Here is a 60,948-nt window from a genome sequence, read left to right as displayed (position 1 = left end):
TTTAGCTCTGATCATGGGGTTTTAGGCTTCTTTATGCCCTGATCTCTAGACTTCCCCGGCTGTGTGACCTCTCCAGCTCCCAGCAAGGTCATTTCTTCCGAGTCCGGCTCAGCCGCTTGGCACCTGCAGGCCCCACAAGGGCCGCCCTGTGCATTTGGGTGGCTGTTTAACTTTCCCCCAGTTCCTGAGTGAGTACAGGGTGAGCTGTGCCTGTGACCAAAGCGATAAGACCCTTGGCTCCCGGCCTGCCCTACCCTTCCTAATCGGGGTAGAGGGAGGGACCGAAGGAATCATTGCCTTCTGTGAAACCAAAGCATTGCAGGGAGGGTGTTGCCCCAGAAAGGCATATTGTACTTGGAGGGGACGCAGGCCCTGGTCTGGGTGTCTCCCTCCAGACGACATCCTTCTACCCATCAAAGGCAGAGGACGGTGCTGAGGAAGCTGCTGGCCCCACCAGGGAACCTTTTTTGGCAAGTAATTCTCTCTCTGGAGGGGAGGGGGGAATTGTCCCACTCAGCTGCTTTCCCCAGGATTGCCTGCCCCCCAATAGGTGCTCAAAGCCACCTTGGGGGGGGGGAAGTTCCACCACAGGAAGATGCCTTGGAGCAAAACAGACCATTGGTCTGTCTACCTCAATATTGTCTACACTGACTGGCAGCAGCTCTGCAAGATTTCAGGCAGGGTTTTCTCCCAGCCCTTTCCGAAGATGCCGGGGATTGAACCTGGGGCTTCCTGCGTGCAAAGCAGATGCTCTGCCACTAAGCCACAGCCCTTGCCCCAAAATAACCTTGCTTCAGCCTTTTGTCCAGTGAGCAGGAGGCTCTCACTGATGCTGTGCCCAAACGCCTTGCAAGTGAAATGAGTTGCAGTCCAAGCGGTAAAGTTGGAGACCACTCCAGTGAGTGAGGTTAGGAGAGAGCCAATCCCTTGTCGGGTGAAACCCAAAGAGACGGATGCTTATGATTGCACAGGACAAAACAGACCTCTGTGCACAATGCGGCCAGCTAGTTGCTTTAAATGAGACGTGTTGGTCTCATGCCAGGAATTGATCCCTGGCATCCAGGGCAGGTTCTGGGGTGAGGTTCAAGACCTGCAGAAGGGTGAGTGGCTGAGAGCGAGCCAACCAAATAGGCACATGGGGCAGCATTCTGCCATCCTCTCCAATGTCTGTTTGGAGGCATGCTGGTTCCAGCTGTGCCCAGTCACTCCAACCAGAGGCCATCATCCAGGTGCTCTGGGTGAGCGCATTGGGGGGCGTCCTAGCACACAGCTGCTGCTTTCTCTGCCTTCCGTGGGTCTTGTGACCCTTGGGTTGTTTCAACAGCTGTTTGTTGTCATTCTCTTCCGATGGGACCTTGGAATGGGGCGTCTTGGTACATGAGTTAATATTTACAGACAAAGTTGTGTTTTGCAAGAGTCTGAAAGGTTTCTGTGTTTCATATGTAGATTTCGCAGTCCATTGTAAACTGCTTCTGGGGCATATGGGCACAAGGAAACCTCCGGAGGAGTCAGTCTTCCTGTTTTGGAGTGGGCACTGCTAGCTCAGAGTGGTGTGGGGGGCACGTGGTAGCGTGTTGGCATCTTCTGGGTCCTGCTTGAAGAAAGGGAGCATCTGGCCCATCAGCCTTGCTGAGTCTGGCAGAGTTGTGTGGGGAGCATGGCACACGCCGCTCACTTAGAGCCAGGCAGCAACCAGAGGGGTGGAGTCTGCTGCTAGGAATCTCTGGGCTGCTCTGGCAGTGCCCAGCACACGTCCTCTTGTTGCTACCTATGCCTTTTGTGCTTTATACGGGCAGGAGGCTGCAGGGAAGAGCCCAAACCAGGGTGGGCAAAGGAGTCTCTCCTCCCTCCTTTGCCTTTCCCTAGATGAAAAGAGGGAGGAAAGTGGGAGGGGCCCATCCCAAGGTATAAACAGCCCAGCTGGGCTGGCTGAAGCTTTTTGGAGAAAGGTTATGCTGGTGGCTGATTGGCTGGCTATCCTCTGCTTTGGCTACAGGTGAGTGTGTGTGTGTGTGTAGAGGCTGGCAGGGATCCAGTGGGGCTTGGCTAATGCTCAGGTTTGTTGTCAAGATGTGTGTGTGTGTAGGTCCTAAGAATTTGTGCTTGCAGACTTCAAAATCTAGGATCAAAACCTCATGATAAAGTCCCCAACTTGCTAATCAAAACCAGGAGATTTGCAGCCCAATCTCTCTCACTGTCTCTGCGCACACACCCCATTTTAGTTATTTTTCTACCACTTTTTTAAAAGTCCATGCCATTTTGTATCTGAAATTTTCAATTCTGAATAGAACTCACATTTAAGGTTAGTGCCAGAAATTAAGCAATGGAGCTGTTGGATAAGAAGAAAATTCTGTCCTGTCCTAGCAGAATGCTGCTTTTGCACCAATGCAGAAATTAGTATTGGATGCAACCTTTATAGGAAGCTGAGAAACTTTCATTTAGTTTTGTTTTTGAACGAGAATGCAGGTTTCTAGCCCTTATGAGGGCTTGCACACCTTGAAGGCAGAGTTGTCTCAGAAACTAGGCTGTGGAAGTTGAGTAGGACTTTGAGTAGGAAGGGCCTCAGTTCTTTGCATAGCTCCTGACCTCTCCCCATAGTGAGTAGGGGGGGAGGAGACAAGAAATGTAAATATGCGCAAATACATTTGAGTTTCAAGATTCTGCTTTCCTATCCTTAAAAAAAAAAAAAACTTTGCACAGAACCTCAATTCATGGGTGCATGAACTGCATGCATGAACTTGGAAATCTGCCCATTCTCCCCTCATAAATGCATTTAAGACCCTAGGGCTAAGCACAGCTCCGGAGAAGAGGTCCTGAGGCTGAAAATGGAAATGGACCGCCTTCAAGTCAATCCCGACTTATGGCGACCCTATGAATAGGGTTTTCATGGTAAGCGGTATTCAGAGGGGTTTTACCATTGCCTTCCTCTGAGGCTGGGAGGCAGTGGCTGGCCCAAGGTCACCCCGTGAGCTTCATGGCTGTGTGGGGATTCAAACCCTGGTCTCCCAGGTCGTAGTCCAACACCTTAACCACTACACCACTCTGGCTCTCTCCAGAGGCTGAAGTTCAGATTAAACTTTGCCGTGGTTTCAGCTGCCCACGGCGACCCCTGGGGCTGCTTCTAGAGTGTGTGAATGCTTACCTACACCTCTGTTCCTCAGCCTCTCTAGCAGCTGTGACAAAGTAGGTGCCTCCCATTAGCTCCACTGGCCATCCTGCTATCCTAAGGCTGCTGTAAGTTGGAGCCAGATGTGCTATTTCCTATCCTGCGACCGCTGGGGTAACGCTGGGTAGACCCAGAGAGACCCATCAGCACACTTCCTTGGGCTGCAGACCGACTGCTGGATTTGGGCTCCCTTCCCTCTTGCAGAGCCCTGGTCCATCCCTGCTGGCGTTGCCCCTCTTCTGCCACCTTTGCCAATTCCCGCCCACAAGGCTCTGCCAAACCTCATTGCCATTAATGTTCACCTGCAGAGTCAAGTGCAGAGCTGCCCCCAGCCCACCCCGATCCTCTCCCACAAGGTAAACTGTGCCAAGAGGCCAGCTATTGTTCTGGCTCACAAGCGATGCAGGCTAGTTGCTATCTTGGCTTGTGCGCTGCACCCACACGCACCCTGTGCCGGCTTTGACACCACCTCTTTGTGGGGCTAGCCATTCACGCCCCTCTCCAGAGGAGGCTCTGCGTTCCTTGTCCTGCCGCTATCGCAGGTGTGGCTGTTCGGAAGATAGGAAGCTGCCTTATGCTGAGTCAGAGCATCGGTCAGTGTTGCCTACACTGACTGGCAGCAGCTGTCCAGGGTTTCAGGCAGGAGTCTCTCCCCAGCTCTACCTGAGGATGCTGGGAATTGAACCTGGGACCTTCTGCACGCAAAGCAGATGCTCTGCCACTGAGCTACAGCCCTTCCCTTTATTTTTAAGTCCTCATGGTTCTGAATAACGGGCTGATTTAAATAAGAACATGCCTTCTACTGAGTGAGGCCATTGGTCCATTTACCTCAGTGTTGTCTGCACTGACTGGCAGCAGCTCTCTAAGAATTCAGTCGGGACATTCCCAGTCCTACCTGGAGATGCCGGGGGTTGAATGTGGGACTTTGTGCATGCAAAACAGATGCTTTTGCCACGGAGGCACATTCCTTCCCATGCAGGACACGGCCTTCTTGGTTACAGCACCCAAACTCTGGCTCTCTCACTCAGGAGACTTGCCTGGCCCCTTCCTTATTAAATATTTCACCGGCTGCTGAAGGCTCTCCTTTATCTGGGGATGGGGAATCTGCGGCCCTCCACATATTGCCGGGACTCCCAACTCCAACCCGCGTGGTCAGGGATGATGAGAGTTGTGGTCCAATAGCACCTGGAGGGCTGCAGGTTCCCTATCCGTGCTTCCTTGTCAGAACGGCTTTGGTGTAAGTTCATTCTCCTTTCTTCCTCCGCCAGCTGGTACTTCAGGATGGTGCACCTGTTTGATCATTTTGCTGATTCTGTTTTATGTGCTGCTCAACTGTTTTTATTGTCTAATTGCACTGGGCGGTATCAAAGGCACTCGCTCGATAAGTGCAGGGATTTATGCACGGTCAGAGGAACTTTCTCCCTACTCCTCCCCCACCCCCCGCACACCTTGCGCCCTCCCAGAACTGCTCCAGAGGGATGGGGGAGAAAGCCCAGAACAACTGTAGGGAGTGTGCAGGGGGAGGAAGGGGGGGAAGCTCAGGTGCAACAAGTTCCTTGTGCTACCCTGGGTACAAGCCATAGCTTTATTTGGCTGTTACCTTTTTTAAAATAAAAGTGTACTTTTTTAATCTGTTCCACTCTGCTCTGAGGAGGCCCCAATTCTTGGTGGAAAAGCTTATAAATTTTAATATGAACGAAATAAAAAAGTAAATGTGCACTCCCAGCACCAAACGTGGTGCTCCTTTGGTTCTCAAGCGAGCGCTGCTCCCTCTGCAGGGCTACCTGCGGCGAGGGGCCCTAGGCAGGGACCTTTGCTCCCTCGAGACCCATGGCCCCTGTCCAGGCTATGTTTGAACTAGTTTAATAGTTACCTTCTTGCTGCCCAGAAAAGTCACAATGTTCTCGCTTGGTTGTGCGCACAGACCCCTTTCCTGCAAGTGGTGGATTGGGATCTGGGAGCACTCACGTTGAGCAAAGTTCCAGTCAGGGCACTGCGGAGTCATCCAGGCCCTGTCTAGCAATCTGGTGGCTTTGTGAGCAGGCCTCAGCCATCCTCCTCCCCCCCCCCCGGGTCTGCATTCGAAAGGTCTTAGCCCGCAAGTATTCCCGACTCAAAATCCATTTGACTCTCTTGAGATGCTTAAGATTCATCCCCCTCCCCCTAGCAGCTGCCAGTGGTTGCCCCAGTTTCCTGTCTCTGTGGGGTTTTGCATGCTGTGTATGCAGTGGGGCTCTCTCTCCAAATGAGTCTATATTTTGCCAGTTTATTCCAAAGCCAAGCACCTCTGCCTTGTGTTCTCTGACCTCCTGTGCTCCAGGCAGGCGGCTCTGTTTGTGAGCTCCTACCCGCATGAAGGAAGTGTGTGTGGGGGTAGGTGGGGAAGGATGCACTGGAACAAGGTCCGGCTTCCGAACTCAAAGGACTGAAGGCCTCTTTGTGCTTGGCCAGGTTTGGCACCAGATCCCGGCACTGACTTGTTCGCACCCCGGAAGGAGATGCAAATTGCCATCCTTTTTCGCGGTACGTGGCACAACTGACGCCAAAGGCCGTCACAGCCGAGGCAGCTGGCGTGCGCTGAAGTCCTCTCCTCTGACCGCAGGGGCAGCAAGTAGTAGCCTTCACTCTTCCTTCTCCCACCCCCAGGGCCACTGCACATGCCTCCAAGGCACAGCTGGGGGCTTTGGCTCAAGAGCTGCCCTGCTGCCCCCAGCCAAGCTCCTTCTTACACCTCCACCTTTCGGGGTCCAAAGGGGAGAGGGGGCAACAGCAACATGTGGGGGTCTTCGCCCCTGGCAGAGCCTGGGACCAGGCACTGGTGCAGGGCTAGAACAGCCTGGAATGCTGTACACAGACACTTTGTTTGGCAAGGGTGGGCGGAAATCCGGGTGGTTGGTCTGAATTCTAAAGTGTGTTGTTTGGGGGCCAATAAAAGGCCTCATTGTATGCAAAGTAGTTTATAAGGCAGCATATGACTTCCCCGAGCTGAGCACAGTCTGCTGGGAGGCCTGACCCTGAAGAGGGAGCCTGCGGCTGCCTTGGGAAGGACCTGCTTCCTGCGGCAAGGTAAAGTCCCGGGTGAGAGACCTTCCCTAACCCAGGGGCAGGGATGACTTGGTGGGTAGCAGCCTAGACCGGGGTGGTGGAACTTCCCATTTTTGGGTGGGTGGGAAGAACCTCCTTGTTTCTCCAGAAGGATGCAAAGGGCATGGATTCGGTCTAGAAAGCTGCTCTCCCTCTCCTCTTGTTTAGCTGTCCATCACTCCTTTTGCAGAGCCAGGGTCTGTAACAGCAGAAGAGAGGAGTAATGCCAGCTGCCCCTAGGTGAGACTTAAACCTACAAGGGAGCACCCAGACTCCCAGAGGCTGAGAAAGCGGTTTCCCAGGACTTTTTTAAAAATAAAAACCTTAGAATATGGATATATTATTCCTGTAATCCTTAAAAATCCTTATTCTTGTAAGGTAGGTCACAAGAATGATCTCTGGATTGCAGATGAGGCCCTGAGGTTGGGAGAGCCTGGCTTTTCACAAAGTATGTTTGGGACTAAGGTGACATCTGAAGCAGGGTCTTGCTGGTCCACAGCTCCGTCTTAAGCCCTTGCAGCCCTCCTTGATCTTTGTGTTTATGGAGCTTGCTTCTGGGCAGGCTGGGTGATGACGACACCCCTTTTCTCCTACAGCTCATCTTGTCTCAGACAAAAAGCGAACCCTCTTTGCAGGAAATGTATCTAGGCATCTAGTGCGCTGCCCCTTTCTGGCTGTAGGCTTGTTCACACGTTACACTGAAGACAGGTGCAAGTTGCCTCTGCACATGTACAAGAGTCAGTGTGAAAGAGTGTGCACTTGTAGGTTTGTACAGAATCAGGAATATTGCATGTAAGTGGACTGTACGAGCGTATAGAATAATAGAACAGTAGAGTTGGAAGGGGCCTATAAGGCCATCAAGTCCAACCCCCTGCTCAATGCAGGAATACAAATCAAAGCATTCCCGACAGATGGCTGTCCAGCTGCCACTTGAATGCCTCCAGGGTCGGAGAGCCTACTACCTCTCTAGGTAATTGGTTCCATTGTCATATGGCTCCAACAGTTAGGAAGTACTGTTCAACTGTTTGTCCACAGAGGTACACAGGAACATAACATGGGCTCCTGCTGGGAGGAAGAGCGGGATATAAATCAAATAATAAATAAATAGTTAAATAAATAAACAAAACAAAACATAGGAAACTGCCTTATGCTGACTTAGACCATTGGTCCATCTAGCTCTGCATTGTCAACACTGGCTGGTAGCTGCTGCCCAGAGTTTCAGACAGGGGACTCTTTCCAAGCATGTCTGAAGATGCCAAGGATTGAAACAGGGTCCTTCTGCATGCAAATCAGGTGGCCTTCCACTAAACAGCCCTTCCCTAGAAGTAGGGCTGCCTCTCAGAAAAAGAACACCTCTTTTGTGTGCAGAAGGTCCCAGGTTAATCCCCAGCATCACCAAGAGTTGCTGGGAGAGGCCCCTGTCTGAAATCCTGGAGAGCTGCTGTCAGTCGGTGCAGACAAGTCTGAGCTAGATGGACCAGTGCTCTGACTCGGTAGAAGGCAGCTTCCTGCGTTCCCAAGTAAACAGACTGTACACTCGTTGAAGGTAATGTGTGAACACCCCTTGGGTCACTCCCCAAAGGATTGCACGGAAAGGCCCACTTTTGGTTGACTTGTGCTGTGAGAGCGGAGCTGTGAACTCTTGATTTCGGAACAAGAGGTTCCCACACTGCCTGGAAAACCCTTACGGTCAGCTTTGTGCCTTGGTCCTGCGAGTGAACAGGCAAGCAAGCTGGCCCACAACGGAATTCAGGGCCTTCCCATCAAGCACTCTGCTCTGCTGCCCATCACATGCCCCTCATAGCAACAGTGGGAGGGAGGGAGGGAGGAGGCCCCACAGAGCTGTGTTGCTCCTGAAAGGAAAGCAGGAGACTGTGAAGACCTACCTGTAAGTTGCAGCGCAAGCATTTCCAGTTACTGCCTAAAGCAGAGGCAGCCCTCAGCCTCATTCTCTTGGCGAAGCACCACAGCTCAGTAGCAGAGCAACAGCTTTGTATGCAGAAGGTCCCAGGTTCAACTCCCCCCTCCCCCCAGCATCTCCAAGTAGGGCTGGGAGAGACCCCTATCTGAAACTCTGGAGAACTGCTGCCGGTCAGTGCAGACAGTATTGAGCTAGATGGACCAATGGTGTGACTCAGTATACCACAGCGTCCTAGTTTCATGCCAGTGGCAAGGGGTGGCAGAAATCAAAAGGCAGGTGCTCCACCCCCTTTTGGTTTATGCCCCACCCACTGTGAACATGCAGCCCCTGACAGATATCCCCCCCCCAAATGCAGCCTTCAACAGGGAAGGGGGAAATATAGATCCTCCACACCTTGTCGCTAGTGGTCATGTGGCGAGCAATCGCTAGATCACACCAATGCCTTAGAGCAGCCTTTCCCAACCTTTGGGTCTCCAGATGTTGTTGGACTACAACTCCCATCAGTCCCAGACAGCATGGCCTATGGTCAGGAATGATGGGAACTGTAGTCCAGCAACATCTGGGGACCCAAAGGTTAGGAAAGGCTGCCTTAGAGCACCCTTTGCCAAGTTGGTGATCTCCAGCTGTTTTGGACCACTACTTCCATCAGTCCCAGCCAGCACGGCTGAAAACATTGGGAGAGGCCCAGGTTGGCAAAGGCTGCCTTGCAGCAAAAAGGGAGCAACTGAAAGTGGTCTTCTCCATGACTGCTAGTCCCTTTGCATGATGACCTAATGAGCCACTCCGCTGTTCTGATTGAAGACTGGTTCACAGAGCCGCTGGGCGTCTATGCAAGACGTCTCAACTGGAGTTGGTGCAGCCCCTGGTCCCTTCGGCTCCAACGGAACTGGACACGTCTCAACTCGACATTTCCTTGTGCAGATTTTTCCAAGACATGGTCTGGACAGGTCAGAGTAATCCCAAGATGGATTCAGCAGACTAAAGTCCAGAGGCGAAACTCAATGTGTGTTTCTTTTGAAAATGTGGATTGTGCAAACTAAGTGTCAGGCCACACAGCTCTGCTCATGGCTACGATGTGGCAATTCTAGGCTTAGGGGTTGCACGTTTAGACTGAACTAAAAGCAGGACCTAAAGAAGGAACAGCCCAGACACAGAATCCTCTCTGTCCGAAATGTTGCCTCTCAAAGTCCAACAACAGCTTGGTTTTGAAGATGTAAGAAGCTGGTCCTCTTTCATAGTAGGGAAATCAGCATTTCTGGAAAATGTTCTTTTGGTGAACCAGCTTTGTTAGGGTGGGGAACCTCTGGCCCACGGACTAATCTCGGCTCTCCAGGGGATGCAAGTAGACCTGCAAGGCCATTCCCCCAACCTGCGCCTACCTGTCCATCAGCAGACATCACTGGGTTATTTATTTTTATGTAACATACTTATTTAACAAAATTTATATACTGCTTGAATGTAAAGACCTCTAAGCGGTTTACAAAAAGCATTATCGGTAAAACAAAAACATGTCATTTAAAACATATTTAGGTCAACTGATGGGCAGAGTTCATTCAGAGTCCCATCCAGGATCAGCTTTGACAGATGGGCAGGATTGCCCACCTATCAATCACCTGATGTCATTGTGATATCAGATGACTGACAGGTGGGAGTGGAGAGATCCCTGCAATATGGCCCCCATCCCTGCAATATGCTCATCCTCTCCATCCCACTAGCAGCATGTGAAACGCCCCCTGACACCCTGCTCTGATCAGGCATTACTATTTCCTTACAGGAGTGAGGAAGAATGAAGTGGGAAGGCTTCTACGCCCTTGTTATTGGCGTGAACCGTCACTCCACTGCCATTGGCCGCATCTGGCTCTCCGTGGTGTTCATCTTCCGCATCATGGTGCTGGTAGTGGCTGCCGAGAGCGTCTGGGGAGACGAGCAGTCATCCTTCACCTGCAACACACAACAGCCCGGCTGCAAGAATGTCTGCTACGACTACTACTTCCCCATCTCCCACATCCGCCTGTGGGCCCTCCAGCTCATCCTGGTGACGACGCCAGCCTTGCTCGTGGCCATGCACGTGGCTTACCAGCAGCACCAGGAGAAAAAGCTCTTGGTGATGACAGGCCACGGGGACACCAAGCACTTGGAGGAGGTCAAAAAGCACAAGATGCGCATCTCGGGGTCGCTGTGGTGGACATATGTCTGCAGCGTGATCTTCCGCATCATCTTTGAGGCCACCTTCATGTACATCTTCTACATGATCTACCCCGGCTACCAGATGATCCGCCTGGTCAAGTGCGACGTTTACCCCTGCCCCAACACGGTCGACTGCTTCATCTCGCGGCCCACCGAGAAGACCATTTTCACTGTCTTCATGCTGGCCACCTCAGGCATCTGCATCATTCTGAACATGGCAGAAGTGGTCTTCCTGCTGGTGAGGGCCTGCGCCCGCCGTGTTAACGAAAGCCACAACCCCTCTTCGGGAAAGAGTTCCTTCCTGAGCCACAAGCTCTCCGAGTACAAACAGAATGAAATCAACCAGCTGCTGACGGAGCAGGACAGCTCCCTCAAAGACATTCTCCGGCGGAACTCAGGGGTACAAGAGAAGAGCGACCGCTGCTCAGCATGCTAAGGATCTCAGAGCCGGAATGGGGTGGGTGGGTGTTACTTGGTTATAGCACGCCAGGCCTGATAGCAGAGCACAGGGAGGGAACTCTTCTATGGGCTTGAGCCTGCGGGGCCTGCCCTGCTGAGTGAGCTCCCCAACACTGCCTCAAGCCCTTCTGCTGGGCTTCTCTCAAGATTCCCCTTCAGCCACACGCCCCCTTCGCCCTGCCTTTTTCTGTCGTCTCCCTACTGCTAGCCCACAACGCACAGGCTCTGTGATCATTGGTACAAATGCACAGAATTTGCCCACTGCAGGATTTCTGTTGAATATGCCTCTGGTGGTGATTAACTAAGCCCCAGCAGCCAGTGCTGTTAGGGGAGACGTGGCAGGCACTAGGACTCCCCTTGTGGTCACCACCCTGGCAGTCCCTTTGGGTCAAAGAAACCTGGACTGCAGAATTTGGGGGCCTTTATCTGCCTGGCTGGGGCCCTCTTCCCTATGCCCTCCAAGGTCATTATCTCCCTTACTTTCTCCAAGGAAAGCAAGACAGGCAGGCAGGGAGGAAAACCCAAAATGTTAAGCCCAAAGATTTTATTCTTAGTGTGCTTTCTACATCCTGGATGCAAACATGAATCCATACGGCGTAGTTCAGGGGCATTTGTGGTGCAGAATTCGTCTTCAGGCACTGCAAGAACTCATACTCTGTCTCATCAAGGGTTTTTAATTTCCCCAGCTGTTCCTTAGCCTACCATATTATTCTTGTTTCTTCCTAGTCCTCATATCCCCCCCCCCCGGGTCTGCCTCATGCTTTGGAGGGAAAGGTTTGTATCACCATGGTGGTGCTGCTGCTCATGGTGGGGAAATGGTGCCTTTAAGAAGCACAATGTTGAAAAGGTCAACTGATGCAGCTTTCACTGTTACTGCCAGATCTTGCTCGCTAGGCAGAGGTCAAAGGATGGACAGCCTTCCCAAGGAACAACTTTGCAATCCCTCCCACATCTCTACAAAATTGCTGCTCCTTTTAGCCAGGGGACAAAGAGGGTTTTTTGGGAGTGGGTGGGGAGCTGTTCCTAGGCTGCTAGTATCGCCCCCAGCTACATCTCACTGTACCAAAGCAGTCACAGTATTAAAGCTGGTTTCACAGTTCTTGACGCGAGTTGTTTTCCTTCTTTGTATTTTTTTCACACACAATCAACCCACTCCTGGCCAGTGGGTGCAAATCCTTCACCTGGTGCGTAGTTACACTATGGAATTACTCCCACAGGAGGTAGTGATGGCCACCAACTTGGATGGCTTTAAAAGAGGATTAGACAAATTCCTGGAGGACAAGGCTTTTATCAATGGCTCCTAGCTATGATGGCTGTGCACTATGGGAAGCAGTATGCTTCCAAATACCAGTCACTGGAAACTGCAGGAGGGGAGAGTGTTTTTGCACTCATGTCCTGCTTCCACACTTCTCATAGGCATCTGGCTGTGAGAAACGGATGCTGGACTAGATGGGCCATTGGCCTGATCCAGCAGGCTCTCCTCATAGAATCATAGAGTTGGAAGGGGCCTTGTAGGCCATCGAGTCCAACCCCCTGCTCACAGAAGGAAATCCACAGCTAGAGCATCTCCCACAGATAGCTGTCCAGCCTCTGCTTGAAGACATCCAGCGAAGGGGATCCCACCACCTCCCTAGGCAGTCGGTTCCATTGCCAAACTGCCCTTACTGTCAAGAAGTTCCTTTTAATGTCCAATCTGAATCTACGCTCCTGCAACTTAAAACCATTAGACCTAGTCCTACCCTCTGGGGCAGCAGAGAACAAATCTGTACCCTCCTCTATGTGACAGCCCTTCAGGTACTTAAAGAGTGCAATCATGTCACCCCTCAGCCTTCTCTTCACCAGACTGAACATGCCAAGTTCCTTCAACCTTTCCTCATAAGACTTGTTCTCCATACCGGCTATCATCCTCGTCACCCTCTTCTGAACCCGCTCTAACTTGTCTATATCTTTCTTAAAATGAGGCACCCAGAACTGAATGCAGTATTCCAGATGAGGCCTGACCAATGCAGAATATAGTGGGACTATTACTTCCCTCGACCTGGAAACTATAGCTCTGTTTATGCAGCCCAAAACCGTGTTTGCCTTTTTTCTTCCTCAGCAGGAAAGCAGTCATGTATGTCAGTCCGTAGGAAGTTGGTATCCTAAATCAGCCTTGTTAGCTGATCCTACGTAGGGTACCCAGGACCTTCTGCATGCAAAGCAGGTGATCTGCCACTGAGCTGTGCCTCCTTGCAAGTGAGCTAGGGCAGCTCTTTTTTTCAGCAAGATGTCTGGTGCTCCTTGCAAGAAGCACAGGGCAAATCTCCCCCTGTGGGATGGGAGAGGCTGATGGCCCACAAGGCTCCGAGCATTTGCATCACATATAACATACACAAAACTTACTCATGTACGTAGGGGGAAACCTCAGCTGCAGCTCAAAATAAAGAGTAGAACTGTGCACACACAATTGGGCAAACAGTTCTCATGGGAGCTCAGGAAGGGTACTAACTCTTAAGAGCCACACTGCTACAAGTTTTCACAAAAAACTTTTACATCATCAAATCCAGAGTCCGTCGACCTTCGATCTCCAGACGATGGTGGACTACAGCTTGGCATCATGGATAGCCCCTTGAAAATTCCCACTAAAACCTGAAGCAGATTCCACTGCCCCACTGACACGGAGCCACCAGCCGCCACTGTCCCTAATAAATGCAGAGTCTGAGTCATTTGTACACTACACAGACAAAATGCACTGTGTTGGGAGTACCAGGAACAAGCGGTTTATTTTCTTCCCCTAGCCCAAGCCACTCCATGCCAGACAAATCACCTGCCCTAATGACCCCAGGACTAGGATGGTTGTGTTGGTTACAAATATCAGATAACCAAGACTCTCATTGAGCTTTGAGGAGAAACTTGTCAGAGTGGGAGTGCAGTGGCTTACCACACAAGGGGGCATCCCCCAAAATTAAGGACACAAGAGCCTGGCTGTGGGATGAGGGCAAAGGCCTATTTAGTCCAGCATCCTGTTCTCACAGTGGCCAATCAGATGTCCCTCTTGGAAGCTTAAAAGCAGGACCTGAGCACAACAGCACTCTCCCTTCTTGCAGTTTCCAGCAACTGGCCTTTGGAGGCATGGTGTGATATGGAACTTGAACATAGCCATTGTGGCTAGCAGCCACTGATAGCCTTCTCCTCCATGAATCCGTCTGATCCTCTTTTAAAGCCACCAGGGTTGGTGGCCATCACAACCTCTTTTGGGAGTGAATTGCATAGCTTAACTATGTCCTCTCCTTCCTTTTGCCTGTCCTGACTCTTCCCACCATTCAGCTTCATTGGATGACCCCAAGTTCTAACATCACAAGAAAAACATCTCCCTTTCTTCTGTCAACTTTCTCCCCATTGTTGCTACAAAGGCAGGAGGGGGGAAAAGGGGATCTGCCATGGTTTCCACGCCGATGATGGGCTCCAATAAAAGTGAATGGCTAGAGGAAACACAACCTTCGAAGAGGACACAGTCTCCGGTAGGCAGGTCATCCCAAGGTCCTGCTCGCTGGAGAGCTCCTACCTAAATATAACCCCTCTCACCCTGCACGCTTGCCCTGCGGAAGGGGCTCTATAATTAACCAAGCGTGCCATCCAAAAATAAGAGAGGAAGTGATGCCTCCCCCCCCCAGTGGATACCACAGAGGTCAGTCATGGAAAGAGCCAATTAGCAGCAAAGCTCAGATGGCAACAAAGCCCAGGCCTCGGAGGAGAGATACCAAGAAGCACTTGTTGCTTCATTGCGGGCACCGGCATAAAGGAAGAGCTGGCCAGGTGGGCCAAGTCAGATCACAGGAGGAGCTGACACCCCCCCTCCTCCCGGAACAGGAGGGGATGCTAGCCAGGACACAAGGAGTTTGACACCAGGGCCTCCAAACGTGGAAGGGGTGAGTGTTGCTGCAGCTGGATGGAGTCCAACTGTCAGGACGTGTGTTGTATCCTACTAATCTCTAGTCAGAGTAGACCCACTGAAATAAATGTACCTAAGTCAGTCATGCCTGTTGATTTCGGCGGGTTCATTGAAGTATGACTAAGACTGAAACCAAACTCATTGCTCCATCAAGCTCATTTTGGTCTACACTGGGTAGCAGCTGCTGCCCAGGGTTGTAGACGGGATAGTCCCAGCTCCAGCTGGAGATGCCCATGAGAACCGGACCTGGGACCTTCTGCATTCAGCTATGACCCTTCCATAGTGTGGGGAGGGAGAGTCTCACAGCCAAACACCCAACCAGGCCAAGCTTCAAGTGGCAGGGTTGTGCTTAGAGGGTGAGGCTTGTGCAGCAGGCCACAGGTGCTCAGCTGCACTTCTGGGCAGTAATTAATCAGGTTAAATGTTGAGAGTTGAAAGAGAGAGAGACAGACACACACAATGGGCCCTGCCCAGAGAACAAAAACACAATTATCCCCACATACACAATACATCAAAGGGCCAGCTCAGCACAGGTAGATCCTACTCCACCTCCCATCCTTTCTCTTGGCAGAAGGGAGCCAGTTGCAGTGCTAAGGGTCTGCCCGTCCCTTTCTTGCAGGGCAAGCCCACCTTGCACCCATGGGCGACTGGAACCTGCTCGGGAGACTGCTAGAGAGCGCCCAGGAACACTCTACGGTGGTGGGCAAAGTCTGGCTCACCGTTCTCTTCATCTTCCGCATCCTGGTCCTGGGGGCGGCAGCAGAGAAGGTCTGGGGGGACAAGCAGTCCAACTTCTCCTGCGACACCAAGCAGCCCGGCTGCCAGAGCGTCTGCTACGACCAGACCTTCCCTATCTCCCACATCCGCTTCTGGGTGCTGCAGATCATCTTCGTCTCCACGCCCAGCCTCATCTACATGGGCCACATCCTGCACCTGGTGCGCATGGAAGAGAAAGAGCTAGGGGCCCCAGAGGTTGAGGCAGATGCCAGCAGCATCCCTACAGCTCAGTCTAAGCCCGGCCCAGTCTCCATGAGGGACGCCTGTGGAAGGATCCGCCTCCAAGGAGCCATCCTACGGACATACATTTGCAATGTCGTCTTCAAGGCACTCTTTGAGGTGGGCTTCATCATGGCTCAGTACATCCTGTATGGCTTTGAGCTGAAGCCTCTTTACACCTGCAGCCGCTGGCCTTGCCCAAACACCGTCAACTGCTACATCTCCCGGCCCACTGAGAAAACCATCTTCATCCTTTTCATGTTGGCCGTGGCCTGCCTCTCCCTCCTGCTCAACATGGTGGAGATGTACCACGTGGCCACCACTAAGTGCAGGCAAGGGCATGCGCCAAAGCTTAGTCCAGAGAGACAGCCAGAAGGAGGGGCTGCTAGCCCTCACCCCCTGCACCTGCCTCATTGCCCCACCGTCACAGTCCCCAACAGCTTCCCTCTGCAGCCTGGCGAGAAAGTCAGTCTGGGCGCAGAAGGGGTGAACAAAAGCGCCACTTGGAGTGGAGGGCAGAAGCGAGGCAGCAAGTCCAGCAAATCTAGCAGGAAATGGAGGTCCAGCGACCTGGCTGTTTAGCCAAGGGACCTGGCTAGCCCCCACTGGGGTTAAGTCCAAGAAGACCTAACTGTTTGCACCGGCATCAAAGATGCCACATTGAACCAGAAACCCGATCCCAAATCTCTGCCAAGGCCCAACCAGAGAGATTCAGAAGCAAAAAAGGCAGAGGTGGCATTAAGAGTCCTCCTCTTGCCCACAGTGCACACAGTGACGCGTCCACACCAGTAGGAGGAGAAGCGTCATAACTACCTTTCCAACAGGCGGCGGTGGCACGACCTCTGTGAGTGTTCCAGGCTGGTCCTACATCTCAGGCCTCCTGAGAAACTTAGAGATGCTCCGCTCCTTTGCATTTCATGCCAGCCCCCTATGCCTCCGGATGATGCTTTACCCACTTCCCCATCCCTTTGGTGGTAGTGGTGGGGGGAACTGCTGCAACACCACATGTGCAGGAGAGCTTGGACAATGGCTGGGGGCTCTGGAGTCTCATGGAGCTTACTGCCCCCTAGAGGCCAGAAAGTGAAAAGAGATGCTCTGAGACTGGTTCAGCCCCTGCAGGACTCACTGGAGAGCCGTTGTGCCGTTGTGGTTAGAGTGTTAGACTACGGCCTGGGAGACCAGGGTTCGAATCCCCACCCAGCCATGAAGCTCATTGGGTGGCCTGGGGCCAGTCACTGCCTCTCAGCCTCAGAGGGAGTCGATGGTAAACCAGCTCTGAATACCGCTTACCATGGAAACCTCATTCATAGGGTCGCCATAGGTCGGGATCGACTTGAAGGCCGTCCAATTCATTTTCAAGCATGACCGCATGGGAATAAATCCCATTGAACTCAATAAGCATGCAAATGATCAAACCTGCCCTCCCCTCCTCCTCCCTCCCCTTTCCCCCCTTCCTTCTCCAATCTCCTCCTTCCCATGGTCAGTTTTACCTATCCTAGGACTATGACCTGGGAGACCAGGGTTCGAATCCCCACCTAGCCATGAAGCTCAGTGGGCGACCTTCGGCCAGTCGCTGCCTCTCAGCCTCAGAGGGAGTCGATGGTAAACCACCTCTGAATACCGCTTACCATGGAAACCTCATTCATAGGGTCGCCATAGGTCGGGATCGACTTGAAGGCAGCCCATTTCCATTTTGCAAGACCCACCACAGCCAAGTCAAGGGAGATCTGAAGTTGATCTGGGGTGCTGCCTGGCAAAAAAAATGACCCTCTTGTGCACCACCTTCTGGGGCACAGAGACAGGGGCTGTGGGTCCTGGAATGAGAGGCAAGAGACAGTGGGCAGGTTTTTGTGCCTTTATTTGAAATGAATGGTTTTCCAGAGAGACGCGGGGAGGGCGGGTCCCAACGCCCCAGGTATCACGACGATGACGACGAGACCCGCAAACTGGCTCACTGGCAACAAGGACACAGACGGGGGCTGGGCCAGAACAATATATACAGGCTCAAGAGACGGCACCACCACCACCACCAGCCATAGCTCAGAGTTCAACGTGACACACACAGATGGGGAAGGACTGGGGGGGGGATACTCAGCAGCCTCTGCCTCGGGGGGGGGAGAGGGAGGGACCAAGCTGGGCTTCAAGGAAGCAGGAAGAGGAGACGGCCCAGGCTGTCATTTTAGGGCTAGTCCCCCAAAACGAGAGGGAGAGCGTTCAACCACTGGGGCTGGGTGGAGGAAGTCAGGATTGCCATCTACAGGAGAAAGGAGAAGGGGACCACTGTCCAAAGGACGTGCACACAATGAGCCAACCCCCACCCCAATCAGCACAACCAGGCAGGGGTCTGCACCCACAAAGGTGGGCTCCCCAGGACCCTCCCTCTCCCCAGGCAAAGGACCCGCATGTGACACTCTCCCCCCACCCCTACCAATCAGCTTGATGCCACTGGAGAGGACTCAGCAAAGAGGAAGGGGCAGGCAAGCACTCACTCCTAGGCAGCAGAGGAGGAGGGGGTGGGGGAAAGGGGATGTGTGGGGCGGCTCCTCTTGGGGGAGCCATTCACTAGCATGGAGTGAGGAGTGTTGAGAGTCCTACATGCCTGTCCACCCAGGCAGGGAAGGGGCAGCAAGCCACACCCCACACCCTAGTCACCCACCAGCTGGCCGGAGCGGCCCACAGTCTCCCTCTGGCAAGACCGGCGGTGCCTGCTCAGTCCACGTCGTCATCCAGGCCGCCGCCGCCGCTGCCACAGCTGTGCTCCTCATAAATCTCACGCACAGCCAGGATGCGGTTCAGCATGCTCTCAAGCATGCTTTTGTCCATAGGGATGACTGAGTACCACAGCGGCGACTCTGCAATGCAGGACCGCTCGGGCTGCAAGTAGAACACGTCGTTGCGGTTCCGGAGGCTGTCGGGGCTGCGACCAGACAGAAGCAAGGCAAATGGTTGTGAGAACGCAGCAGAGCTCCTCGGCCCAAGCCGGGGCCCAGCCTGTGTCCCCATCACTTCCGCCCTCCCGTTGTCCCTCCTCGGATTGAGCACATGTTCCAGGGAAGGGGAACCTCTGGCCCTCCAGATCTTGCTCAACCACAACTCCCATCAGCTCCAGCAAGCATAGTCAATGGCCAAGTTCGGCAACAGACAATGAAGTTCAGCAACATCTGGAGGACCAAAGGTTCCCCGTGCCGGCCAAGAGCCTCAGAGTTGCAGAGAGCCAGGAGCTGCAGAGGACCAAGCCTCTTAAGGCCACCCATGCCATTCTCAAAATGGATGCCTCAGTACCTGCTGTGTCCTCCCCACCGCAGCTATTTTTGCCACCCAATGCCTTTGCTGTCTTTTTGTTTTTAAGCCACACAAGCACACACATGCACACTGAATTCGCATCACCATTCCCCGCCAGGATTTAGCCTTGAGAAACAGTATTTTTGCCTTCCCCCCCCCCAGCCTAATTCTTTAAGGTAGGGGGGCTGAAAGCATAGGTGGGAAGACAAGATTAGCCTTCCTAAGCCTCATTTCCATGGGGGGGGGGAACAAGACCCTGCAGGTTCAAAGGAAAGCCTCGCCAGGGATCCTGATGGCATCAGGTTGGTGACCCGTGAGCAAGGTCTACACAATGCCCAGGCGCTGGCAGCTGCCACAAAGACTCTCACCATTTGGAGAGATAAAATTCGTAAAACTTGACCGGGCAGCGCAGTGGGTTCATGCGGTTTTCTCGTTGCTCCAAGATGGGCGCTTCCTCCTCTCGCTTCCGCTTGCCCAGGCCGCCGTCTGCAGGGAGGGAGAGAGGAGACCAGGTCAAGTCAGGGGCAGTCCCGGGATGGACGGACGGACGGGCAGGAAAAAGGCCACGCATGGGGAAAGTGTTCCCTACCTCGCCCCTTCCGGTGCCGCACGGGAGCATAGTAGCGGATGCTCACCACCTTGGCGGTGCCCCGCGGCGTGGTGCACTTGCGCGAGTGCCGCACAACGTTGGTGAAGGAGAGTTGCATGTGCTCCTCAGCCGTCTGGAGCCCAAAGAACTTGGTGTTGAAGAACATAAGGGTGTTGAGGAGCACGAAGGGGGAGTAGACGCCCAGCTGCTTGCATTCCCAGAGGTGCTCCTCTTCCACGCGGGAGAAAACAGCGTCTGCAAAGCACAGGGAACAAGCCACCTCCCGTTAAGAGCCCAGCGGGCCACAAGGCAAAATGGCACCAGCACTTATCACAGGAGGGGGGAACTCTATGGGCCTCCAGCTCTCATCAGCCCCCGCAAGCAGGGATGATGGGTGCTGCAGTTCAACAACAACGGGCGGGCCAAAAGTTTCCCTCGCGTGCTGTAGAGCCAAACAAAATGCTAGCGAGGAGAGGCAGGTTGGCTCTTGGGGCCTGGAGCCCTCCGAGGGCAGTGGCATCGTCCCTTCTGGAGCCAGGGAACGTTGTATCGCTCTTCCCCAACCAGGTGCCCTCCAGCTCCCATGAGCCCCACACAGGACAGGTGCGCTGGCTGGGGCTGATGGGAGTTGCAGTCAAGTATATGGAGGGCACCAGCTGCCTGGAGCTGTTGGGAGTTGTAGTATATAACTTCTGGAGGGCACCAGGTGGATGAAGGCTGCACTAGGGAGGGTCCTCAAACTTGTCTCTGTGGCAAAATCAGGGAACCCAAGGAGCTGCTGCCACCGCCCTGCCACCCCTTCTTCTCAGGTCTGACACATTACAAACTGCCCCTGCTATAAATGCAACGCAGCTGTTCATCTTCGGCCACGCACGCACACACCTGGCCAGACACAAGTTGGGAAATCCACCCATTGTTACTTAAGAGCGCATTCTGGAGTGGGGACGAGCTCATATAAAATAAAAAATATTTGACTTTGGTGTATCTTCTGGCTCTTACGCGATGTTATCTTGTACAACGTGCCTGAACATATTGTTTCGTACAGCCTTCTCCAACCTGCAACCCTCCAGGTACAGGAGCTGAGGCTGATGGGAGCCTAAAGCCTCCAGAGAGTGCAGATGATTGCGGAAAGCTGGTTCAGAGCTTCCAGACCATTTTAACTTGCATATTTCTGCATGCAAAGTCTGTGCGAGTTCTGTGCATTCTTTCTTTTTCCCTTCTTGTCCCAAACATCTCTAATCCTTTTTACATCGGCTTTCCCCAAGCTAATGCTCTCCAGATATTTGGGACTCCCAACTCCCACTAACCAGTCCAAAACATCTGGAGAGTGCCAGGTTGGTAAAGACTGGCTAAGTAACCACAGCAGATGTGAGGACCACCTGGGCTTCCAGATGTTGCTGAACTACAACTTCCATCAGCCCCAGCAAATGTAGCCAATGGCCAGCAATAATGTGAGTTGTAGTTCAGCAACATGTGAAGGACCAAAGGTTCCACCCACCTGAGCTAGAGCAATGAGATTGGGCCTGGGTTCACATCCCAGCTGAGTCTTAACCTTCTTGGGCACTCTATTCCTACCAGCATGCATGCATAAACAAATAAGGAAGCGAGTATTATAAGCCTATTTGCTGGGATGGCTATGACAGCAGCATGATAGATAAAGCACTGAAAAGGGCAGCAAATGCACTATAAACTATTATTATTATTATTATTATATATTCACAGAGAGCCAGTGTGGCGTAGTGGTTAGAGTGTTGGACTACGACCTGGGAGACCAGGGTTCAAATCGCCACACAGCCATGCTCACTGGGTGACCTTGGGCCGGTCACTGCCTCAGAGGAAGGCAATGGGAAACCACCTCTGAATACCGCTTACCATGAAAACCCGATTCATTGGGTCACCGCAAGTCGGGATCGACTTGAAGGCAGTCCATGTATTCACAGTTGTGATAGCTGGGGAAAGACACCCGCCCCACCCCAAAAATGCAAAGACACTTGACTTGAAAGCCTCCGGACTAGTCCTTTCCTTGTCAGTGACTGAAAACAGTAAGACAGCCCTGCTGGGTCAGAACTGAAAAAGATCCATCGGGTTCAGCCTTCTGCTACTCACAATAGCCAAACAGATTCCTCCAGGAAACCTGCTAACAGGGTGGGAAGCCAACAGCCCTTTCCCCAGTGCCCCCTTGTCAAAATCAGATGGCCCAATATCTGTTCCCCAGCATGAAGCCAACTCTGCCCCAAACCTCCAGAGGTGGCAAGAGAGGAGAAAACCGCCCCTCCCTCTGGCCACCTCGAGTCACGTACTGTTGGGCAGGATCGTGGGCTGCCAGCCGCTCAGTGTCTTGTTGAGCTCCTGCACAAAGGTCAGGTAGTAAAGGTCTGTGAAGATGTTCACCATGCGGTTGTTCTCCAGCAGGTACTGGTAGGGATGGGTGGGAAACACAGGGTCAAACAGGAAATGCAAACTCTGCCCCACACACACACAGAACACACACACTTTTCTTATTCCCCTACAGGAAGCTCCATACAGGCAATGATTCTGGGTGCTGGCCCCAGAGAAATCTCCCTTGCCAGCCAACAAGCAGAGCGATAGAGTAAAAGGACTCTAGCAATTCTCCTGTGGCATGCCAGCCCAGTTGCTCCGGGCCAGTGGGTAGGGAAGAAAAAGGAAGGGAGGAGGTGCCTCTTACCTGCTGTATGCCAAGGCAGAGGTAATAGATGCTGTCAGGCTCATAGCGCTCGCCGTTGGGCCGGGTGATCTCCTTGACAAACTGGGCCAGGCCGTAATTCAGCTCGGCTGCTGTGCAGGCCAGGATGTCCTCTTTGATCCGCATAGGTTTGGCTGTGGGGACAGCAACAGAGGCAGCCTCAGGCCTGGGTCAGAGGGGCCTAGAGGCCACCTCCCTCCTCCCTCCTCCACCCCGCTCCAGCCTTCCCACCCAGACTCACGGCCAAAACGCAGCTCGTCGCCTTTGCTGGTCTCACCACCGGCGTACTTGGCCTGCACCCAGCTCTTCCAGGCATTCACGCCGTAAGAATAGTTGAGGGCCGTGCAGTTGGGCTGGCTGCTCATGGAGTCCCGCGAACAGCTCTCAGAGAGCACCAGGCGCTTCTGGCCCTGGGGGATGAGGAGAGGAAATGCTGACTTGGCAGACCCATTTTCACCAAGGGTCCAGCCACATTGCTGGGGCGGGGGGAAGGAGTGAGGAGAAAGCCAGAACCCACTGCGGATATTTGCATGAGAAGGAAGAACAGTCCACACCCCTCGTATCTCTTCACAGTAATGAAAGCTTTTCTGCAGTGGAAGTCGGACCCTGTTTCGATCCTGGCCTTCATCCCATCCCTCCCTGTCCTATTCAAAAAGCTATCGGGAGCGGGGGGGGGAAGGTATTTTTACATATTTTAATGCAGGTGTAGTCAATGAGGTGCCCTTCAAAGGTTGTTGAACTATTGGCCACTGCTGCTGTGGATACTGGGAATTGTAGTCCAACATCTGGAAGGCACCATGTTAGTTATCCTTATTGTAATGGAACCTCATCCTGAGACTGACAGCAGCTCTCTGGAGTTTCAGACAGGGTCTCTTGCTAGTCGTACCTGGTGATAGCGTATCATCCCTTCCTGATGGTTTTCCGGAAACTTGTCAAAACTATTTGTTCCGTACAACCTTTGGTTGGACTGATGGGTCAGCCTGACACTGCTTTTAAGTTTTTTATCTTTTAAGTTCTTTTATTCTTACTCCCTCATGATATGTACATACATATATATATGTGTATGCATAATGCATTTTATGTATTTTAATTGTATTCTATGCATTTTAATTTGCTGTACTGTTTGTGATTTTATTGTGTATTTTATTATATATGTATGCAATTTTATTGTAGCTACCCTGACTGCCCTATTGTAGGGTGGAACAGAAATATTTTAAATAAATAAATAAAACAAATACTGGAGATTGAACCTGAGACCTTCTCTACCACTGAGCTAGAGCCCTTTCCTCCATGCTGTCAGGCCGTGGCTTCCCATCCACAGTAAACTCTTCCTAACAGTTCCTTTCTGCTGAAGTAATGCCTGGCTCTTACGAGTCCAGAGCTGGCAACTACCCGAGTCTCTCCCAGACCCCTTTCCTGATAATCTGCCTCCGGTCACATGCAAGAGCAAGCCTAAGTGCATCACCTGAAAGGCAGGCAGGCCAGCCCAAATGAGCAAAGCTGCTTCTCCTCCACAAGGCGGAGCGAGGTCAGTGGATGGCCTTTGGCACGACTCACCTTGCGGATAGCCCGAGGCAAGTCCTGCTCAGCAGAGACATCATCCGGGCCCACCAGGCCACAGTCAAAGAGGAAATCCACACTGGGGTTAATGTCCAAGGGATCTGGTAAGGACCAAAGCAGTACCAGGGAGGGTCAGTTATGGGGCTGCCCCCTCTCCCCACAAATCAGGCAACCCTCCAGAGCACAAGCCTCCTGTTGAGTGTCGAGAGGCACTGCATCCTCATTAAGCCCAGGTGAAGGCAGTCCCCAGAAAGCCACCTGGCCAACCACCTTCCAATGGGCTTCCTAGCTCTCTTGGGAGCCCCAAGCGGCTTCCAGGAAGGATCTGAGGCAAGGGCGACATACAGAACCCATCTTGCCATCAAGGCATCATCTGTCAGAGCATCCTCTCTGCACCCCCTTCTCATGCTGGGGAGACCAGTGCTTCATTCCGCCCGCCCCACAAATACCCAGGAGCTCAAGTCTGCCTTTGCCCGTACTTTTGGGGAAGTCGGCCTCCAAGTCCTGACCCGGCTCATCCAGGACATTTGCCATCTTGACCGCCATGGCCAGCACATCATCTCTGGCCGGCCCAAAGAGGTCGCAGTCCTCCAGGAGCCCCTCTGCGCTCTGGTTACTCACCAGGTCTGTGAAACAGAAAGTGGGTCAGGCAGGTGTGCCAAGTGCCCAAAGCCCCCTCCAGGACAAAGGGAGATGCACCCCAAAGCCAGCCAGACCCAAAGAGCTACAGAAGGCTCAGAGAGCAAACACCGTCAGGCAGGGTTGGGGAACCTGCAGCACTCCTGACATTGCTGGACTACAAACTCTCACTGTCCTCAGCCATTGGCTCTGCTGGCTAAAGCTGATGGAGGCTGGAGGCAAAAGCTATCTGGAGAGCCACAGGGTACCCAGTCCTGCTATAGCGGGTTGCAGGCTAACAAAAAACTATTCTGGAAGGCCAGAATGAATCTAAGGAATAAGAGAGGAACAAGCTTTTGTTATTATTATTATTATTAAGGTGTTTATTTCTCCTCCTGGCCACTTCATGCCCTTTATTCCTCCCCAACCTGCCTTCTTGTCCAAAACCAAACAACACAAATTGAGACAGTCAGTTTCCTTGGCACAGGAATTCCTTTATTTACTGTGACACAGCTTCTTCTCCCTGATGTGCCAGAAGGCGGCCACGGGTCCTGGGTACCAGGAACTTCCAAGGAAACGCTCCCAGAGCCAGCAGAGGTTAGTCCATGAGGACGAATCTCCACCTGCCGGCCTTCCTACATACAACCAGCCCAGGGGGAGCCTTGCCTGCTAGCCTCCTCCTCCTCACTTCCAGTGAGGCCCCCTGGAGAGCTCAGCAGGGGAGAGGATGAGGACAAAACTAGAATGAGTTGGCTCCCCCTGCTGTTGGGCTCCCTGCCTTCCGCACCATGAGTCCCAAAAGGGAACCAGCCACCACTGCCTGAGTCTGCTGCCCAGATGCTCGCTGCAGACGGGCAGCTCCAAGGCCCCCGCAATCTCCCTCCTTAGGGTTCCCGATCTTTAAACTGGGCTGGGATTGGACAGCTGTCTGTAAAGGAGCACGGCCACCCTCCCATGCAGCCGGGGCGGCACTGGCTCCGCCTACCGCCCATTTCCCTGCCTTCCGCCCCACCAGTCCCAATGGGCACCAGCCGCCACTGCTCAGAACCTACCGCAAAGGTCCGAAGAGGCTTTGTCCAGCTCCTCGGCCTCTGCAATCATCTCCGCCATGGCCAGGATATCAGCTTCCAGGGGGTTGGAAGGGATCTTCACCTTCAGTTCCTCGATGGTCTCCACAATCTTCTCTGTGCTCTCCAGTGTCGTGGGCAGGAACATTGGCACAGGCACCTACGAGCAGCGGGAAAGGCAGGTCAGGGCAAAGGGTGGGAGGAGGCAGGAAAACCTACAGACCAGCCTGAGTGGCAGGGAAGAGCTCACACTTACCGGGACAGGCACGGAGAAAGGCACGGGTACTTTCTGGCAGTACATGTTCATAGGCACAGGCACAAAGATGGGCACGGGGATGGGGAGCACAACCACCTGGGGCTTCCAGTCGGCCTCTGTCAGGAAGGACAAGCACCTGTCAGGACAACCCCTCCTTGCCCAGCACACACAGCCCTCCAGGACAGAGCAGCTGCTTGCTCCCAAACAGAGGGAGAGTGCAGCCAAGCAGTTAGAAAGGGGATTCGTCGCAGCTGAGCCGGAGAGCATCTGCCTTGCACGCAGAAGGTCCCAGGTTCAATCCCCACCGGCATCGCCAGATAAGGCTGGAAGAGACCCCCTGCCTGAAATCCTGGAGTGCTGCTGCCAGTCAGTGTAGACAGTACTGAGCAAGATGGACCAATAATCTGATTCAGTATAAGGCAACTTCCTATGTTCCTAAGGGTTGGCTTTGGACCACATCATCCAGATCCAACACACACACAGAAGCCTAAAAGTGAACGATGGCAGCTAGGCTGCTTATAGGGACAAGCTACCGCCAGCATATAACACTTTGTGGGATTTGCACTGGCTGCCAATCTGTTACCAGGCAAAGTTCAAGGTTTGGGTGGTAACATCTAAGGCCCTATGCTGTTCAGATTACTTGAGAGATTGCGCTATTCCTTACATACCCAGTAGGTCACTGCATTTCCCAGGAGAGTTTCTCCTTGAAACTCAAGATAATTTAAAATATCAGAAGCCTGAAGGAGGGCTTTCAGCGTGGCTGCCTGTTTTGTGGAAAAGCATCCTTCTTCCGGCACGATAGGCACCCACTACCTGTAGTTTCTGGAAACAACTGAAGATACTTTTGCTTCAAAGAGCTTCTCCAGCTGAATGGAAAAATCTCTGCCTTGGGTGTTTACTTTGTATCATTTTTGAACCTATCTATATTTTGTTGTTGTTTTTAAGCTTTTTTTAGTTGTATTTATATACCACTTAATATTTGAAAAATCTCTCAACTGACTTGAGACTCATACAAGCTGCGTTCTACCTAGTCAGACTCTTGCTACATCTAGTTGTGTTGTCTACATTAGGTGTGGGGAACTGCTGGCCCTCCAGATGTTCAAAGTCATTTATTTGCATCAGCCACAAGCCATTGCAACTGGAATATATAGAAAAGAAGTAGAAACTAGACAAACAGCTTGATAAAATTGCCCGACTGAAAATCTGAAATTTACATGAGATGCAAACCGATATAATTAATATACAGTAGGGCCCCACTCATATGGCAGGATAGGTTCCAGACCCCCACCGAAAAGCAAAAATCGCCGCAAAGAGGATCACGGTTCCAAAGGGGGGGGGTCCCACAGAGGGTTTTGTTTTGGGGGGCTGCAGCCAGGGTGTCGGAAGCAGCGATGAGGGTGGTCTGGGGCGTGCCAGCCGCAGCCTCCCTGCTTTTTTGGGGGCCTTGCAGGGACTGCGTCGTCGCAGGGAGGCCGTCAGGATCCTCCTCCCCTCCTGGGGCTTCCCCAAGATGCCCGCCACTGCCGCGCACAGCTTGGTGGGCAGGTCGTGGGTCAGCCGCGCAGCCGGGAGGCTCGTTTCCAGCTCCACAAAGGGCATCTTGGTCTGGCTAGCGCACCACAGCCACTCTGGGGGGCTGCTGGAGACAGAGGGTCCCGGTGCCTCCTCACACCACCCCGCCTCCTGGCACTGGCTTTGGCTGCACCGGGAGGCTTGCCTCTCTGGCCCGGCCCACTTCGCCCTCGCTGCGGGCCGGAGAGAGGGAGGGAGAGAGGCTGGCGCTGGGAGTCTCCAGCTGGCCACTTCTTTCTCCTCCTCCAGCCAGCTTGGGTTGTCCTGGTCCAGGGCCGAGGCAGACAGTGCCGCCGCAGCTGGCACCAAGAAGCTTCCCCGCCTCCCTCTCCAGGGCAGGGTGCTCTTGCTCTCTGCTGGGCCGCCTCCGTATTAGCAGAACGCCAAGAAGCAGGACGCCGAAAAGCAGGGCCCTACTGTACAAAATTCATTAACATAGACCAACTAACAAATAAAACTGTCAACTGAACAAGAACTCTATCAGACTGAAACTCAAAGTGCCATAACGAATCTTGGTTTGGCCCTCCAGATGTTGCTGAATTACAACTTCCATTGGTTCCAGAAAGCATGGCTGCAATGGGCAATGAGGATGAACGCTGCAATTCAGCAACATCTGGAGGGCGACTGGCAGCAGCTCACGAGGGTAGCAGATGGGGGACATTCCCAGTCCTACCTGGAGATGCTGAGGATCGAATCCGGAACCTTCAGCAAGCAAAGCAGGTGCTCTGCCACTGAGCTATGCCTCCTTTGACTGCCTTGAAACTCATGTGGATGGCGATTTTTATTTTTTTAAAAAAATCTGATCCATGCCCATTAACTTCGACTGGGCCTCACGCACGGAAGCAGATGGCGGTCGGGGGGGGGGGGAGGGAGACGTTGCGGCAGGACAAGGAAGATCCAACCCAGGCTTTTCAGGAAAGTGAGCCCCACTAGAGGCCCAAGCCCGCAGGCTCATTAGGGCAGTCGGGTTACCCAGTCCCCCTCAGGCTCCCTCACCTGTCTGACACCCCTTGGACTTCATTTCTATCTTGCACGAGACCCCCCGGTTCTGCATGAGCGGCTTGCACATGGCGGCCTTGTTCTTTCGCGGGGTGACTGGCTGAGGTGGAGGAGCCGGTGTCGCGGGGGCAGAGCTGTTCTTTGCAGGCACCTGGGCAGATTTGGACAGGGTACTCATCAACAGCAGCTGCTGCGCAGAGAACCGCTGCCCCACCCACCCCTCTCCTGCAAGCCACATTCCTGTACACGTCACGACTTGGCAGGGCCACCGGCAGACCCTGCTCCTTGCAAGCTCTTGGCTCTGTTGGCAACGCAGGGGCAAAGGGAGGGAGCAGCTGGCTGGCCCGCCCTCCCATTCTGGCCTCCAAGTCCCACTTTGAAAGCCACCTCCCTCCACAAAGCAGTCCAGCCAGCAAGCAGCAGCAACTCCCCGCCCAAGCCACTCACCGCATTGCTCTCTGCTTTCTGTGGGGTGGACGAGGAAGAGGAGGAGGAGGAGGAAGGGGGCTGCTTTGGCTCAGGGGTCTGACCTGTAAAAAGAAAAAAGGGTTCGGGAGTGAGCTGCTTTGCCTCGCCTCCTGACTTGCCCAAATCTGGACAGCAGGCAGCCCTGCAGACGAGGTTTCACTTGGTGCCGACGGGATAAAGGGAAGCTTTTCCCCATGCCTCCCATGCCTCCAGGTGAGGCCTGGGCAATTTTGTCCTTCCCCACCGGAGAGTTCATGCCTGGCCTGTCTGTAGGTGGAGAAGCCACAGAATTACCTAGGGCTTATCGGGACTCAGTAGATGATCTGTGATAGACGTCTAGGTATGAAGCAAATGCATGGAATCATAAAAGTGTTCCTGGGGGTGCGGGAGGGAGAACAAAAGAGCCCCCCACCCACCCCTAAAAAACACCAACAACCCAAAAGGATGAAGAGCTGTCCACTGAAGCTCAGCCGCATCCATCAGCAAGTCAAGCAGGGAGAAAAATATGGCTTATTCTGGTGGAACTGGACGCCAGGTGATACAAGTAAGAACATAAAACAAGAACTGGGAGGAAACCGGTGGCCTTCACCTGCCTCAAACAGAGACCCACCTTTGCTCACTGGACTCTCTGCGAGGCAGCACCTGTGTGCGTTCTGCTATTCTGCGCAAGCAGAAAAGCCCCCCACAGCAGTCGGTATTCACCGAGGATGCAGCATCCTATGAACCCCACCTATCCTTAAAAACGAAACAAAAAACAAGTTCCTAGCCCTCATGGCTAATCAATTTGAGTAAAGGTCTGTTATAGATAGAACAGTCACAACATTCAGCCCCCATAGCTGGAAAAAGGTTGGTTTCTCAGTCCACTTGCTCGGGGGGGGGGGGGATGTCTGAGGATCACAGCCTAGACAGTCGACAAAGGATATGGGGTAGACCAGGAAGAGGAAAGAGAGAGCACAATCCCAAGCACAGCAAAGGAGGCTAGTTTTGAGAGTGCGAAACACAAAGAAAAAAAAGGTGTTGGGGAGGAGGAGGGTCCTCGTGCTTCCTTGCCAATTCCCAGCATCAGATGTGGGTACCCACCAGACCTTCTGGCAGACCAGGGTCTTCAGCACCTGCCTTGGATGCTAGGACCAGCACCACAACTTACAGGGAGGCTGCTCCTCCACAGGAGGGCCTTTCCATCCCAGGACTGACCTGGCCCAACACTGGCTTAGCTTTTGGATTCTGGGGAGAGCCACGGGTGGGGCAAGCTGGCCACGGCACCCCAGGCCTGGCTCCACCCTACACACGGAACTGTCAGCTGGAGACAGGAAGCCGCCCCACAGCAGCCGTCCCAGAGCCTCCCTGCTTAAGCCTGGGAGCTACAGGCAGCGCCGGCTTCTCCTGGCTGGCCCTGTGTGTCATAGAACCAGAGAGGTTAGCAACGGAGGGAAGGGGGCGCCCTGCAAGGTCCCGCCCAACCTCACCCCACGGGGGCCAGTGCAGAATCGTTCCCTAGCGCTCAAGCCAGCCCCAGCCCGCCCCTGCAGCTCTCAGCTAGCCAAAGCGCCCGGCTACTCACTGTTCAGCAGGCTCTCAGGCCCTTTCTGGGTGTCCAGGTTGGGCTGATTCTGTTGGTTATAAAACCGCAGCAGACACTGCTGGTTGCAGAAGTGCTTGATTTGCCCTCGCCAGTGGATGGTTTCCAACAGCTTGCCCTGGCGCTTGCAGGCGTGGCACCGAGCCGCCTAAATAGTCATTAAAAAGAGAACGCAACAAGGGGAGGAGTGTTACGTTCAGGGGTGTAATTGCCTGGGGACTCGGGGTGTGTGTGTCTTAGACTCCTTATTTTGGGGGGAGCAGGGTCCCAGCAGCATTCTATGAGCCGATCAGCATGAAAAGGAAGTGTGTTAGCCTCTCAGAAGAGTCTTCTAACATGCTTCCTTATCCTTTCTTCCTGATTGGAGCCAATCAGAGTGAAAGGAGGCGAGTCAGCCACTGAGAAGACTCTTCTCAGTAGCTTACACTCTCCGCTTTCATGGTTATGGTCTCCTACGTCTGTTAATAAGGATCAGCAGCAGCAAAGAAAGAAGGAGGAGACATGGCTGTGACTAACACGAAGAGACCTTGCACATCTGAATTTGCCAGTACACAACTGAAAACAATGTATCATTTGAGAGCCTGAACCAGCAGCGATGTCTCAAAGTTCGATGTAGCAGGAACAGCAAGAGGGTGGGACATGCTAAACATTTTCACTCTGGCACCACAATAGTACAATTTGATTTGCAATTTTGCCCTACAACGAATGCCTAAAGCAGCTACACCAGATTCTGATCTTTCTTATTACAATGTACAGTAGGGCCCCGCTTTTCGGCATTCCACTAATACTGCGGCTTTCAAATAGAGTAAGGCCCCACTCATACGGTGCTTGTTCCGCTTTTATGGCATTTTTCGGGCGTCAGGCACCATTTTATTGACGGAGTTCTGCTTTTCGGTGGGTTTTGCTTTTAGGCGGAGGTCTGGAACGTAACCCGCCGTATGAGTGGGGCCCTACTGTATATCATAATGTCAACTAATATAGCCAACAATGTTGTGACAAGCCAAATGTGGCATACAAATACTTAGACAGTGGAACGAACGTGTTTCTGCTCTAAACCCCAACTGTTTGCTGGCTTACCTGTGAGACAATTTGGAAAAGGCACTATAAGTAGAAATGATTGGGCAAACCGCATGATAAATCCAGATCCATCAAAGAATACAAATCTTAGGAATAGATGACAGGTCATTATATTATGCTTTGTTACAACAGCACACTGTGCAGGTAGTGACAAGACTGAATCATATATTGTATTGTATACTGACCACTGAAGAAGACCCATTTAGGGTAGAAACAAGTTCGTTCCACTGTCTAAGTATTTGCATGTCACATTTCGCTTGTCACAACATTGTTGGCTATATTGGTTGGCATTATGTTAGCTTTTAGACATTTGATTTTATTTGTTGGTATTTCCCCTGTATTGTTTTATATATTTACACACACACACACACACACACACACACACAAATTGTTCGAGATCAAAGTTGAACATTTTTATTTATTTATTTATTTATTTATTTAACTTTGGTATCAATATTTTTTATATCTGGATATCTAAACCCAATTCAGTACTGCTATCTATTTGTGTAGGTTGGGTTTATATTTCCTTGTTCTTTCATCTAACGCCCAGGGGCGACTGGGGCCAGGAAGGCTGTCGCACTCACCTTGTAGTACCAGAGCAGGTATTTGCCTTTGCACTCTTCGCTGCAGAAGTCCCAGGTGCTGCCCTCCAGCTGCTCAGTGACGGCTCGCTGGCACGTCTGGGAGCAGTAGGTGCAGGTGATGCAGCAAAGGCCCAAGTTCTTGGTGAAGTCCTGTTTATAAAGAAGCACACACCCTGCGGAGAAACGAGATGGGTGAAACCTTCCCAGGAGGTGGGGGAGAGAATGAGAGAGAGAGAGAGAGAGAGACGCGCAGGCACACCCTGATGGCAGCAGGAAGCCTAAAGCAAAGGCTTGGAGGAACAAGCAAAGCAGAAGAAGGCAGAGAGACCCTGTCAGCAAAACCTGTCCTGCACTGGCCCCCAGGCATGGGACTCAACAACGGGGAGGAGAGACTCACCAATCGCTCACCTCTCTGGTTCTAAGAACAGTTTGCTCCGAGTGAACGGCCAGCCTGCTGGCCAACCGCCTTCGGCCCCTGCCCAACACCACCACATGCAAGGAGCACAGCAGGGCCAGCTGGTTACCGGCGCTGCAGGCGGGGCTTCAGCAGGGGAGCCTTCCACCCGCTTTCGGCCCCTGGGCTCCTCTCTGCCGCAAGGCCTCCTTCCGCCTCTCCGTCACCGCTGGGCTCTGCTTGCCCAGGCCCTGGCTTCTCCTGCTCCCCCGCCCAGGTACCTTCGCTGCAAAAGTTCTTCTCCACCCCGGAGAAGCGGATCTTCTCGTGCAGCAGCTTCTCCTGCTTGCAGTGCTCACACTGGGACACCACCCCACGCAGGCGCTTGAAGTCCTCGCAGCAGTCTCGGCAGCAAAATTGGTAGACCTTGTCCTGCCGGAGAGAAGGAGGAGGCCACGCTCAGCCCATTAGGCCACGGCAACTCCAGCAGCAGTGAGACAGGATCTTACCGAGCCGACTGGATCCCCCCGTCTTCAAGGGCTGGAGGTAGACTCCAGATCTCAGTTCCCGCACGCACACAAACGCACACTGTGGCAGCTCTCAGGCCTCCTGCCCCAAACTGTCTTTGTAGGAATTGCTCAAGGCCCCACAATCCTGTCCTTCCCTCCTTCTGGGGCAATTCCTTTGCCTCTTCCCCCCCCTTTTCTTTTTGGTCTTGCGGCCCCCTCACCTGCCAATCCAGGATCTCGGGCTTCCCAGTGAAGAGGTTGTGGCACGAATAGCAAGTCAAGTGGATCCCTCCTTCTGGGCTGCTGCGCTGCAGTTTGAGGGAAGGGGAAAGATTCAGAAGGGGGAGGGGGCACACAGGGTCACCTCTGCCCACTCTGGCTGCCCTACAGCTGCCCATGGCCAGCCTCGTGACTCAGACGCCCCCACCCACTGCTGCCTGCACATTTCCCAGGCCGACACTCACCGCTGGATGCCTGCCTGCACACCCGCTGCCCTGCAGTCCATGCCACGCCCCTTAACCTCCCTACCTTGACCCAGGCCCATACCCACCCTCTCCCACTCCACACCTGGCCTCAGCAACACCTCCCGTTCTCCCAGGCTCCCGACCCACTGGCTGTAAAACACAAGCCCCCCACCCTTTCCCCACCACTGAGGGTTGACTGAATCCCATTCCATAAGAGAGGGGGACGGTAATCAGTAGGCACCCCATACAGGTTCTTCCCAGGGGACGTCCAGCTACTGCAGCTGCTCCTGGGAGGGAACAGGGATTGGCCAGGGACAATGGCAGTACAAGACCAACATTCTGCGAGTAGAATAAATTATGCAAATCACACAAATGTTATAAATTTGACTGATTTATTGGATAGCAGACACAAACTCTCTTCGGCATCAGCAGAAGTTAAGAAACAGTTTTATTTGAGACAACGACCCCCACGATAGATTTGACATCATATATAGATATATCAATAAGCTAAAAATTAAATGTGCAAGCCTCACATGCCGCCGCATGCCACCCCCCCATGTGCCCTGCCCCACTTCTGGCCGTTGGATGGGCTTCTGTGATGTCAGAGTGTTGTGTTTGTGGACATTCTGAGGAAAATGCAGCCATAACATGCTGAAATACAGGGCAGCTGCTGAGAGGGAAAGATGAATTGGGAGGAGGGTGGAGGGGTTGAAACCTCACATGTAGGCCTTAACACATGAGAAGCTGTGTGCCGACTGGGTAGCTAAGGAGATTTGGAGCTTGGAATGCAAAGCAGCTGAAGATCGGAGGTCCAAGAAGGAAGATGACAAATCTTTATACACACACACACACACACACACACACCTCAGGGAAAGGGATGTGGTATGGGCTCTTTCTGCCAGGTGGAGCCAAAAGGGCGAGAAGGTGAATTTTACACAAGTCTTTACTTTTGGAATTTTGGACAGACAAAAGGACAAGGCGTGGTGGGGCCTGTGCGATCCTGGGAGGGAACAGACAATTGTGAAGAGCAACATGACCCCTCCCCTTGGCCAACAGAAGCCCCCTTCTAGATCTTCTTTAGCCTTAGAGCCCTTGGCAGACATGGCCTTCGCCTTCCAAAGCTCATCTCAGCAAACAATGAGAGCTAGAAGCTTTTTCTTTCTTTTTTAAAAAATAAATATGAAAGCAAAGGGAGAGAGAGAGAGAGACAGAGAGAGAGAAACTTTCAGGAATCTGATGGATGCACCAGATCTCAGCCATGCAGAAAACCCCACGTTCCTGGGTTTGGTCCCGTCACTGTGACGGCGGCAGAGCCTCCTTATGTACCTGGAATTTGGTCCAGCAGCTGGGGCTGCAGAACTGGTACACCACCTGCTCATTCTTGTTGTAGTAGCAGGGCTCAGACAGGGTCTTCCGGCAGAAGCTGCAAGGCCGAGGGGGTCCTGGGGAAGAGAGGAAGGGCAGAGGAAGGGGGCCTTGGTGGTGAGGGCAGCTGCCTGGGAGCAAATGGCACCCCTGCCCCATCTAATTTACGCTTAGCTCCAGGTTGGAGTCAATATCCAACGTGTGGAGACCTGATCATCCTCCCATGCATATGCAGCACAAGCCGCTCTGGTAAGAGTCAAAGGTCCCAGCCTGGCCTGGCAATTTTGCAGCCATCAGGTGGGACAAGCTCCGGAGCACAGACCCAGCTGCCTCCTGCTCCCCAAGTGCAAAGGTGATCAAATGCCACTCTTGCGGACCATCTTCACCCTGCTGCCACTGAAACTGGCCAGGCACCAATCAAGCCTCCTGGGGCTACTGGAGCATCGAGCATCGTGGTGACTGCTGCCCATTGGGGCTGGTGGGGAGGAAGGCAGGGAGCCCATCAGTAGGTGGAGCCAGAGCCAATGACAGGCAGAGCCAGCTAATTCTAGTTCTGTCCCCATCTTCCTCCCTGATGAGCCCTACAAGGTCAATGCTGCAACGAAGGAGGAAGGAGGTGACAGGCAGTGCCACCCCCTGGACTGGTCTGAAGTAAGGCCGGCAGGTGAGGGCAGGCAGAGGTTGGTGGGGCAGCGTCCCACTTTGCCCTAATGGACCAGCCTCCGCTGGGGAAGAGAATCCAAGGAGCTTTTTCCTTCTCCTTTCTTTTTTACCTGTCAGGCCTGCCTGCTTGACTTTGTAGGAGGTGGTGCAGCAGATGGAACAGAAGAGGCCCATCTTGCCATTCCGGTCTTTGTGGGAAAGCATGTCGAAGTTTTTGCAGAGCGTCTTGCACCACATGCACGGATATACCCGGGTGTTCTTCTGCAGAGACAGAGCGCAGGGTGGCTGCCAGGCAGACTCATCCACTCTTGAAGACCCTTTCTGCCCCCTCCCCCTGGATTCCAATGGCCAACGTCCTCATCTCGCTCACACATAAACACTCACACTCAAACAGTCATTCCTACATAAGGGCTCTTTACACGCTCTCAGGCTGGGGAGGAGGAAGGGGTGTGTAGAATGACGCCTTCGGCAGAATTTTGCTGGACTCCTTCTTGCCGGTAAAAGACCCAGGAGACCGATCACACAGCCTCCCCCGGGACCCCGCTCAGACCAGACCTGGGCTCAAGGTGCAAGAGCCACACACCGCTGGGATCTCCCTCCCTGGTGGAGGCCCTCCTCTGCCCAGCCTCACCTTCTTGTAGCTGTTGAGGCAGGTGGTGTTGCAGAAGCGTTTCTGCTGCCCCTCGTGGAAGAGATACTCCAGGGGCAGCCCCTTGTTGTACAGGTAGAGGCCGCAGTTGTCACAGCAGTTGGTTTTCAGCCCCTTGGTGGCCCGGAACTTGGTGAAACAGGCGTCACTACAGATGCGGTGCACCACATTGCCGTTGCTGACCTCGTGCTGGATCTGCAGGCGAAGCAGAGCTCTGGCTCACTAGGGCTTGCGCCAGTCTCCATCTTTAGGGAGGCACTGAGGCAGGGGCCATTGAGCAGTGATGCTCTACAGCCCCTGGATAACAGCTGAACATCGCTGGGCCAGGTAGAGAGAAACAGCCCAACGTCTTGTAGGCAGAAGGGGATGGTGAAGGACTGAAATCTAATAGGGAGCATTTTCAGAGCCTGCATTAAAATTCCACATTCTACACACAGTAATGACAGTGTCTTGGAAAAAATGCTGCCAAATTTTAGCTCTCTGTTCTCTGCGAACAAAACAGTAGTCTATACACACATCATGTAATAGTATATGATCAGGTGCCTCTTTTGCTACTTGAGAAACCCCTCTGTAGCAGACCTTCCTTCCTTCCCAACACTGCTTCCCTTTGGTACAGAACCTCCCCGTAGATAGAAACCCTCTCCGTTCTCCCTTCCTTAAATGCTCCCCCTTTTCCTTCAAGCTGTGCTTCAGGGATACGGTGAGACCAGCTGCCACCTACAAATGCTCACGCAATCAATCAGTTGATCGATCTCTGTTAAGTCTCCAAGGAGCTTTTTGCCCCATGGCTATCTTTTTGGAATCCACGCAATATGCTTGTCTTTTCCTGCACATCCCCACCGCCACACTTGATATACATAGAAGTTGTGGGTATGAACACTGGATGCTGCCTTATACAACTCCACACCATCGACTGGGATGGGTGGCAGCTCTTTCCCAACCCTAGTGCCTGAGGTCCTTTCTTCTGCAGATGCCAGTTAAAGAGAATGAACCTGGGACCTTCTGCATACAAAGCAGGTGCTCCACCCCTGAATATGGCCCCTCCCCTAAGAACATAAGAACCCTACTGGATGAGACCAAAGGGAAGGGCCGCAGCTCAGTGGCAGAGCATCCGCTTTGCATGCAGAAGTTCCCAGTTCAATGCCGGCATCTCCAGGTTGGGCTCTGAGAGACACCCTGCCTGAAAAAAACTGGAGAGTCACTACCAGTCAGTGGAACACAATACTGAGCTAGGTAGGCTAGTCTGGCTCTGTATAAAAGAGCTACCTATGTTTCTACGTCCCTCTAGTCCAGCATCCTAACCAGATGCATCTCGGAAAGCCTGGAAGCAGGACACGAGCGCAACAGCGTCTTCCCCACCTGCAATCCAGACAACCAACATCCATATACTTCCTCAGAACACAGTATAGGCAGAACCCAGCCATCGTGGCTACTAGCCACTGACAGCCTTATCCTCCATGAATCTGTCTAGTCCTCCTTTTAAGCCACCCAACCTGGCGGCCATCGCTACATCGTGGGGTAGCGAATTCCAAAACATAACTACACGTCGTGTAAAGACTGACCTCCTTTTGTCTGTTCTATATGCTCTTCCCCTGGCTTCCCAACCGCAAGGTGGCCTTCAACTATTTGTGCAAATCCCAGCCGCCCCCCGCCCCTAAATCCTGCCTCAGAGCCGCCACACTCACCTCTCCAGCTTTGTAGCACACGCTGCAACGGACAGCATCCGAGGCTTCCGCCGTCTGTGGCGCTGGTCTCTGCTGCTGGGCTTCGTACAACGAGAGACACACAGAAGAGCAGAACTCGTGGAAAGAACTGCCCGAGCCAATCTGAGCCACCACGGAGTCCTTGGTGTTCCAGATCTCCCTACAGGGTGGGAAAGCACCGATCAGACTAAGGGCTATTCCTGGGGCCGTCCCAGCCAGCAATGGCCACAGGGAGAGCCAAAGCAACACAAGGGGCAAGGAAATAGCAAACAGGGAAAAGGCACTTGCAAAATTGGGGCCTGCCAAGTCAGGAGCAGCAGGCAGGATAAGGACAACCAGGAACAGCGAGTGTTAGGAAGGAAGGGGTTTTTTTTGGGGGGGGTGGCAGCTTCAGCACCCACTTTTTGCAGAAGGTGCAGTTTTTCTTGTTGAGTGGCCTCTTGGAGAAGGTGGTGAGGCAGGAACTGGAGCAGAAGAGCTGGGGGAGCCCCTTGCGCTGATAGGCCGTCTGGCCCTTCTGCAACGGGGTCCGGCAGTTGGCACACGTCATCTTGGTGACTGTGGAGCGGGCTGCTCGCTGGGCTGCCTGGTTGCGCAGGGACATGCGTGTGGTGCGCCGTGTGCGGAAAGGAACAAAGTCCTCATCGTTGGGGTCGTCCACCATGGCATCCGAATCCTCATCTGAGACGGGGACTGCGAGGCACAAGGGAGAAGTGATTGTTAGCTGTCACTGACCTCTGGGGCAAGGGATGGTGGCTGCATGAAATCTGACAACTGGGAAAGCGTGCAGGAGAGGGGTAGATCATGCCCGTACAGTTTGCAGCATACTGTACTTGGGGAAAAGGGTCAAGGGTCACAGAGACCGACTCCCACACCAGGGCAGGATCCTCTTGTACCTGCCACAAAGTCCTACAAAAGGGAGATTCTGGCCTTTCCTTGTATGTCTACTTTTCTGACTACATTTAGTATGTTTTGATCTCCCACTTCTCAGAAGAAACTCAAGGCACTGCATATGCTTCTCTCCCATGCATCCTTATACCCTCACACAACAACCCTGCAAGGTGGGCTATCCCAAGAGACAGTGAATAGCCTGAGGTCACCAGCTGAGCTTCAGGGCTGAGCAAGATTTAAACTTATTTCTTTCCAGCCCAAGGCTCTCTCTACCCACCACACCAAACTGTCTTTAAGCACCTTGCTGCTTCTAGGGAAGGGACCACAGCTCAGTGATTAAAGAGCTTGCTTTGCGTGCAGAAGGTCCCAGTTTCATTCCACCAGCACTTCCGGTTACAAAGATAAGCACGTGGTGAGAAAGACTCTCCTCTGCGTGAGACCCTGAAGAGGTGCTACCAGTCAAGAACAGGCAACACTGGAAAGGTGGGAGAAATAGCCTGACTAACAGTTTCCTATATCGCCTCTTACAGTTTGCGAGCCGTAGTCCTCACTGAGCTTCAATCTGTCAGTCAGGGGGGAAAACTTACTGCTCTCAGAGGAGTTTACTGTTTCCGGCCGAGACACCTCTGCCCTCCTGGCTCGCTCACTCCTCTTCTGCTCCTGGAAGATACCAAGGAATCATCAGAGGCAGCCAGCCCAGAGGAAACCCCCTCCCCCCGTCTCCAAAATGGTTTGCCAAGTGCCTAAGAATGCGAGGCAAGCCCCATCCCCAGGCTCAGTCTGAAGCAGCCTTCTCCAACTTTGTGCCCTCCAGATGTTTTGGAGCCAGCTGGAGCTGATGGGAGTTGCAGTTCAAAACATCTGGACTGCACCAGGTTGAGGGAGGCTGGTTTAGACTGACTCACACATGTGCACACACACGGAGGACAGGAAGAGGAGAACACGCAGTGCAGAGAACATTAAGAACTTCACACACATAAGAAAGGGCAACAGGACATCATTCCCCCCCTAAAATCTAAGGGATTGAGGAGAGTTGGGAAGGTCTTAACGGAAAGGCACACACTCAAGTGGGCTGCAGCTGCCGCCTCTTCCTTCCTTACCTTTTCAACTGGCTTTTCGCTCCCCTTTGCGCCGGGGCCTTCCCCTGCAAGAGAAGCGCAAGAGAGCTGTTGGTGATGCTTCAAAAGAGGGCCTGGGATGGGACAGGTGACAGCAGTGCCCAAAGCATCCCTCCTAGAGACTGGGAGAAGCTGCTGTTGCTGCACTACCACCAACAAACCACCTATGAATGCACACGGCTCGAAGCAGCGGGGGGGGGGAGAAGAGTGGAAGCACTTTTGCAAGCGGCACAACAGACAAAGAGCCAGTGAAACCTTCTAGATCTGTCTGGGGAAGAAGCAGTGGGGAAACAGCATCTTTCAAGGAACAGGAGAATGGCCAGGTCCCGCATTTGTTGCTTGCTGAGGAAAGCTTCAGCAGGAGCTATTTACAAAAGAGCCATGGAAGAAAGTGGCAACAGCCTTTTTTTCCCCAAGGGAAGAGCTGCAGGAGCAGCCCCCTCCGGGCCCCTCCCCCTGCTTGGCCCCAGAGCAGAATCAAAGAGGAGAGAGAGAGGGCCCAAGGCTCTAGGGAGAGTCCACTCTCTCACTCACGCACCTGCAAGTGGGGCTGACTGTTCGCCCTCTTGTGCTTTGGGCTCGGCAGAGTCCTTCTGGTCCACGCTACTGTCTTTCTCAGCCAGACCTTCTTTCCCTGGTGCAGGAGGTGGATCAGGACCACTGTTGAGGACAGGCTCCTTCCCTTCCTCTGTGGATGTCGCCACTTCCTCCTTCCGCACTGGAGAGCTTTTCCTGGGAGCTTTCAACCGGGCTTTCTTCGCCAAACGCTGACTGGTTGGCGAGCCGCTGGGAGAAGCTATCAATTCTCGCGAAGGAGGCATACTGCTCACCTCCACCACGTCGGGCGACTCCACAATGCGGTTGTCGGGAAGGGTGGTGGCACTCTCTGCCCCGTCATCCTTTGCGCCTTGGGAGTCTGCTTTCAACGGACCTCCTTCTTTCCAAGCTTCCGGCACGAGGGCTTCAGTTCCTATCACGGAAGAGTCTCCAGGCCCATCCTCTGTGCCCACTGAGCCGCTTGTCTTGTACAAGCTGTCCAGATCCTCAGACTTATCCAGAACCACCAGGTCGTCATTGTTGCTCAAACTATCCAGGAGGCTGGGCTTCTCCAAGATATCCAAAGCAGCAGATTTTTCGAGGGCCAGGCTGTTGGATTTGCTCAGATCAGACAAGCCGTCTGGTTTCACCAAGCCCAGCTCCAAGTCCCTGTCGGAAGTTGCTTGCTTAGGGGCTTCCCACTCCATTTCTTGGGGCTGGAGAGCTGAAGCTTGTGGGACGGAGGCTGTCTGGGAGGCCAGCAGATCCTCTCCAAACTCCATGTCTGCAGGGAGGTCACCAATCAGTGGCTTATCAGGCAGAGACAGTGGCCCCAAGGAGCCGGGAAATTCACTGGAATCCATTCAGAAATGGGCTTACAACTGGGAAGCACAGAGGGGAGAGAACAGAATGTCAGCAAATTTTGATGAATTTGGGAACGTAAAGGATGCTGCTCTTCTGAGCAGCTAGACCTGCAAGCCCCTGGAGAGTAGCTGCCGACAATAAGGAGCGCCAAACTGGATCAGATCCCAAAAACTGGCTCCACCCCCATGAACCAGAACTGAACCCAAATCAAAAATCTCTCACTTGACTTCAACCTGAATCGATTCCCTAATGACAAATACTGGGAATCCCTTGGAAGTGGTTCAGAAAACAAAAGCTCAAGGGGTTCTTTTAAGGGTTGTGAGAACTCAAATCACATCATCCCTACACTACACACAAACACCAACTCAGGGTTGTTGTTTTTTCAACACTTAGGAGCAATATTGGAGTAATCAGTATTGGAAAAACACATGCACACACAGAAGTTATTGGCTGGAGATTTTAAAAAATAATTTAATCAGGTGCTGGGACCAAAGAATCTGAAGATGTTTGAAGTGCATCACGTTTTCCACCAATGCCTGTCATTGGACACACATTAAAATGGGAAACAAACTATGCACGTTCCATGTATGTAGGGCCCTACAGCAGCTCCTTAGTGTCACCAACATACAATCTACACAGCAAAGCCAGGCACAGGATAGGATTCATATCTCAGCGGCAGAGCATTGGCCTTGCATGCAGAAGGTCCCTGGTTCAATCCCCGGCATCTCCAGATAGGGCTGGGAGAGGCTCCTTCCTGAAACCCTGGAGAGAGCTGTGATGTTCCTGCTTATAGTGTAAATATGGTAAGTGCTGTTTATATAGAAGACATATGGTAAGTGGAGTGAAAGAGGAGGGGGGAGTACATGAGCAGTAGAATGCTGCATGATTGGCTGAGCGTTTGAATGGCTGGGAGTATAAATGGAAGAATGACAGTTGAATTGGGGTGGATGTTGGGAGTGTGGAGAAAGAGGTGTTTGAGGGTGGAGGTCAGGAGTGTGGAGAAAGAGGGAGTTGGAGTTCTGATTAATAATAAGTCAAGTACAAGACAGGAATAGATGAAACCATACGCTTGTGAAACATTCTAAAACTAATCTTGTTATTTCTGATATTTAATAAATACTTATTTCGTTTACCAAAGGCCTGATCCTTGGCTGGGGGATATACATACCAGAAGGGAGGGCAAGGTAATTACCAAGGCTGAACAGAAACAGTATCTAATGGTGGCAGCGGTGAAGGGAGGAATAATAACAATTCAAGTATCCAGAACAACCCAGAGTTGTATGCGTTATCTATAAAGATACAAGGGGGTTGGGAACAGCATAAGCACGCAGTCACAAAAGTAACCAGCTAGAGAGAGACTCAGGCAAAGTCTCTGGGAGTATTGGTTATAGGACGTGACTGGTGGTGCTGCCTAGCAGGGGGATCTAGTGAGATCTGTGCTAGAGCAGAGTGAGAAACCATATAAAGGACGGTCCGGACTGGTGGTATCCCTGGTGATGCCTAGTGAAAGGCAGTAGCCACAAGCAGGTGGGAACCTGACAGGGAGAACCAGGGAAGGACGTCACAAGAGCCACTGCGAGTCTGTGCAGACAATACTGAACTGATGGTCTGACTCAGTTTAAGGCAGCTTCCTATGTTTGTACTGTGGGGCACTTGAAAAAAGCTGCTCCACTGATCTGGAATTCCCCACAAGGTCCACAGCAACTCAAGCCTGAGAAATCCCTCTCCCCCCTTTTCCCCACTGAAATCTAGATGAGCTTTTTGGTGGACAGGAATGCTGGTCTTTTAATGATTGGATTAAAAAGAGGAAGATCCAGTTAAGCATTTTGATTGCATGTTTCTAAATGCTGTTGCTACCTCTGAGAGACAAGAGAGACAACCCTACAAATCTAAATATGTAAATCTGAAACATGCAAGTTAGCCGCAGCTTCATGGCATACTTCTGAGCTAGCCTTTGGTGATGAGCACCTGTGTTAGCAGGACCCAGGAAAAAAGCCCAAATGCGTCTTTGGACAACAACAAAGGCTATTTAGCAAGCAACATCTGCATGAAATCGGAAGCTGTTACCTCTCCCATTTCCTTTCAGTTAACCCCTGGTTTCCTCCGAACAGTGCTGTGGGTACAACAACTATGAGCCAGGATGGGGTAGCCAATGTGGTGCCCTCCAGATGTTGAATTCTAACTCCCATCAGTCCCAGCCAGCACGACCAATGGTCAGGAATGATGGGAAATGTAGTCCAATAACCACCATGTTGGCTATCCCTGGGCTAGGAGGTGTACAAGTTCTGTTCTGATGTGGGGGACACCTGCACAGTACACACTTTGCAAAGGACACCAAAAGCATGATATTGACAACACTGAAGACCCATCTGCAATGAACAGTTTCCCTATCTGTAAAATGGGTACATTTTCCTTACAGAACTGAACTGACATGAAGACAAATTTGATTATCAATATATTATCTGCAGCAGACCTTTGTCAGCTTTCCCCAAGTGAAGATCTGTTTTGAGTCTCCTTCGAGGACAACTACAACACCACATTTTCCTTGGTCTGAGGGCAGGCGGTGCTTCCTGAACATGGGGAAAGCTCTGAAGTCCAAAGGAGACCAACTCAAGTGATACAACTTAGCAATTCTGTGGGCCTCCTCACAGAGGCCTAGCCTGGCAACCAGGCCCTGAGGACAGAACACACCCACTTCTGAGGCAACAAGGCAATGGTGTACCAGGTAATGTTGAGGACACACATGCTCGCAGGGCACTTATTGCTGGGAACAGTCTGCAGAACAGAATCATGCTCCCTATGTGTTGATCTAGGAGAAGGAGCACATGGCCCCTTAGAAAGAAAGTAAAGAGGCTGGGAATGATGGGTTTAGGCGCCAAGGGAATTATCTCTCTCAGTGTGGGGCCCCCACACACAAGGATCGCTGGGTGTAGTGCAAGAATGATGGAATCATGGAGGTGAAAGGTACCCAAACGTCATCCAGTCAGATTTTCTGAAAGTGCTCTCAATTTTTTTCAACCTCCTAGGAGCAAGATTCTATCTTCTTAGAAAACTGGGTCTGGCGTCCAGTGGTTTGTCTATCAACAGCACCAATACACCAAGGTGCACACACCATTACACACACATGCAACCACCTCGCTTGTTTCTCTCTCTCTCTCTCAGTGAAGGACTCACTACATCCTTTCAGGCCCCTCTGTGGGGTTATAATACAAGCGACCACACCTTCTCCCAACAGGCACATACAAAGGGGTATCCACACATATTTCTGCACACGTCAAGGTCAAAACTGACCCTTCCCATCAACTGCTATCTCATTTAGGGCTCCTGCTCCCTACTTGGCAGTTGAATTCCCCAAATCAAGCAGAACAGCTACTATCAGACTGCCATCCCAACCGAGAGAAAGAAAGGGTTAATATTCAGTTTGTCTTCGGGTAACTTTGATCCCACATCAGAATGTGTGTGAAGGGGGGGGATTCATAGGTCCAATCCGAGCCAGTGTTGTGGGGGGGGGGGCTGGCACATCTCAGACCCATAAGCCTCCTCTTTGAAAAAGTGATGGCAGGATCCCTTCTTAGCACAATCCAGTCCACAATACACACCCCTCTTTGGGTGTTAATGCCATTAAGATTAAACAAAACCTTAACTCGCAAGTCATTCGCTCTCTCACTCCTCTGCAAAAACCTGCAAGCTCTCTCCCAGATGTTCTCCAAAACAAAATATTTTATTTGAGCTCAAACTACTGTTTGAGCTCAGACAAGGCAAGCCAGACTAACTTAGTACCTGCAAGACTCCCACCTGCCCCCAGATCCAAACTGCAGACCATCCACTTGCCTTGAGACTTGGCTCAGTTCAAACAATTGCTGCCTCTGCTTTCTGCAAGTGTCTACAGAATTCCTTCTCCTGATAGAGCCCAGAACCCAATCATAGAACAGTACCGCTGGAAGGGGCTTATAAGGACATTAAGTCCAACCCCGACATGTTTTATTGACTGTAATTCTCTTTCCTCTCTGGGTTGACTTGGGCCAATCAGCTACTAATATTGGAACTGGTCCCAAATAAAGTGCTTGGCTCCTCCCTCCTCTCAGCAAACACATGAACACTTATTCCCTGATGCCCTCCACCCTTAAATCCATCTCACTCCAAACCACTATCCCATCCTCTGAGGGTACCAGATAAGATTTGGCCTGGATTGTCTCAAGTTGAGCAGAAGGCTGGATTGGATGGCCTACAACATTGCTTAAGAGATGTCTGAAATATTAAGCAGTATAATAATGCTTTAAATAAATAAATAAAATAGGGGTCGCCACCATGGTGTCCTTCAGATGTTGCTGGGACTACAGCTTCCGTCATCCCTGATCATTGCTTATGGTGGCCGGGACTGATGGGAGATGCAGTTGTCAACATCTGGGGGGCCACAGGTTCCTCATCGCTGCCTTAGTGGACACAATGGTTACCCCACCACCCTACAAGGCTACTATCAATTCTACAGTTCTCTGAAAGCCTTTAGTTCCCTCCCCCTTGAGTGATTACTTTCAGGATCCTCCCTCTCTCTAGGGCAATCCGATCCAAGATCTACCTCACTGCATTTCACTGTCCAAATTAGTAGCAAGCCAAAGGCAAGTGGACCTTGCCCCAACTCAATCCCTTGGCTCCTCCCTTTGAGCAAGTACCTGCAGGAACCCACCTTCTGGTGCAGCCCAGACCTGCTTTACTCCAGATCAATATTTCCTTTCCTCTCCTCCCCCCCCATAGAGCCTAGGTTGCCCTAGCTTCACCCACAAACTCCTCCCCTTGCCCAGCAAGTACCTGCAGGATCCATCCCCTTTGAGCGCAGGCCAGGCCAAGCTAGGCCCAGGCCTGCCTCCTTGTAAATCCCTCTCCCTCCCTGCCAAGGGCTCCAGGTGAGACTCGGCCCGGCCTGTCTCCCCCATTGGCTCCTCCCCCTGCCCAACAAGTACCTGCAGGATCCCTCCCCTTGACTCGGGCCAATCCCCACAGACCCCGCCCCAACATTGGCCCCGCCCACCAGCGCGGACTCCCCCCACAGCCAGGCCCCGCCCCCTTCTCACGAGGTCTCGCGCCGCCGCCCCTCCCCCTCCGGGCCCACGATGGCCGCCCCCCCTCAGCCCCGCCCGGGCAGCCGCCCCCTCACCTGCCGCCGCTTCCCCGCTCAAGCGCCGTCGCCGGCTGCCCCTTTCTCCTCCGCCCTCCCAGTTCTGTCTCTGCCCCAAGCCCTCCCAAGGTTCGGTTCTCTGCTGCGGTCCCTTTAAATGAAGGCGCCGCTCGGAGCCCTCAGCGCGCCGCAGCCCGAGAGAGGGGGGAGGTCGGGGAGGCTCCCCATTGGTAGCGGGTGAGGCAGGGCGGCGCCTCGATTGGCGGCCGGCGCTCGAGCCCAGCGTCGCGATTGGCTGTGGCGGCGCCTGGGCTCGCGAGACTGGCCACAGCGGTCCAGCGCCCCGCAAAACCTGGCATGGAGTAGCCCGGCTGCCCGGATCGGGAGGGCGAGGTGGAAAAACCGGAACGGCAGAGTATGGAGCGGCGCCGGGTGGGGGAAGGGCGGGTGGGGTGGCAAACGGGTCCCTTCCCCTCCACCCCCAATTTCAACGTCGGCAACAACCACAGCTACCTCATAAATCCAGAGAGAGGTCGCGGGAAAAGAAGTCGCCCCCTCCTTCTCCTCCTCAAGCACCCCGCCATGAAAGTGGGGCTGCCCCTGTTGAATCTCCTCTTCCCCTTCAGGGTTCTGCGGCGCCCCCTTACCTCTTCTTTTCCCCCGCAGTTTGTTGAGCGCGAGGAGTGGGGCTGCTCTCAACACAAGCAGCCCCCCCCTCGCTGCAGCCGGAGCGTCTCCCCGGGGCGCCGAGTGACGGAGAGACCGAGCGAGCAAGCGAGCGCGCGGCCAGGGTGGGGCGGACACGGGGCAGCACGGGCACCGCCCCCGGGATGGATGGGGGGCTGGCGCCAGAGACCCCCCTTTCTGCTCCTCGTCCCACCCGCCTTAGAGATGGGCCCGCCCCCTTGCAACGCCCCCCACCCAAAACATGTATTTGCCCCCCCCGCTGCTCCTTCTGATCCCCTCCTGGTGTGGGGGGAGGTCTCTGCCCCATCTTGGAAGATTTCGAAGCCCACACCGCCAATATACAATCCAGGAGCCCTAACTTCACAAAATCTTTTTTTTCCCCTCGCGCATAAATGCCCCCTGGAACAGCCCCAAATCTATTCTGTGCCCCCTCTCCAAATACACAGACACCAAAAACAGACCCCCTTTCTTCACATGAAGAAAAGTCCAGAAACCCCTACTTCACAATACACCCCCATAGATATCCCATAGAACAGCCCCATATGCAGTCCGTCCATTCCTCCCCCCCCATTATGCCCCTTTGGAACACAATTCTTCTGGCTTACATTTGACACCCCCTTCCCCCTGTCATGACAAATCCAACCCCACTTCATATATCAGGGCAGAGACTTGCAAAAAAACCCATCCCAATTTCACCCTTCTTGATCTGGGCCAAACCCACATGACCATTTCTCCCTCCCAAAGAGCACACAAACTGGGATTTAATCCTTTTAAAACTTTCGTTTCCCCAAAGTCTCTCCTCTCACCCTAACCCTAACTGACACCAACTGCACCATACTCTGGGATTTGCCTCTTGTATTAATACCCAACCAGCCATGACTCCAGTAATTAATTGCATCGTCGAGTGAATTCCCCACACGCTCCTTGGAGCACCAGGAGCCTGTGGTGTCCAGAAAGTTTGGACATATGAAGATCAGTTGTGCATATCCGGTCAAAACCCAACAGACATGGTACATTTCAATTATGGATGCACAAACAAAAAAAAGGAGGGGGACATTGGTATTGCTTGTGAAATTTATTTATTTATTATATTTATATCCCACCTTTCTCCCAACAAGCTCAAGGTGGCATACAAACATGATTCTTCCCTCCTAATTCTATCCTCACAACAACCCTGTGAGGTAGGTTAGGCAGAGAGGCAGTGACTGGCCCAAACTCACTACTGAGTTTCATGGCAGCTCTAACCACTACACCACACTGACTCTCATGCCCCTAAGAAGGCAACCAGCTTGTTTTCAATTGAATTCCCTGTGAGCACCCTGCATGTTCAGGATTCCACTGCTAGGCAAAGCTGTGACGCTCAAAGTGGGACTGCTGTCCATCCAGTACACTAAGCTTAGGCTTGTTCGAGCCCTCCCCACATCCGTTAATTGGAAACAGGACACAGGGCCCTACAGCTTCAAAAGGCTCCTCTGCCTTCCTCTTATTGCACCTTAGGTCTCCCATGGGGATCTTTATCACCTTGAGAACTACCCCATTTGGTCAGAGCAGCTTGATATCCAGCACTGACTGGTGCTGACTGCTTTAGACCAATGGGGCATAGAGAGAGTGTCTTTTTCTCCCCCCGCCCCCCTCCCCCGGCTCTGGCAGTTGCTAGGAGAGATGCAAGATTCTTTCTACCATCCTCCAGTTCAGAGAGGGAGCGAAGAGAGCAATTAGGAAGGCTGCAGTACGCACCATACGTTCAAAGTGTATTCATCCACTTCCCATAAAAGAATCCTAGGAATCGTATAGAATCACAGAACAGTAGACTTGGAAGGGGCCTATAAGGCCATGGAGTCCAACCCCTAACACATACCTGACTAGTGGCTTGCCCAGCTGCCTCTTGAATGACTCAGCCTGACCTTCCATGCAGGATTGTTGTGAGGATAAAATAGGGGGGCCCATAAAATGGGGAGAAGCATAATCCTATAGAATTGAAGGGCAAAATCTGCCCCTTTTAAGAATTTCCCAATGTGCTTAACTGAGATCCCTCCCCCACCAGGCAAAGAAAAAAACTAATTTGCCGCCATGTTTCAACTCAAAACCAGGAGCTGGGTCTCCAAAAACGCTTGGGTCCAGATAATCATTCCTATTTGTAGTTTAGTCCATCATTCTTCACTACAAACTACAGTTCCCAGGATTCTTGGGGTTTAAATATGCTTTAAATGTTGTTGTTTATTGTTATGTTTTTATAGTGCATTTTATTTGTTTTTGTTTTAACATTGTGTAAGTCGCTTGGGGACCTTTGGGTATCAAGCGACTAATCAATAATAATAATAATAATAATAATAATGCTTTAAACGTTTGGTGTGTATGCAGGTGAAGTAAGCTATCAAAGGTTGTCTTGTTGTCAGTGTGTGTCCAAAAGCATTCCCTGTTTCTGGATGGGAACTCTTCCCTTCTCTCTCCCCCACCTCTCACCCAGTGGCTTTCCAATCTGCAGTATATTCGCTGTCTGAAAATGGAAATGGACTGCCTTCAAGTCGATCCCGACTTATGGCTACCCTACAAATAGGGTTTTCATAGTAAGTGGTATTCAGAGGGGGTTTACCATTGCCTCCCTCTGAGGCTAGTCTTCCCCAGCTGGCTAGGGCCTGCTCAGCTGGCCACAGCTGCACAAACCAGCCCCTTCCTTGTCCGTAAGTGCCAGCTGGGGGGCAACTGGGCTCCTTGGGACTATGCAGCTTGCCCACGGTTGCACAGGTGGCAGGGCATGTAACCCCTGAGCTACTCCCTGTGGGGGTGATCTTTAGCTGGCCCTTTACACCCAGGGGAGAGCCAGCGTGGTATGGTGGTTAAGGTGTTGGATTACGACCTGGGAGACCAGGGTTTAAATCCCCACACAGCCATGAAGCTCACTGGGTGACCTTGGGCCAGTCACTGCTTCTCAGCCTCAGAGGAAGGCAATGGTAACCCCCCTCTGAATACTGCTTACCATGAAAATCCTATTCATAGGGTTGCCATAAGTCAGAATCAACTTGAAGGCGGTCCATTTCCATTTTTACACCCAGGAGACACAAGTGGGGATTTGAACTCACAGACTCTGGACTCCCAGCCAGGCTCTCCCCCCCACTGTGCTATACCAGCTGTTATTCACTGTCTATGTACTAATAATTTCAAATAAAAACAATGTATAACTTGTATAAGTCTTCGCTGTTGTTTGTCTTTTTTCTCTTGAAAGGACCGTGATATCCATTCCATCTTAAAGAGTCTATAATTCTAGAATCTAGCCATACTTTGGAACCTCACAAGAGAGGGCTGCTCCTAATGACTCAACTGAAGGCAGTTTTCTATGTTCTTATGTGTGGGGAGGGGAGTGAGCAGAATTGGGCTACTGGCCCATCCTTGAACCTTAGCCTGTGATTAAACCATTATATCTGGGCTCCTGCTGGGAGGAAGGGCAGGATAGAAATATAATAATAATAATAATAATAATAATAATAATAATAATTTGCCTTGACACCAACTAGATAAAAGCAGCTGTAGCATAACAAAAGTCTGTAATTTGATTTGATTTGATTTTAATATTTCTACCCCGCCTTTCAGCCAAAAGGCCCTCAAGGCGGCTTACAAAGAGCACCAATATAAAGATACACCAATAAAACATCAATAATACATCAATAGAACATCAGTAATACATCAATAAAACAATAAAAACAATACAATTTGCAATACATTTCACTTTGGCAAAATAGGTATTATAGACATTGGGCTACTTTGCAAGGCTAGCCACGCTCTCTCAGTCATAGTCCTATCCCCTGTAATATAAATACAATAATTATGAATTTTATTTACAGTCATTTTAAAATGTTTACATTAGAAGAAAATTACACATTACACTCCTGTATTTATTGATACATTTTGTTTTTGAACTGACACACTACTCCCACACTAAATCCTTTGCCCACTAGGACAGCCCCATTGAACTCCATGAGACTTTCTTCCCAGTGACCAGGTAGAACAGACTTTGACAACCTGGTGCCCTCCTGATATCTTGGAGTACGGCTGGTTGGGGCTGATGGGAGCTGTAGTTCAAAACATCTGAAAGGCACCTGGTTGGTGAAGGCTGATGAAAAGGGCAAGTCCATAAGAGTGCAACCTGCAGGCCACGTTACTCTCAGCACCCCAAAAGTAATACAGGGTTGTTGGTAAGGCTTTCTGAGCTAAGGTAGACAACCATCTTACCTTCATGATAGGACTGGGCTAATCAGGAATTTGGCTTGAGCTTTTTTTTTTTTTTTTACAGATTTCTTGAAATCACTGTTCTCTCCGTCTGCAGCTGTGTCCCTTGATTAGAAGGTGGAAAATTCCAGATAAGCTCTCCCCCTGCAACAGGTTGCCTGGCTGATAAGTCTTATCCATCAATGCAAAAGTGCATGACAGGGTTTGGTGCATTCGAAGACACCCTCAGCTGATGTGGGGGAATGTGAGCAGGTCCTACAAGCCTGACAACACGCCATGTGAACTATATGCATAGAATAAAATGGCAGCAAAATCCTTTTGCAATGTGCCGAGATGTTGCAAAGGTTGCTTGGCATAGGAATACAGAAAGCTGCCTTATACTGAACCAGGCCATTGGTCTATCTAGTTCAGTACAATGACTGGCAGCAGGTCTCAGGGGTTTCAGGCAGGGAATCTAGAGGTGCCAGGGACTGACCCTTCTGCCTGCAAAGCAATGGTCTTTCACTGATATGCTATATGCCCCTTCCCTAAGATGTCAGTATGGAAAGGATTCCTTGGAGGTCCAGAACTCAAAAGCCACATCTCAGTAGTCCACTAGCTACCCCATGTTCACTGCACTTGGAGTGTAAAAGGCTGCCTGTTACCCCCTCACATGAATGCACAAGCACACCCAGAGAAAAGGCATCTGTGCTAGTGAGGAATCGGCTACTTGAAACAGAGCGTTCTGTAGGGGCCTTCATGGACGTTTCTCCATTATTGTTTGGGCAGACTAACTAGCATTCACACACCCCTTAACAGGACCTGCCTCAGGAACTGGGTGGGAGTCCTGCTTTCAACATTGCCAATGCCTGTTCCCAGGCTGTCTCCCGCACACAAGGCAGATGGGACTCGCTGTGCCGCTGAAAGGACTTGGCAGCCGCTCCAGAGGAAGTGATGACGCTGCTGGGGGCTGAATTGATTTGAACGGGGCACACCGGCGGGTTCAAGGTGCCTGCGCAGAGCTGGGAGGACTTGTGTTCTTGCTGCAGAAAAAGACGGAATGGCCAAGGGCCAACTTTTGCTTCCAGCAGAGTTCTGCCTCTGTTTAGATAATAGCAGCAGCAGCTAGACCGAGGACTCACACAAACACAATGGCTCTCACGCACACATTTTTTCATCAGCTGGAGCTTCACAACCACCACTCTGTCCAAAGGCATGCCTCTTGCTCCTTGCTATTTTTTTTTTTAACCATTCTGGGCATAGAATACACACAAGCGAGGCATGCTGTCCTCAAAGGCCCACAGCGGGGAGAGGGAATGGAAAGAGGTTTGCCACAAGCACGCAACACAAAACCTCCACGCGTGGGGAGGGAGGGGTACACACAATTGCCATCTCCCCCTCCTGGATGCATTCCTCAACACCCCTCCCCTTTGCTTCCAGGTTTTCTCCTTGCTGGGGCCTCTCCTGCCTCCTGTTGCGATGGCCTCCAGGCGTGCATTTCCTGCTGCTGTTGCTGCTGCTGCTGCTGCTTTCTCCGGAGAGAGGCTTGTTTTCAACTGCCAACCTCCAACGCACTCTGGAAAGGAAGCAGGCCTTTGCGTTTTAGCATGCGCAGATGCACCAATGGAGTAAAACCTTGCAACAGATCTGGCAGCTGCACATGGAAAAATGGCACTGGGAATTTCTGGCAACCATGTTATAAAGCAATGCAAACTGCAGTTGGAGTTGCAATGAGGCCGTGTCGCAGCTCTGGCAAGCCCACGGCTCTGCAAGGAGTTGTCCAAGGGGTTCTCCAGAGGCCTGGGGAAACTTGAGTCCCCTGGCCTGAGCGGAACATAAATGCATTAAATAGAGAATCCTGCCATTAGAGACCTTGGGCGCTTCTCAGCTGTCGCTATTTTGCAGGTGGGATTCAGTAGCATACTGGCAACTTCACATCGCACAGTTAAAGTGGATTTGGCATTCTTGCACAACAAACCCCCTTCCAAAAAAACCCCAAATCCTTAATTTTTGCAGTAAGGAAAGTGATAAGGAAACAGAATGGAAAGCATGGAATAACAATTGCTTGATATGGCATCATCTGACTCGAAAGCCAGTGTGGTGTGGTGGTTAGAGTGCTGGACTGGGCCCTGGGTGACCAGGGTTCAAAACTCCGCTCGACCATGAAACTCACTAGGTGCACCTTGGGCCAGTCACTGTCTCTCAGCCTAACCTACTTCACAGAGTTGTGATAAAATTGGAAGAGGGAGAACCATGTTTGTATGCCACCTTGAGCTCCATGGAGGAAAGGTGGGATAGAAATGTAATAAATAAATAAATAAATAAATAAATAAATAAATAAATAAATAGCCTCCCTGCAAACAAATCAGGATGAATGCTCAATAAGCAGTGATGGTGCCCTATATTGGAAGGTGTCCCTGCAAGCAATAGTATCTCCCCAGACAAGGGTTCCCAAATGGACCCCTGGCCTGCCATGGGGTGGGTGAATGAGTGGGGACAGGCTAGAGGAAGCACGAGTATCACAAACATGGCTGAGATCGGTTAGATGGGATAAACTGAGGAGCCTCAGGCCCAGGGGCGCAAATACGGCCCTCCAAGCCTCTCTGTGTGGCCCTCTGAATTATCTCCAGGCCACACCCCTCACTGACCCTGCTTTATATCCTGAATGTTTTTGCCTAGCTCAGTCATTGATTGTCCAGATGTTTCTGAACTATTTATAGTGTTTATTAAAATTTATATCCTGCCCTTCCAACCAAAAGGAGCCCTCAACTCGCATCATCCGTGGTGCTTGGCCATGCTTGCTGGGGCTGATGGAATTTGGGAGTTCAGCAACATCTGGAGGGCCATAGGTTCCTCACACCTGGCCTAGCTGAACTCTGTTAATGCCTCTAGCTTGTCTGGATGAAAGGCAGAGAGGATTGTGTGGGTGTGTGCAGAAACGACGCGGCTGTTCACAGATAAACATGTACTTTCATCGCTTTCCCACTTTTTGCCTCTGGCCCCCCACCCACCACTGGTATGTCGCCCTCAGAAGGTCACCCAGAAAGGAATGTGGCCCTCAGGTCCTCCAGCCCTGAAATACGATGTCACAGCATTGTGAAGCAAGGGATGGATTTGAGTCATCCCAGCAGGGTAGGCAAATCCCCTTCTGGATTCTCCCACTCAAAGGAACTGCCATTGCTGGACCTGATTTGGTGCCTGGACAGCTAAGGTCAGGACAATCTTGCCTTACAGTCCTACTGTTATTTTGCTGGCAAGCTGTTACTACCCTGAATCAGAGCTTGGAAAAGTTACTTTTTAAAACTACAACTCCCATCAGCCCCAGCCAGCATGGCTACTGGATTGGGCTGATGGGAGTTGTAGTTCAAAAAAGTAACTTTTCCAAGCTCTGCCCTGAATGCAATTCCTTTCTGTTGTACATGCGCAAGATGGTCTGCTCACTGCTTCCTCTCCCTGGAGTCAGTTCAGAACGAAAGGAGGTAGGTGTCCTCAGAGGGTCTTAGTCTGGTGATGGTGGTGGGAGTGGCTGATGTGGTCTGTCTGCTTGTTTTCATGGCTACATTCCAGATCAGCCATTGGCTACCTGCCCAAAGGCTACTCTTGTACTAGAAGCTGTAGGGCAGTAGCCGTGGGGGGTGTTTTTTTTTTTAAAGAAAATAGGTCTCTAGCTTTCATACTTCTGGAGGTATAAGGAAAAATATATAAGCAATATATTTCTACCCAATTACTCACAGTGGAGGCTGGTGGCTGCGATGTCAGTGGGGCAGTGAATCCTTTCTGGTTTGAGTCTGAACTTTCAAGGAGCTGTCCAGGTCCATTACGAAGCAAAACCAGATCACCTGGCCCTTTCCAACCCACCCACTTGCTATTGTAAACTTTTAAAATTGATTTTAATTGCAAATGCTTCAAGAACAGAAGAGGAAAAGGAAAGGAGGGAAAAACAGTAAAAGGAGAAAAGTGTCGGCCCATAGTAACAATACAACCATCATCAATACATCCATTTCAGTTTACACATACAGATCGATATATGCCATCGAAGTGTCCGAATAGGTAACCAAATGAAATTGGTGTATGTAACTGCTCATAAAAAAATTAAATGGACTGCCTTCAAGTTGATTCCAACTTACGGCGACCCTACAAACAGGGTTTTCATGGTAAGCGGTATTCAGAGGGGGTTTACCATTGCCTCCCTCTGAGGCCGAGAGGCAGTGACTGGCCCAAGGTCACCCAGTGAGCTTCATGGCTGTGTGGGGATTCGAAACCTGGTCTCCCAGGTTGTAGTCCAGCACCTTATCCACTACATGACACTGGCTCTCAACTGCCCATAAGGACTCATAAAATCAATTTTTGTTGTCTTGCTGTTAATTCCCATATTTCACATTTCACTTTGGTTACAGAATAGCTTTGCCTCTGAAAGTCAGCCTAAGTTTGCATCTCTACAGATAAACTATAATATAAATCAGCTTATGAAATTTTATGCAAATTTGTGCCACAGACCTATCCCTCTACCCCGAGTCTTCCAAGGACCTGGTGACATCCCTGCATACAATTAAACAACTTTAAACACATTAGGCTGTCTTAAACTAGAACTAGTCCTATTCAGAGCTGACAAAAAGGAACCATAAACCAAATGAAACCAAGAGGTTAAGAGGAAAAGTATGCAAGAACAAAGTGTAATTTAATAAATTAAAAATACATATTGAATCAAAATGTACACACTGATAATGTACAACCTAATCATATAAAAATAAGGTACATATATGTATACTTACGTTCTGGCTCTTCTATAACCCTTTTCCATGGGGCCATTGGCTTCCTCAACACAAACTATGGATGATGTCTAGGGCCAGTGCCAATGGGTGGCCAAGTTGGGCCCTGGCTCAGGGTCCCTGAGGGGCCCCTCCTTAAGTTGGGGTGGTTAAGCTCCTTCTCAGTAATCTGCAGAAGCATTGGGTTGCAGAACTCAGTGACCCAATGCTGCTGTAGATCGCAAAGCAGGAGCTCCCACGGACCACCACAGATCCCGCCCCCGATACAGGTGGTGTGAGGCTTAAATAACCCTGCCCCACCTACCTGTTGTATCAGTGCGAACACCCCACACATTGTGCATGCAAGTCTATCATCACCCAAAATGGCAATGGAGGCATCCTTAAGGGGTTGACGACGCCTCTGCCTCCATACTGGGTGATACCAGGCATACACGCATATGCGCTAACACAACACATAGGTGAGGCTGGCGGGCTTATTTACACCCCACACTGCCTGTATTGGGCTGGGGTGTTTGGCCTTACAGAATTGGGGCCCTAGGGCAGGCTCGTGCCCAAGGGCCCAGTCATACCTGGCGCCTGCCCTGATGATGGCCGATGTCATGTCAGTGGACATGGTGGGACATCCGCATCCTCTCCTCCCCCTGCAACCCTCAAACTGCTCCAGATGCTCCACTAACCTTCTGGAGCAATTTTGGGAATGTGTGGGGGCCTGCACGAGGGAAGGAGAGTTCCCACCGTGCAAGTGGATGATACCATCGCATGTTAATTATTTTTATTTATTTATTTATTTATTGGATTTCTTAGTCGCCCATCTGGCTGGATATTAACCTATGTGGTTAAACATCTGAACACAGGAACGTAGGAAGGTGCCTTAAACTGAACCAGACCCAGAGCTTGGAAGTTATTTTTTTGAACTACAACTCCCATCAGCCCAATCCAGTGGCCATGCTGGCTGGGGCTGATGGGAGTTGTAGTTTAAAAAAAGTAACTTTTCCAAGCTCTGGCCAGACCATTGGTCCATCTGGTTTAATATTGTTCTGCACTGATTGGCCACAGCTCTCCAAGGTTTCAGACTGGGGTCTCTCCCAGCCCTACTTGGAGAGGCCAGTGGGGACTGGACCCGGAATCTTCTGCATACAAAGCTGTTACTCTATCACTGAGCTACAGCCTTTCTGGCAATGTAAGGGGGTAAAAACTATCTCTCTCCAAGGGCCAAGCTTCTGATAGGTAAGGGTTTTAGCCAAGGACTACATGCATGAATGTGTAACGTTGCTATATAGATAGGTAAGAAAAACTTGATTTTAATATACTTACACCCTGCCATCATACTTTTTTTTTTTATTAAATAAAGCAATATCTTTTATTGGAATAAATATTTCTTTCTTTTTGTAAGGAGCACACTTGCTTTTGTATTACACAAAACCAATCAAGCAGAGTGGAACAGCACAGTCTCAGCTACTTGTAAAAATGTTGGCTGCAGATGGTCTCTCTCTCTCTTTTGGCTACTAATGATAGTTCAGTGTATTGTCTAATCCGGGGTGGGGAACCTTTGGCCCTCCAGATGTTGCTGAACTGCAAGTCCCATCAGACCAACCATGGCCAATGGCTAGAGATGTTGGGAGATGCTGTAGCAGAATGGTGAGAGGGTTGAAAATAGTCCACACTCTGAAGCCACTAAAATATTTAAGTCTGCAATCAGTTGTGCAGTCTGCTCAGAAGTAAGTCAAACCAAGTTCAATGGGCTAAAATCCAAGTAAGTGTGCATAAGATTGCAGCCTTATTGTATACATACATAAAATGCAGCAATTTTTCTGTTTGGCTTGCTAAAGAGTTCAACATAACCCCAAAACTTGCATAATGCTGCACCACCAACAGATAAACCCAATAAAATTGTCTCAGTGGATTTGTTTTTTTTCCATACTGCGCACCCATTGACCCACAATCCAGCATTGTTTGTCTCGTCAACCCATTCTCTATACTTTCACTCCATCACAACAGAGGTGAAGATTAATTTACAGTGCAAGCTTCTGCCTGTCAGTTTAGATTAAGCCCCCTTGTGTTCAATGAGGTTTATTCCCAGGGAAGTGTTTATTGAGAATAGCGGATTTCTGAATAAAGATGCATAGGATTGCACAATAAGATAGCAATCCTGTACAGACACCTGGAAATAGGCCACACTGAACACATCAGGTCCTACTTACAAGTAAACATTAGCTGGTCTTCATTTTATGCATATTTACTATTTAGGGCCCTTCCAGACTGGTGCATTTTTGCAGGTGCAATCCATAACTGATGCATTAATGATGGATTTATACATTTGGACCTTCCACGCATTCCACTATATTAGTTGTTCTGAGATGTTTCCCCAATGTTACTGCATTCTTGCCATCTGGAGACGCGCTCTCACAGAACAGCACGAAGGTGGGGAACCTTTGGCCCTCAAGATGCTTACTGGACTACAACTCCCATCAGCCCCAGCAAGTATGGTCAATAGCCAGGGATGATGCAAGTTGTGATTCAGCAACGTCTGGAGGGCAAAAGGCTCCCCACACCTGGTCACAGAACAACAAAAGCGGAACATCCCTGACATGAAAAGTTGCAGGATTTCAGCAAGGTGCGGAACACGCACCAATTGGAAACGAAGCAGCACGTCCGCTCTACAGGCGCAGGCAGCATTTAAACCAGGATTGCACATAAGCACTCTATATCATCCTGAGTACCAATTGTCCTGAATGCACAATCAAAGGGACGTCTGGAGAGGCCCTTAGCATGCCTATGGAATAAGTTATAGAATCGAGCTGCATGATTTGCGCCTTTCTTTTCTCCTCTTGCCAAATCTCACACATTTTTGCACCTGCTCCACCCACCCGTGATTTGCATGTATTTGGATATGCATAACTTAAAGACAGGGACTCCCCTACCACCATCCCCCGTTTTCTGCCCTTATCCAGGAGAGCAGCCCAGCCCCGCACCAATAGACCTAATACGCCAGGCCGCGCTAATTCGCAGCGCTGCCCCTTTAAGAAGCAGCATCCTCTCTACTACGCCTGCGCGGACCCCGCGGTGCCATCACGGCTCTCGCTCCTTATATCTTCCCTCTCCCCCTCCTTTCCTGCCCCCTTTGTCCCTTTCTCGCTTCTCACTCAAACCTTGATTAGGAAGCTCCTCGGGCTCTGATTGGCCGCGATTTGCGCGGGCTGGGGGGGCACAGAGCGTGGCCAATCGGTCGCGTGGGGAGCCTCCCCCGCTTCGACAACGTCCTCTGATCGGCAGCGCCGGCGGCCACTCAACGTGAGCTCGGCCGAACCCTCTTGGCCAATTAGGGCAGCGAGCAAGAGAAGAGGCGGGAGGGGCCAGCGCAGCCAGCACGAGCGAACGGTTTCCGGCCGCGCGCGCCCTTTTTTCCTTCTCTCTCTCTCTCTCTGTCTCTCATCTCTCTCTTTTTTTTTTAACCCCCCCCCCCTCGTCGGCTTGTCTGAGGTGAGAAGGCCGCGGCGGGCTGGACGGCCGGCGGGGCTACGGGCGCGCGCGTGGCAATTGTGAGGCGGGGTAGAAAAACCCTGCGCCGGGGGGGGGGGAGGCCGAATAGGGCCTGCCGGTAGAAGGCACCTAAATCTCGGCCTTGGCAGCGCCGCTTGGCCTCCTCGCCGCCGCGTACTGAGAGAAAGAAGCCCCGCGCCGGGCGCGAGCGAGCGTCCCTCTCTTCTCTCCCCCGCAAACACACGAACCGGGCCCCCGTTATAAGGCTTTTTCTCTCTGCCTAGCCATGGGAGGAAGCCGGCGCTGTTTCCTCCGCCACCGCCGCCTGGCATCGCGGTGGAGGAAATAGCACACAGCAGAGCCTCGCCTTGAGGCCGCCCAGGGTTGTCGCCGCTGGCCCAGTGGAAGGGGAAGAGGGGACAGATGCTGCTTTGAGGCAGAGCCGCCGCCGTCTTAGATGGGGCCCCGTGGGCGCTGCCACGAGTGGCGGTGACGAAGCCACCGGCTTGGATGGCTTTAAAAAGGGGTCTTAGGCCGCTTGTAGAAGAAGGCAATGATAAACCACCTGGGAATACCGCTTGCCATGAAAACCCTATTCACAGAGTCGCCATAAGTCAGAATCGACTTAAAGGCAGCCCACTTCCAGGCTACTTATGCGTCCTACATTGGAAGCACGTTATTTCTCCCCACCTCCCCTTCCTAGGTATTATAGTGTTGTTAAGGGTGCCAGGGATTGTGGCGGTGCAACCTACAGTTCCTGGGGTTCTTTGGGGGAAATGAAGTGCTTCTAGTGTGGCTTAAATACATAGCACATGTGCAGCATTAGTTTAAGCCGTTCATGAATTTTGCCTCTTGATAGTTATTAGTGAGGATAGTGGCCTCCAGAAGTTTCTGAATTAACCCAGCGACTGGAGTTCAGAAACAGGAAGAAAGTGCTGTTGCACTCATGTCCTGCTGGTGGATTTCCACTTGGAGCATCCGGTAGGACGCTGTGGGAAGCAGGACGTTGGACTGTACGGGCTTTGGTCTGACCTGATGCTGTCCAGCTGGTTTGAACTACACCTCCCATCAGCATCAGTCAGCGCTGTAATCCACAACATCTGGAGGTCACCAAGTTGGCAGAGTCTGCCTAGAACCTGACCTGGGGTCATCCAGTGAAGTGGAATTGTGGGAGATTTAGAACAGACCAAAGGAAGGACTTCTTCAGACATTGATAAACTCTTAAGATGTGGTGATAGAGGGAATGGACAAACCCTTGGAGAAGGAGAGGTCTATCAGTGGCTTTCATAGCCCTGCAATTTGAGAGTAGTTCTTGGCTAGTGTGGTGGAGGAGTAAAGGTGGGCCTCTCTACAAGCAAACCACATGTGCTGCCTCTGAGCTCTGGGGCCTTGTCCGTGGAGAGCAAACAAAGCTGCCTCCCAGTGGATTGGATCTGACAG

At 51.8% G+C, this 60,948-nt stretch overlaps 4 protein-coding genes across 13 annotated transcripts in view; 3 read left to right on the top strand and 1 right to left on the bottom strand.

The window, feature by feature from the left end:
• Positions 1–322: 322 nt before the first annotated feature.
• On the top strand, positions 323–11,916 carry GJB1 (gap junction protein beta 1). Of its 2 annotated transcripts, none has more exons than XM_061598626.1 (2): positions 323–470; positions 9,946–11,916. In XM_061598626.1, exon 2 carries the CDS (start codon positions 9,958–9,960, stop codon positions 10,792–10,794), a length of 837 nt encoding a protein of 278 aa, XP_061454610.1. In that variant the 5' UTR covers positions 323–470; positions 9,946–9,957; the 3' UTR covers positions 10,795–11,916. The 2 variants fall into 2 exon arrangements, with proteins under 2 accessions (XP_061454610.1, XP_061454609.1); XM_061598625.1 differs by lacking the exon at positions 323–470 and adding an exon at positions 1,504–1,996.
• A 2,780-nt stretch (positions 11,917–14,696) lies between these two features.
• On the top strand, positions 14,697–16,565 carry LOC133371524 (gap junction alpha-3 protein-like). Its single transcript, XM_061599063.1, has 2 exons — positions 14,697–14,725; positions 15,368–16,565. Exon 2 carries the CDS (start codon positions 15,388–15,390, stop codon positions 16,324–16,326), a length of 939 nt encoding a protein of 312 aa, XP_061455047.1. The 5' UTR covers positions 14,697–14,725; positions 15,368–15,387; the 3' UTR covers positions 16,327–16,565.
• A 1,020-nt stretch (positions 16,566–17,585) lies between these two features.
• ZMYM3 (zinc finger MYM-type containing 3) lies at positions 17,586–47,753 on the bottom strand. 9 transcript variants are annotated; one of them, XR_009759270.1, is made up of 26 exons: positions 46,409–46,604; positions 40,394–41,273; positions 39,838–39,881; positions 39,325–39,397; positions 38,248–38,539; positions 37,829–38,006; positions 36,126–36,338; positions 35,605–35,755; positions 34,793–34,908; positions 33,224–33,310; positions 32,775–32,925; positions 32,100–32,272; positions 30,421–30,586; positions 28,839–28,921; positions 28,389–28,542; positions 25,821–25,936; positions 25,550–25,724; positions 24,359–24,505; positions 23,877–23,980; positions 22,561–22,729; positions 22,302–22,453; positions 21,916–22,030; positions 19,616–19,870; positions 19,395–19,512; positions 18,401–18,661; positions 17,586–17,998 (listed from the first exon to the last, which is right to left on the bottom strand). XR_009759270.1 is itself a non-coding variant. In XM_061598246.1 (25 exons), exons 2-25 carry the CDS (start codon positions 41,253–41,255, stop codon positions 18,454–18,456), a joined length of 4,302 nt encoding a protein of 1,433 aa, XP_061454230.1. In that variant the 5' UTR covers positions 41,256–41,273; positions 47,662–47,753; the 3' UTR covers positions 17,586–18,453. The 9 variants fall into 9 exon arrangements, 8 of the variants coding, with proteins under 8 accessions (XP_061454230.1, XP_061454227.1, XP_061454226.1 ...); XM_061598246.1 differs by lacking the exon at positions 46,409–46,604 and adding an exon at positions 47,662–47,753 and having other exon boundaries at positions 17,586–18,661; XM_061598243.1 differs by lacking the exon at positions 46,409–46,604 and adding an exon at positions 47,017–47,232 and having other exon boundaries at positions 17,586–18,661.
• An 11,616-nt stretch (positions 47,754–59,369) lies between these two features.
• Positions 59,370–60,948, top strand: part of NONO (non-POU domain containing octamer binding) — a 57,240-nt gene continuing 55,661 nt past the window's right edge. Inside the window, exon 1 of the mRNA XM_061599062.1 lies at positions 59,370–59,508. The gene's annotated coding sequence lies outside the window, so the exon portion shown is untranslated. The remainder of the gene's footprint in view (positions 59,509–60,948) is intronic.

The sequence above is a fragment of the Rhineura floridana genome, chromosome 16 (genome assembly GCF_030035675.1).
Source record: "Rhineura floridana isolate rRhiFlo1 chromosome 16, rRhiFlo1.hap2, whole genome shotgun sequence".
Lineage (NCBI taxonomy): Eukaryota > Metazoa > Chordata > Lepidosauria > Squamata > Rhineuridae > Rhineura > Rhineura floridana.
Note: the sequence above shows the minus strand (reverse complement) of the source record. Positions and strands in the feature narration are given on the sequence as shown.

Bases quoted from the DNA above. Each gene is read 5' to 3' on its own strand.
- GJB1 (XM_061598626.1), top strand. From the start codon at position 9,958: ATGAAGTGGGAAGGCTTCTACGCCCTTGTTATTGGCGTGAACCGTCAC.
- LOC133371524 (XM_061599063.1), top strand. From the start codon at position 15,388: ATGGGCGACTGGAACCTGCTCGGGAGACTGCTAGAGAGCGCCCAGGAA.
- ZMYM3 (XM_061598246.1), bottom strand. From the start codon at position 41,255: ATGGATTCCAGTGAATTTCCCGGCTCCTTGGGGCCACTGTCTCTGCCT. The intron at 33,311-34,792 runs GTACATAAGGAG...CTCAAACTGCAG, and splicing joins GCTGCTGGACCAAATTCCAG to CGCAGCAGCCCAGAAGGAGG. The intron at 28,543-28,838 runs GTGAGTGGCTTG...AAATCTGCCCAG, and splicing joins AGAAAGCAGAGAGCAATGCG to GTGCCTGCAAAGAACAGCTC.